Below are 72089 nucleotides of genomic sequence, written 5' to 3'. Positions count from 1 at the left end.
AAGTTCCCCCTCCACCAATCCCAACCCCCGAAGTCTGAGCCTCTAACTTAGTGATCTTATCCTCCACTGCCTCCAGATTGGCCCTCGGCTGCATATGAAAGTCCCCCACACTTGCTATAATAGCACCCCAAAACACTACGTTCAATGCCTCCCAGAGGGTTCCCCAGCTTCCACACTACCAACATTGGTCTCCAAGTTCTGTTCTATGGTTGTTTGTAGCCCTTCCCTAAAAAGGCCATATGGAAGTGCATCAGTAGACATACGCCACGTCGGGCATGGGGTCCTAGGTCCCCCCCATTTCCCATGTGATCGTCAGTGGGGAATGATCTGACAGTGTACGTCCCGCATATGATGCGCTGTTGAATTGTGCCAAATGTTGAATTCCTACAAACATGTGATCTATTCTGGTGTGAAGGCCATGGGGCGACAAGTAAAAAGATGACCCTCTAACACTCGGATGCAATTCCCTCCAAAGATCCGTCAGAGCAGCATTCAGAACGTCTATAGCCGGGGAGGCCTCCTCCTCCCCCACGGGGGAATAGATCTGTCCTGCAGTATATCACCCACACAATTTAAATCACCTCCCCATATTAGCAATGCATCCCGCTTCAATGCAATTTTACTGCTCAGTGAGCGCAGATGTGCCAGAATTGTGTTATTTGGGAAATAGGAGTTTGCGATACACACTTCCCTGTGGCCCAAGTAGTCCTGTAGAATAACATATCTGACACCATCTCCATTAGTTGGAAAGGGACCGCCGCGTCCACCCAGATGAGAACACCCCTGGCAAACAGTATGTGGAACTGTATGCCACCCCGCCCCATCTTGAAAGGAGCTGTTCCAGCCCGCCCGATGGGTCTCCTGCAACAAGGCCACAGATATCAATTTCCTTCGGAGGTACAACCTCACCCTATTCCTTCATATGTATGATCCCAGTCCCCTTATGTTCCAGGATATAAACCTTAAAGGTGCCATTGAAATACCTAGGTATCGGCCTCACCTGACCCTGCACATATAACTGCACGATTTTCCCTCTGGAACCATCACACACCAAACTCCCCAGTCCACTGCGAGTACATCCCACTACCCATCTGCCATACTTCCAGCAGTAATTCAGACAAACCCGTCCTGCCTCCCCGATCCCCTTGCTACCCTCCCCCTGTATACCTTCTTTGAACACATTAACATTAATTAACAGAATCTAAACACAACAGTCCCCTAAACCTGGGGAATACACAATGCCCAACAGAATGATCCTGTTCGGGCCAACCCGTACCATCAAAACTATACTTAGCCATTGGGTACTGAGTGAAGGGCCAGAAACCGGCTGGCACCAGGTAACACTAATTTCGGGGTTGTCCAAGCACCACCCAGCAGGCGGCGGTGCCTGCCCACTGGTTAACGGCACCTGTTCAGCGGTGTCCCTTCATTTGTATTGTATCTCATTTTATCCTGGTCTGTCACGCCTCATGGCACTGCATCTCCTATAGTTCACGAACCTGTCCATGTGGCACAAATCGTGTTCAGTCCTATTGCAGCGTTTAGCCTTTTCCTCCAGCAGTTGCTGTGCGGTCTCTCTCGTGCAGTGCTCTCACCGCACCATGCAGGTCTAGCATCAGAGCTCCGTTACAGTTCGAAGCCTCTGCATGGGGCAGTGTTAATTAGCCTTTTGTCATGATTCCTGCCCCTCATTTCCACAGCCCTCCAAGATGTCAGGCTGGAGCCAGGCCACAATCACCTACATGGCCCTCAAGGGCCTCTCCATCCCTCCAAAGACCCACTTGGAGTCAGACTGGTGCTTGTGGCACCAGATAACATTGGGGATTGGACTTGTAGTGCATTGATGGGGACAAGATGGATGCCCCCACATATTTCGGTTCCCAGAACTGCATGTGAAGTCTAGTCTTTTGGGTGTGGTTCAGCCCAGAGACACCTGGGATACCCAGAGACTATTTAAGCCACACCCAGGCTGAGAAACATGCTTTGCGTTTTCTGCACCTGCAGCGTGACACTCACCGTGTTCGGATCGGTCTCCAGTAGGCCTGCATCTTTCTTCTGCGCTCAGCTCCTGCAAGAACAAGAACACCGTTAGGAACAGCCTTACCTTGCAGCGCATCTGCCCATCATTCATCGCTACTTCTGTTCTGCGGGCATCTTCGGCGGTGTCATTCCCATCCCGGCACGCCGCTTCCTAAGGAAAAGGGAAAATAACTGAAAAAAGGCATCAGTAAGCATTCTGCAAAACTTCGCTTATTCTTAAATACTGTACGAGCTTCAAACGCTTACCTGAATCCCAGCCGCTCTGGGGGAACTCTGTCTGCGGAACTTCTCATCCATCTGCAAGTGGGAAAAGACACTCCAGGTTAGTGTGGAAACATCTAGAGGCGCCGCATACCGCGCTTACCCACCGCATTTGTTCTTCATAACCGGCATCCACGCTGAAAACATTGCGGCACCTAAAAGACACAGAAAAAGAACTCAGTTCAATACAAATACGAAAAGGGTGCATCGCGCATCGCGCTCTCACTCACCTTCAGCGCTACTCATCTCAGCAGCACGCCGCCATCCCCGGACGCCGGCCGTCATCTAAGGAAGGAAATGAACGAAGTTAGAGAACTGTTCAAAAGACTCATTATACTTACCTGTCGGACTCTTGCCAGTGAAGTAACTAGGCAGCAACGAGCCCCTGTGCTGAAAGCAGGACGGAGAGCACACTATCCAAGAAAACAAGGTGAGCTGTGGATCAAAGGGAAGGGTTGGACCCCGGGGAAGAAGGGGTTCAAGCACACAGAGACAATAGGGAGTTAAACTCTACCAATCCTGTGTTTCAGGCCCAGTATCTAGTCAAATATCCTCCAGGGAAGGGTTCGAGGTCGTAAGAGGTCAGAACAGGCTGAGTGACATCCCCGTGGATACCAGGTGAGCGTTACCAGGTGAGCGTTACACCTTTACATGCCGCGACCCTGCAAAGCAGCAAGGCACACCAATGCCTCCTCCTTGATCCTGTTATCCCATTCTATGCAGGGAGGTTGGTCCGGCCGCCATCTTGGGTCTGCACACACAGGGTGTTCGGCACAGTTCCCAGGCTCCAGATGCTCTGTTCCTCTTCGGGACCAGGGTGCAGCACTGTCCTGACTTGTACCCAGCCGCTGTGTTGTTGCAGAAGTGCTGGAAAAAGTTGAACTACGCTGATATTAGGATCATATATCAGGATCACATTTGGAGCTCAGTCAGCAGGGCCTTCATTTGGGGTTAGCAAGGGGTCGCATCTGCAACCCCTGAGGTCTCCCTTGCTACCCCTGTGGTCTCCTTGGCTACCCCTAAAAAAGAATTTCAAAAACTTTTTTGTTTTAAATGGAAGGTCCTGGGCTGTGGCCAGAACCATGTGGCTCTTTGTTTCTGGAGTGGCTGATTTTCTTATTCAGGCCTCTTTTTTTTAAAAAAAAGAGGGTTCCACAAGTGTAACACTTTGAGCAGTGACCTAAAATAAGAAAGAATAGGAATAACAAATTGTCTTCCGGGAATTCTATGCAATAATTGCTAGAATCATTAAAGATTTACTACAGGGGGTGAGTCAGTGATTTAGTCTGTTTTTAAACATCTCAAAGTCACAATGCAGACAAAAACTATATGTATTTTGCTTTTCGCAAGTTACAGTTATAGCATTTTTTTTTCTGTTGCTGTCTCTGTTAATATCATCTCAAGACATTCCATCTCTGTGTCCTCAGTCACTTGACAAAATCCTTGTGCCTAAAAGCTTGTGTACAGTGTAGAAATGTTTGATCCTAGCTCATCAAGTGGCCCTTGATTTCATTGTGCCACAATTAATGCTTTGTTGTAATGTGTCTATCTTTCCTATCTCCCTGGCATTCTGTTCAGGATGTTTGTTTACATGTATGAGGTAATGAGTGCCCAGAGTACGGGATGCTGTGGGAGTGCTCTGCTTTCCTTGCACTACTCTAAATTCTTGAATACACAGTTATGAACCCCCCTTTCCCTCCAATGGTATGTATTTTGCCAACCTCTGAAGCCTGAAAAGTAGATTCATGCAGGCTTAACGTCTGGTCAACTTTGCACCAGACTTGCAGATGATCTGTCCTACTGTTAAATCGCAGTTACCAGTTGTTCTTGGTATCCACTACAGAGTGTAATTTGCTTTCTGACTTTGAGAAAATTAAGACATGTAATTGCTCATTTTACTATAACTGGTAAAATAGCAATACCTGGTAAAATAGCTCAGTGGGTTGAGCGCTCTCTGCTGCGATGTGTGTGTCATCTGCAGGTTTGAATCCCGGCAAGGCCAACTCGGCCTTTCATCCTTCTGAGGTCTATAAATGAGTACCAACAGAGGTTGGGGGATATTGTAGGTATATTTGTTCTATATAAAGCGCTTAAGTGTAAGTGCTAGATATTAACACATCATTATCATTTGGCCTATACACACTGATATTAACGATACATGTGGTGATTCATTTGTGTATGAAATGTATATCACATAACAGTGATATCGTAACCATATTGATCGTAGTGTACTTAGGAACAATGCTATTGGATGCCACTTCCTATTTTGTCAAGGGGTGAAAGGTTGTGTTCCATCGTTTCCAGTAGTGTCACTTCGGGGTTCGGTCCAATTACATCACTTCTAGTGATGTCGTCATCAGAGGTCCAGGGTCGTATGATGTCACTTCCGCTAGCCCTGTTATTTTGGTGAAATGACGTCCCTGTCAGGCACATCACGTCTGCACTACATGAGCTCAGGCCACGCCCCTCCTGTCTATCTCTGTGAATGATTATGTAGTTGCTAGGGACAGCGAGGGAAAGAGCAGGGCCTGAAGAGGTATGCAGCCAGGTTTCTGTCATGACTACCAGATCTAGGTAATTTGATGTGATTAAATCATTGTCTTGTCATGATGCCTACCTCCAAGGAGCCAGGTCCGACCCAGCAACCCCAGAGGCAGGCATCATTTCCCCCAGGGGAGCGCCAGCAGGCCCAAGCTGGGGCCCTTTGGACGCAGTCCTGGCGCCTTAGGCGCCAGGCTCATGTTGGACCCCTGTCCTGGTGCCTTAGGCGCCAGGCTCATAAAGCTAGACATGTGTTCAAGTGTTTTAATGTGCACTTACCTGATACAGACCATGCTGCCACATCCAGGCCCTCTTGAGGCCTGAATGGAACTACTTTACCTGTGGGATTACTTTCCACCCGGGTGTGGTCGGGGAAGGATACATACCTGATCGGAGGAAGGATACACTTTTGGAACTTCTTCCAAAGCTATTTAAACCACACCCGATCAGCAACTCACGCTTCGCGTTGTTCTGCTCCTCGCAGCTGGACGCTCACCGTGTCAGCTCCTGCATCTGGACTTCAGCCACACCTGTCAGCATCCTGGGTCACCTGCAAAGGGAGACAAGAGACCTTACCAACTAAATCTGCACCACGGAGACATCACTGACGATCCTGAAAGGGAAGACATTATTTTTAAAAGCATTTCGTTACGATCGCTGCAGCGCTGCATTTCACTCACCTTTCCTGGGTTCCTCCATCAGCAGCGATCATCCGGATACACAGCCACTTCCCAGAGCCTAGAGAAAAAGACAAGAATAAGAGGTGAGAGAAGGAAGGGAATAAGACTTACCTGTTGGGTCATTCCCATTTCATTTCGGGTCTTGCCGCTTCCAGGCATTTTCCGGACCCCGGCCCCTATGGGGAAAAAAGACAAAGACATTGAATGAGCATATGCAAAGACAGTTCCCGAGCGCTCATCCAGAACTAACCTGCCATTTACTGGAACTGGAACTGCACGTTTCACTTCAGGTCGGCGCCATATCTCCGGCATTCCGAACCCCGGCCCCTAAGGGGAAAAAAGACATAAGCATTAGCGCTTGCTGCAAAAAGACAATGAACATTATTATTAAGCTTGGACTTTTGAACTTGCAACTGAACTTTTACAGAGCCTTACCTGAATAGTCAAGCTTACCTGAACTCCCATCAATCCTCAATCCAGTGAAGTAACTGGGTTTCAACGCGCCCCTGCATCAGAAGCAGGATGGAGAGCTCATCCTTCCTGACCCTAAGGTGAGACTTCACGGGGAATCGTGGAAGGGTATCGTGGAGGGTTGGAAGAGAGTGGGAGGCTTGAGCAAAACTCAGTCAGAAGGTAATACTCCCTTTTCACGCACAGGGGAATATTCCTGCAAGCCGGAGAAGCCAGAGTAGAGGGCCCTTCTTGTCCATCTTCAGAGTCCTGCGCTTCACCATTGAAGAAGCATCAGCACTCGAAGCCAGACCTGCGCCTCTGTGGGAATCAGGTGAGCGTTACAGAACGCGAAGCCTACCCACATTTTCCCACCCGGGCGCTATGGAGACTTCCGAGACTGACCAGCTGGCCCAGCTTTTGGGGGAATTACGGGCGGTGGTGCACTCAGCCCGCCAGGAGACTAACGCTCTCAAAAGAGAACTGATCTTATCCAAGGAAAGAACAGATGACCTAGCCAAAAGGTTATTACAGGCCCAGGCAGGGCACACTCCTTTACCTAATTCCGGGGACATTTCCACATCAATGGGTTTGAGTAACCCGGTACAAATTAATCTACCTGGACACATGCCTTTGGCCCCGCCTGAACGTTTTGCGGGGGATCCCAAGAAATATGCCGTCTTTATGAACCAATGTCGTTTACACTTTCTATGCAGACCCGGAGCCTTCCCTAACGACCAGATCAATGTAGCCTTTATACTATCTTACCTCAGTGGCAGTGCTGCCGATTGGTCTATTCCATTGGTAAATCAGGATGATCCCATTCTCCAGAATTTTCAGGGCTTCCAGGCCAGCATGGAAAGATTGTTCGCTCGACACTCTCAAGGACAGGCCCTTGATAACGAACTGCTATCCTTACGACAAGGTAATCAGGATATTCTGTCCTACATAGCCACCTTTAACAGACTGGTTGTGGAAACTGGATGGCCAGAAAGCAAAAGGATCACATTGTTTCATCGAGGCCTGCGCGGAGAGCTTAAGGATGTTCTAGCTCAGATAGTAAACCCACCCCAGGTCTGCGCAGACTACATTGACTTGGTGGTTCAACTTGATCACAGACTTCAAAATAGAAAAGCAGATCGGTTCAAGTATGAAAACCGAGCACCGATCAAAACCCACGCTAACTCCAAGAGTACCGACGTATCTGAACCTATGCAAATCGGTGGTGTTAAAGGACCATTAACGCAGAAAGAACGAGAGAGAAGGCGGCAAATGCAACTCTGTCTGTATTGCGGGACTTCCCGTCACTTTCTTCGAAATTGTCCAGTTAAACCACTTAAGAAGGTGGTTGGAGCTACTGAAAATGAATTAGTGACACCTGATTCGGGAAACGACCTAGCCCGGCAAGCGTAGGGGTCCGCTTGCCGAGCTTGACAACTAACTCTTTGACCTCGCATTTTGTCATGCCAATGGTGCTCGTGGACCCAAAACAGCCTCAGCAGTTGCATGCTATAAAAGCATACATCGACAGTGGAGCTTTTGGAAATTACATAGACCGTGAATTGGCTTCCAGGATTAAGCTTCCTCTCCGCCCGAAAGTAACCCAAGATGTCATTACTACAGTAGATGGAACCGAAATAGCCTCAGGGCCTGTAATGCATTCCACTGTTGAAGTGACACTGGTGGGTCAGGATGGACATCGGGAAGCAATCGTGTTTGATGTGATCAATGCCACACAATTTCAAGTAATTATTGGAATTCCTTGGTTAGAAACACATAATCCCAGAATTGACTGGCGAGCAAAGAAGATAAGTTTTCCTGATTGTGAACCAACTTGTTATCCAAGAAATCCAGCTATGGGTCTAGCCTCAGCAACTTCCAACCCTGTACAGCTACCGTCAGAATATCAAGAATTCCAAGACGTTTTTCAGAAAGAACAGGCTAACACGTTACCTCCCCATCGGTCTTATGATTGCCAAATCGATCTGGTACCCAATGCTCAACTACCTTGTAGTAGGATTTATGCTGTTACGGAACCTGAGAACCTGCATTTGCGTCAGTATTTAGATCAGTACCTAGCCAATGGTTTTATTCGCCCGTCCAAGTCTCCTGTCTCTTCAGCTCTGTTCTTTGTGCCGAAAAAAGAAGGCGACCTTAGAACATGTATAGACTATCGCGCCCTAAATCAAATAACGATTAAGAATCGTTATCCTTTGCCCTTGATCCCTGAGCTTATCGACCAGGTGAAAGACGCTTGTGTGTACACCAAGTTAGATCTCCGAGGAGCTTATCACCTGGTGCGCATAAAAGAAGGCAACGAATGGAAGACTGCATTCCGCACCAAGTTTGGGCTCTTCGAATATCAGGTGATGCCCTTCGGTTTGTGCAATGCACCTGCCGCCTTTCAGTACTTTATGAATGATGTTCTTCAGGACCTTATCGATGTCTGTGTCATTGTTTACATTGACGACATCCTGGTGTACTCTTCTTCAGAATCTTATCACAGAAAACATGTTAGGGCAGTTCTTGATAAACTGCGCCATCACAGACTATTTGCAAAACTCGAAAAATGCGTTTTTCATACCACAGAAGTTGAGTTTCTCGGATTCATCCTGACACCTCAAGGAGTCCGAATGGACTCGCGAAAGGTGGACGCCATCCTCAAATGGCCTTCTCCAAGCTCGGTGAAGGAAGTTCAGAGCATGCTCGGCTTTGCCAATTTCTATCGAAGATTCATCCCGGAATTTTCCCGAACAGTCCAACCCATCACCGCTGGGTTGGACTGTTCGAATGCTTCGAATGGACTCTTGAGGCCGAACAAGCCTTCCAGGACCTGAAAACCAAATTCACCTCTGCACCTGTATTGAAGCACCCGCACCCAGATCTCCCGTACATAGTGGAAACCGATGCATCCAGTTCGGCCATGGGAGCTGTCCTGTCGCAAAGAGACCCAAAAACTAACCAACTACACCCAGTGGCCTTTTGGTCCAGAAAATTTTCTCCTTCTGAAATCAACTACGCAATTACCGATAAAGAGTTACTGGCCATCAAATCTGCTTTCAAGGCTTGGCGTCACTACCTTCTCGGGGCAAGACACACCATCACCGTAATTACGGACCATAGAAACTTACAGTATTTAAAAACGGCCAAAGCTCAATCTTCACGACAACTCCGCTGGGCTCTATTCTTTGCGGAATTTGATTTTGTAATTACCTATCGCCCTGGCTGTAAGAATGGAAAAGCGGACGCCTTATCCCGGATTGGCATGGAAGATGTAACGCTCACCTGATTCTCGCAGAGGCGCCGGTCTTGACTGGGCGACTACCGTATCTTCAAAGGTGATGTGCAGCACCCGGTTGGCTCTTTGGGCTGGACCTCTGTGCCCTGTATGCCTGACGTGCAGAGTAAGATGTCTGCAGATAGAAAATATGGGGTTAATGAACTGGGGTTATTGGGGTGTCCCTATCTCTTTCCTCCTCTCCTCTCCTGTAGACCCCCACAGGTTAACGCTCTCACCTTAGGTAAGTGAATGCCGAGCTCTCCATCTGCCTCGGGGCAGGGTGCTGTAACCAGTTTCTTCACCGGATAGGTAGCGCAGGCCTCTTGACTTCAGAGGACTGCTGTCCGTCGTTTACTGCACGAACGGTAAGTTTCGAGTAACTCAAATGTCTTTAAAGTCTTTAATAATGATGTCTCTTGTTTTGCAGGGTTCCGGCGATGGCGAATGACAGGCTGAAGTGCCTTGAAGATGGAGCCCGTGTGATGAATAGAAGCGCCTGGAAGCACGTAAGTAAGCGCTTGTTGCCAGCTTCACAATGCGCTCTAACTGTCTTTTTATTTTGCAGGTACAAGTTCGGAGCGGCTGCAGGGTGCCGGGATACCCACTGGGTTAGATGTGGAAAGGAGTAATGGCACGTGAGTATTAAAGTTCCCCAATGTCTTTAAACGCACCTTGTTTTGTCTTTCAGATGTGGGATGCAGCGCCGACTGCCTCCGGAGCGTGCGAAGAGTTGGTAAGATTTTGTCTTTCAGATGCCGGAATACAGTGTGAAGACCTCCGGAGCGCACGAAGAGTAGGTAAGCCTTTGCCTTTCAGATGCCGGAATGCTAACCTGTTCTTTCTTGTCTTTATAGGTGTTGCTGAAGACTGGATTCAGGATGGTAAGCCTTTTTCCTTAGGCCCAGGATCAGATGCAGAAGACACGATGAGCGTTCTGCTGCAGAGGATGCAGAATAACGCAAAGCAAGATTCATCCACCGGGTGTGGTTTAAATAGCCTCCTGTAGTGCTTAGGTGTCTCCTTCCACAGCCACGCCTAAGTAAGAAAAGAGTTCCTGGTAAGAAAAGAGTTCCTGCCTTCCAGAAGAGTTCCAGTGTTCTGCATCTAGGGAGTGGCTCCAGCCCCACCCAACAGGAAAAGTAGTTCCAAACAGAAGAGGATCAGAGGCTCAACTGGCAGGCAAGTAAGCAGCATGGTCTGCTGCAGGTAAGTCCACCCAAGCATTATGAGCCCGGCGCTTCCAGCGCTGGGACTGGGCATATTTATGAGCCTGGTGCCACTGGCGCCAGGACTGGGTCCAAAAGGTCCCCATTGGGACTGGTTGGCACTCGGAACCTGGGTTATGGATCTGCTTCCAAGGGAGTTGGGAAAACCCTGACCTTTTGGAAGCAGAGATCATGACAGTACCCCCCCTCAAGGCCCCTCCCAAACCGGGCTTCTCCGGGGGTTTTGGCTTGTCAGGAAATGTTCGGTGAAATCTTTTGATTAGGCAAGGAGCGTGGACATATTCAGCAGGTTCCCAGGATCTCTCTTGGGGGCCGTAGCCTTTCCAGTCAATTAGGTAGAGTAGTTTAGATTTGGAGATCTTGGAGTCCAGAATGCTTTTGACTTCAAACTCGAGTTCTCCATCAACTAGGATAGGTTTTGGAGATTTGGTTAGTCGGGTTTGAGGTTGCACGGGTTTTAATAGAGAGACGTGGAAGACCGGATGTATCTTCATGTGCGGGGGCAAGTCCAACTTGACCGCTACTGGGTTTACTATGGTAGTGATGGAATAGGGACCAAGGTATCTTGGGTTGAATGTGCGTGGCCCTTTTAGAGATAGATATTTGGTGGATAACCAGACTTGATCCCCTACTTGATAGTGAGGGGCTTCCTTCCGATGTTGATCTGCTCCTTTCTTGTATTGTTCTTTAGCCTTTTGAAGGTGAGAAACAGCTTCCTTAAAGGCTTGGGTGATTGTAGAATGCAGGTAGTCTACTGCTGGTGTTTCAAGATCTTGGAGGGGATCCAACTCCGAGGTTCGAGGGTGACTGCCGTACAAAAGAAAAAATGGGGTTTTCCCAGTTCCCGAATGGACAGAGTTATTGTAGGCATACTCGGCTATCCAAAGGATATCTTTCCAAGTTTTTTCAGTTTGTTGCAGCATGCAGCGTAAATACTGTTCCAGAGTTTGATTGGTCCTCTCGGTTTGTCCGTCGGTCTGAGGGTGGTGACTGGTCGATAGTCTCACATCAATTTGAGCCGACCGACAGCAACTTCGCCAAAAATGAGAAATAAATTGACTACCTCGATCCGAAATTAGAACCGAAGGAAAACCGTGCAGTCGGACGATGTTTTCGAGAAATTCTCGGGCCAGAGTTGCTGCTGTTGGCAAGCCTTTGAGCGGAATGAAATGCGCCATCTTGGAGAATAAGTCCACGATTACTAGAATCGTATTGTATCCGGAGCATGGAGGTAGATCGGTGATGAAGTCCATAAAAAGCGTATGCCAAGGGCGAGGTGGGATGTCAATAGGGCGTAAGAGGCCTGCTGGTCTTTCCTTTTGACTCTTGTTTTGGGCGCATACTCCACAGGACATTATAAAGTCTCTGATATCTTTTTTCCAAGACGGCCACCAGAAGTAGCGCTTGATCTTTTCTGAGGTCTTGGCTATACCGGGATGACCTTCCATTAAAGAGTCATGATAACAAGAGATTACTTTTTTCTGTAAATCTGTGCTGGGTAGGTATAATCGGTCTTGGAAATACAATAAGTTGTCCTTTACTGCAAAGTCCTTTCCCTGCAGATGCCAATTCTGTATGTCTGCTGGAGTTACAAGTTGCCTGGCTTTATCCTTAACTTCCTCTATGGATTCTTTGGCGATTACACCCAGAATTCTTTGTTCGGGAATGATTGGTACAGGTTTAGGGTTGATCAAGTGTTCTTCCACTCCCATCCGAGAAAGGGCATCGGCTTTACCGTTTTTTGTACCAGGTCGATAGGTAATTATGAAGTCAAACTCGGCAAAGAATAATGCCCAACGGAGTTGTCTAGAGGATTGGGCTTTTGCGGTTTTCAAATATTGCAGGTTTCGGTGATCCGTAATCACAGTAACGGTGTGTCGGGCCCCCAGCAGATAATGCTGCCAAGCCTTAAAGGCAGACTTGATAGCCAGAAGTTCCTTGTCAGTAATCGTGTAATTGACTTCAGGAGGCGAGGATTTGCGGGACCAAAATGCCACGGGATGCAACTGATTGGTTACCGGGTCCTTTTGTGATAGAACTGCCCCCATGGCAAGGCTTGAAGCATCAGTTTCCACGATGTAGGGGAGTTCGGGGCGAGGGTGTTTTAAGATTGGTGCAGAGATAAATTTAGTCTTCAAATCCTGGAAAGCTTGTTCCGCCTCGGTAGACCATTCAAAACGTTTGTTTTTCTTTAACAAGGCAGTGATGGACTGGACTATTCGAGAGAACTCGGGGATAAACCTGCGGTAAAAGTTAGCGAAGCCTAACATGCTTTGCACACCTTTTACGGAAGATGGTGATGGCCATTTGAGAACTGCATCGACCTTCTTTGAATCCATACGCACTCCGCCAGGCGATAATATGAATCCCAAGAATTCAACTTCAGTCACGTTGAAAACACATTTTTCCAACTTAGCGAAAAGTTTGTGTTGACGCAATCTTTCGAGGACCATTTTCACGTGTTTCCGATGTTCAGATTCCGATGAAGAATAAACGAGAATGTCGTCGATGTAAACAACAACACACACATCTATGAGCTCTCTGAGACATCGTTCATAAAATATTGAAAGGCGGCCGGGGCATTGCAAAGTCCGAAGGGCATGACCTGATATTCAAATAGCCCATACTTGGTGCGGAAGGCCGTCTTCCATTCATCGCCCTCTTTTACTCGTACCAAGTGGTAAGCTCCTCTAAGATCCAGCTTTGTATATATGCATGCTTTTCTGACTTGGTCCAGGAGTTCAGGGATCAAAGGTAACGGATATCTATTCTTAACGGTGATCTGGTTCAGAGAGCGATAATCGATACAAGTTCTAAGGTCTCCTTCCTTTTTTGGAACGAAGAACAAAGCTGAAGAGGCAGGGGACTTGGAAGGACGAATAAACCCATTTGCCAGGTATTGATCCAGGTATTGTCGAAGGTGAAGGTTCTCAGGCTCGGTGAGGGCATAAATTCTACTACAAGGAGGAGTAGATCCAGGTATCAGGTCTATCTGGCAGTCATAAGACCTATGAGGAGGTAGAGAGTTAGCCTGCTCCTTCCGGAAAACATCTTGGTATTCTAGGTATTCGGGAGGTAACTGGGGAGTCTCTGAAGAAATTGCTGCCAGTGCAACACCAGGTGGAGGGTGACAAGTAGAGACACATTCTGGAAACTGGACCGTTCTTGCTCGCCAATCGATCAGAGGATTGTGTTTCTCTAACCAAGGTATTCCTAGAATAATCTGGAACTGAGGGGCCTTGATCACATCGAACACGATCTTCTCATGGTGTCCATCTTGACTTACTAGCGTCACCTCTTGAGTGGTATGCGTTACTGGCCCGGAGGCTATCTCCGTACCATCCACCGTAGTAATGACGTCCTTTACAGCCTTGGGACAAAGAGTTAGATTCATCCTCAAAACCATTTCATGATCCACATAATTGCCGATGGCACCGCTGTCAACGTAAGCTTCAATTGCATGTAATCGATCCGGATTATCAGGGCTAATGAGGACCATAGGTATCACGAAATGCGAGGTCACGGAACTGGTTTTCACGCTCGGCAAGAGGACCTCTATTCTTGTCGGGCGAGGTCGTTTCCCTGCTCAGAGTTTGTAACTGTGGTAACTGCAGCTCCTACTGCCTTCTTGGCAGGTTTCACCGGACAGTCGCGAAGAAAGTGCCCTGAGTTTCCGCAATATAGGCATAATTGCAACTGTTTTCTCCTTTCCCGCTCCCTTTGTGTTAGAGGACCTTTCATACCCCCTATTTGCATGGGTTTCCCGGAGTCTACTCCTTTGGAAGGAGTTGGCGGTTTGGAAAATACTCGGGCATCAAACTTGGAATGATCGGCCTTCCTGTTCTGCAGTCTGTGATCTATTTGAACGACCAAGTCTATATAATCCGAACAGTCTTGTGGGGGATTCACTACTTGGGCTAAAACGTCTTTGAGCTCTCCACGTAGACCTCTATAAAACAGCGTAATCCTTTTGTCCTCAGGCCATTGAGTTTCCACTGTTAGTCTATTGAAAGATGCAATATAAGCCAAAAGGTCTTGACTACCCTGTCGCAACGAAAGAAGCTCATTGTCCAAGGCCTGCCCCTGTGCATGTCTTGCAAACAGTTTTTCCATACTAAGCTGAAAGGCTTGAAAATCATGGAGAACCGGATCATCTTGATTAACTAGAGGGATCGACCAGTCTGCCGCATTGCCACTAAGGTACGAAAGTACAAAAGCTACTTTAGCTTGATCAGTTGGAAAGGCTGCTGGCCGGCATAAGAAGTGCAACCGGCACTGATTGATAAATACCGCAAACCTCTTTGGGTCACCAGAAAATCGTTCGGGCGGAGCCAGAGGTACATTCCCAGGTAGGTTGATCTGCACTGGATTCATAGAGGATGTTGAAGGAAGATTTGCCCCTGATGCAGGTAGCGGGGTCTGTCCGGCTTGTGACTGTAGCAATTGTCTAGCAAGATCATCTGTTCTCTCCTTGGAAATAATTAGTTCCCTTCTTAGAGCGTTCGTTTCCTGACGAGCTGCATGCACTTCTGCCCTTAGTTCCCCAAGTAACCGGGCTAGGTGGTCAGTATCCGAGGTTTCCATAGCGCCTGGGCGAGAGTTTTGCGGTAGGCTTTGCGTTCTGTAACGCTCACCTGATTCTCGCAGAGGCGCCGGTCTTGACTGGGCGACTACCGTATCTTCAAAGGTGATGTGCAGCACCCGGTTGGCTCTTTGGGCTGGACCTCTGTGCCCTGTATGCCTGACGTGCAGAGTAAGATGTCTGCAGATAGAAAATATGGGGTTAATGAACTGGGGTTATTGGGGTGTCCCTATCTCTTTCCTCCTCTCCTCTCCTGTAGACCCCCACAGGTTAACGCTCTCACCTTAGGTAAGTGAATGCCGAGCTCTCCATCTGCCTCGGGGCAGGGTGCTGTAACCAGTTTCTTCACCGGATAGGTAGCGCAGGCCTCTTGACTTCAGAGGACTGCTGTCCGTCGTTTACTGCACGAACGGTAAGTTTCGAGTAACTCAAATGTCTTTAAAGTCTTTAATAATGATGTCTCTTGTTTTGCAGGGTTCCGGCGATGGCGAATGACAGGCTGAAGTGCCTTGAAGATGGAGCCCGTGTGATGAATAGAAGCGCCTGGAAGCACGTAAGTAAGCGCTTGTTGCCAGCTTCACAATGCGCTCTAACTGTCTTTTTATTTTGCAGGTACAAGTTCGGAGCGGCTGCAGGGTGCCGGGATACCCACTGGGTTAGATGTGGAAAGGAGTAATGGCACGTGAGTATTAAAGTTCCCCGATGTCTTTAAACGCACCTTGTTTTGTCTTTCAGATGCGGGATGCAGCGCCGACTGCCTCCGGAGCGTGCGAAGAGTTGGTAAGCTTTTGTCTTTCAGATGCCGGAATACAGTGTGAAGACCTCCGGAGCGCACGAAGAGTAGGTAAGCCTTTGCCTTTCAGATGCCGGAATGCTAACCTGTTCTTTCTTGTCTTTATAGGTGTTGCTGAAGACTGGATTCAGGATGGTAAGCCTTTTTCCTTAGGCCCAGGATCAGATGCAGAAGACACGATGAGCGTTCTGCTGCAGAGGATGCAGAATAACGCAAAGCAAGATTCATCCACCGGGTGTGGTTTAAATAGCCTCCTGTAGTGCTTAGGTGTCTCCTTCCACAGCCACGCCTAAGTAAGAAAAGAGTTCCTGGTAAGAAAAGAGTTCCTGCCTTCCAGAAGAGTTCCAGTGTTCTGCATCTAGGGAGTGGCTCCAGCCCCACCCAACAGGAAAAGTAGTTCCAAACAGAAGAGGATCAGAGGCTCAACTGGCAGGCAAGTAAGCAGCATGGTCTGCTGCAGGTAAGTCCACCCAAGCATTATGAGCCCGGCGCTTCCAGCGCTGGGACTGGGCATATTTATGAGCCTGGTGCCACTGGCGCCAGGACTGGGTCCAAAAGGTCCCCATTGGGACTGGTTGGCACTCGGAACCTGGGTTATGGATCTGCTTCCAAGGGAGTTGGGAAAACCCTGACCTTTTGGAAGCAGAGATCATGACAGAAGAACCTAATTCGAGCTTAGAACCTGTGCCCATCATACCTGAGCAAAGAATCTTAGGCTTAACCTCATTGCACACTATTGAGGACATCCAAACGCAAGTAAAACAACTTCTAGACTCTTCAACCTTACTGGAATGGAGTCAGAAGGGTCCTCATTACACCGTTAAGGATGACTTACCCTACTTCCAGGAGCGGTTGTTTCTGCCAAGTAAATAATTGCAAGAACTTGTTATTGCCCATCATCATGAATCTTTAATGGAAGGACATCTAGGTATCGCTAAAACGGAGGAAAACATTAAACGTCACTTTTGGTGGCCTTCTTGGACAAAAGACATAAAGTCTTTTGTTCTGTCTTGCGGAATTTGCGCCCAAAACAAGGCTCAAAAGAAAAGGCCAGCCGGCCTACTTCAACCCTTGGATATTCCACCGGCGCCATGGCACACCCTGTCAATGGACTTTATAACCGACCTGCCTCCTTGTGCTGGTTACAACACAATCCTTGTAATTGTGGACCTATTCACCAAAATGGCCCACTTTATCCCTTTAAAGGGTTTGCCTTCTGCTTCCACCTTGGCCAAGGAATTCCTGGAGAATGTAGTTCGCATACATGGTTTCCCTTCCATATTAGTCTCGGATCGTGGAAGTCAATTTATCTCCCATTTTTGGAAGAAGTGTTGCCAACTAGCACAAATAGATGTGCGGTTATCCACCAGCCACCACCCCCAGACCGATGGACAAACCGAGAGAACCAATCAGACTCTCAAGCAATATCTTCGGTGCAGGTTACACCAATCCGAGTTAAATTGGAAAGACATCCTTTGGATCGCAGAATATGCATACAACAATTCAGTGCATTCTGGAACCGGACAAACCCCCTTTTATACTTTGTATGGTCACCACCCTCGGACCTCTGACCTAGAACCACCTCTGACCCTGGAAATGCCCGCAGTAAATCATCTGCATTCCACAATAACCCGAGCCTTCAAAGAAGCTGCAACTCATTTACAGCAAGCCAAGAAAAAGTATAAAGAAAACGCAGATTTGCACCGGAGTAAAACTCTGCCTTACCAAGTAGGAGACCAGGTATGGCTAGCAACTAAACACTTATCCCTCAAGGGCCCGCGAACCTTCAATCCCAGATTCATAGGACCTTATCCCATCAAGGCTATAATCAACCCAGTGGCCTCTAAACTGGATCTACCATCCAACATGCGTATACATCCAGTTTTGCATGCATCACTTTTGAAGCCCGTACAACCAGGAACCCGATTGTCCAAGCCTCCAGATCCAGTTCAAATTGAAGGGGAATTAGAATTCGAAGTTAAAGACATTTTAGACTCCAAGGTAGTTAAGTCGAAACTCTTCTATCTTGTTGACTGGAAGGGATATGGACCTCAGGAGAGATTGTGGGAGCCTAGTAACCATGTCCACGCACCTCGATTAGTACAAAGGTTTCACCGGAGATTTCCGAACAAGCCAAAACCCCCGGAGGGAAGAACCTTGGGAGGGGCCTTGAGGGGGGGTACTGTCATGATGCCTACCTCCAAGGAGCCAGGTCCGACCCAGCAACCCCAGAGGCAGGCATCATTTCCCCCAGGGGAGCGCCAGCGGGCCCAAGCTGGGGCCCTTTGGACGCAGTCCTGGCACCTTAGGCGCCAGGCTCATGTTGGACCCCTGTCCTGGCGCCTTAGGCGCCAGGCTCATAAAGCTAGACATGTGTTCAAGTGTTTTAATGTGCACTTACCTGATGCAGACCATGCTACCACATCCAGGCCCTCTTGAGGCCTGAATGGAACTACTTTACCTGTGGGATTACTTTCCACCCGGGTGTGGTCGGGGAAGGATACATACCTGATCGGAGGAAGGATACACTTTTGGAACTTCTTCCAAAGCTATTTAAACCACACCCGATCAGCAACTCACGCTTCGCGTTGTTCTGCTCCTCGCAGCTGGACGCTCACTGTGTCAGCTCCTGCATCTGGACTTCAGCCACGCTTGTCAGCATCCTGGGTCACCTGCAAAGGGAGACAAGAGACCTTACCAGCTAAATCTGCACCACGGAGACATCACCGACGATCCTGAAAGGGAAGACATTATTTTTAAAAGCATTTCGTTACGATCGCTGCAGCGCTGCATTTCACTCACCTTTCCTGGGTTCCTCCATCTTCAGCAGCGATCATCCGGATACACAGCCACTTCCCAGAGCCTAGAGAAAAAGACAAGAATAAGAGGTGAGAGAAGGAAGGGACTAAGACTTACCTGTTGGGTCATTCCCATTTCATTTCGGGTCTTGCCGCTTCCAGGTATTTTCCGGACCCCGGCCCCTATGGGGAAAAAAGACAAAGACATTGAATGAGCATATGCAAAGACAGTTCCCGAGCGCTCATCCAGAACTAACCTGCGATTTACTGGATCTGGAACTGCACGTTTCACTTCGGGTCGGCGCCATATCTCCGGCATTCCGAACCCCGGCCCCTAAGGGGAAAAAAGACATAAGCATTAGCGCTTGCTGCAAAAAGACAATGAACATTATTATTAAGCTTGGACTTTTGAACTTGCAACAGAACTTTTACAGAGCCTTACCTGAATAGTCAAGCTTACCTGAACTCCCATCAATCCTCAATCCAGTGAAGTAACTGGGTTTCAACGCGCCCCTGCATTAGAAGCAAGATGGAGAGCTCATCCTTCCTGACCCTAAGGTGAGACTTCACGGGGAATCGTGGAAGGGTATCGTGGAGGGTTGGAAGAGAGTGGGAGGCTTGAGCAAAACTCAGTCAGAAGGTAATACTCCCTTTTCACGCACAGGGGAATATTCCTGCAAGCCGGAGAAGCCAGAGTAGAGGGCCCTTCTTGTCCATCTTCAGAGCCCTGCGCTTCACCATTGAAGAAGCATCAGCACTCGAAGCCAGACCTGCGCCTCCGTGGGAATCAGGTGAGCGTTACATGTCTAGCGCATGAGTGTTCAGAGACCTGGCGTTGATCAGTGCTCCTTTGATGGGAGTAATTACTTCTTGCTGACTGTGGCTGGCTGATTACTCATAGGTGTTAGGTGTGGGTGTGCAGGAAGTATAGGATAAGCTAACCCTAAAATAGAGGTCAAGGACTTGAAATCAGTGTTAGGCAATGTGGTATCCGGGTGGCTATGCAATGATTTTTGAAATAGGGTCCTGACATGTGGGTGAGGCTGGGTGCTGGTGGAGGGCAGTACATGTGTAATGATGAGCTAGTGTTGTCAGGGGCAGTCTCTCAAGGCGATCTAGCGAGGGGTTTAGCAGATGCTACTTCCTGTGATGCAGCCAAGGAAGGTAGATCAGGTTGAATATTCATATTATAGAGAGATTTATCCAATATCCTCTCCCTCCACATGTGGTGTTCCCCAGGGCTCTAACCTCTCTCCCTGGCTCTTCAATGTCTACTTGGCCCCTTTGGCCCACCTGATCTCGACTTACTCCTCTAACTTCCAGTGTTATACAGATGACACTCAGCTCTCTTTAAGGCTCGCCTCAGCCTCCTCTCCTCTCCCGCCCATTTCTGACTGTCTATCTGCGATTCAGGATTGGTGCGCCTCCAACGATCTCTGCCTTAAGGCCACTAAGACTGAGATCCTTCTGATTGGGACCCCTGCTCCCGCTTTCCCTCTCTCACTCTGGCCGCCCTCCTTGGGCCCTCTTCCTTTGCATTCCTGTGAGGCAAAAAACCCTTGGTGTCATCTTCGACTTGACTCTCTCCTTCTCTCTTCACATCACGGACCTGTCCAAGAAAGCCCACTACCAGCTGAAACTCTTCAGAGGTATTTTTCCTTTTCTCACTTCCCCTGGAAGCTCACTGTCTCCAGAGTCCTGGTGCTCTCTAGGCTGGACTACTGCAACAGCCTCTTTCTCAATCTGCCTTCTTCTACTCTCCGCCCTCTGCAACTAATCCAGAACAGGGCTGCAAGACTTGTCTTTGGCTTCAAGACCGGGGACCGTATCTCTCCAGCCCTGAAATCTCTCCACTGGCTCCAAGGATCATGTTCAAGACCCTCTGCATTGTCGACAAGGCTTTCTGGGGCTGGGGTCTGCACTACAGCCAACTCTCTCTTCCTAAATACCTTCCTTCTCGAGCCCTTCGCTCAGCCACCTCCAACTCTCTTAGGGAAGACGCTTCACCAGGCAGAGAACAGGGGGTAGATCTCTCTCCTCTGCAGGTGCCTCCCTTCGGCATGGTCTCCCTGCCCCTCTCAAACTTGAGCCAGACCACCTGAAGTGCTGGAAGCAGCTCAAGACCTTCCTCTTTGCCTCTGCTTTCCATCTCGTCCCTGCTGACCTACCTGCCTGCAGCGCAGACTGGTTGCCTGGCTATTCTCAGAGTCTCCCTGGGTACCAGGCTCCTCAATGACCAGTCGCCCCTGCACTGCCTCCAGGCCTACCGCACACTTAGGGGCTAGATCTGTAACCCTACAGTCCGCTGCCTCCTTGCACTTACCCAGAGTCGCGCTGCCCTAGATGCACTTCCCCTTCCCTCTCCCTGGCCCTTCCCCCATCTCCCTTCCCCCTGCACTTTGCGCATTCCACTTGCACGATCATAATGAGACAAGGCCTAGTAAGATCGTTTGTTTTGTCCTCCCTCTGTATTCCCTCCATTGTCTTGTCGCTTCTAGAAACACTTGAGTACAGGCGTGTTATAAATGACTCATCATATCATATCATATCATATCATATCATATCATATCATAGGCGGTTGTGGGTTAAGCAGTGGTAGATTTTGAAGGCCATTGGTACTCTGTCTAAGCAATATGGGGCGAGGCTTGACCACAAGGTTGGTCGCTATTACAGCTGCTGCCAGTACTAGGCCATATCACAAGAAGGATGCAGCGAGATGTGCCGCGGTGGATAACGGGTTAGTAATCTAAGGCGAGTAATTGCAGAAGCCGCCATACCTTGTGTATTAGCAGCGTGGTTGCAGGCAAGGCACTTGAGTGAGTGGCCAGCATCTGCTGCGGCGAGAGGATGTTTTGAGCCATTTGAGTAAGATGCTTTGCAGGGGAGTGATGAGGAGGAGCATAATAGGAGATGCTTATTGCGGCTAAAAAGAGGTGGAGGTTTACTGATAAGCTTTGGGAAGCGGACCGTGCACATTGAGAGCTGACCGAGCCTGGCGTGAGTCTCTAGTAGACCAACATGTGTCGGCTGCATGTAAGGCATGGGAAGGAACTTGAATGTGGTTAGAGGTGAGTGTGTGGTGCATTAGGGCAGCAGGTAGAAAAGTAGATGGGGGCACAGAGCGGTGAGGAGGCAGGAAAGTAACCCTTGTCAGCTGACGTGCATTCCTAGATACACCGCGTATGCCGTACCTTGTATGGTTTGAAGAGAGTGGAGGACTTGACACGGGCCAGACAGGAGAAGTCGTCACGGGCCTTATTAGTGGGCCTTTGTAGGAGGCCGGCATCGCCTGCCGGCCCTCAGGCTCATCCTCCATATTAGATGAGGCTCCCCAAAGAGGGGTGGCTAGAGGCAGGCCACACATCGTGGGGGAGTCTTGTGTGTCGGCATTGTGGTGAGGTCGGCCATTTTAAGAGTGCTATTTTTCTAAGCAATATTATTCACAGGTATATTGTTTGGTAACAGCGCGTGTTGTTGAGAAAGGTCGCCACTGCCCAACGGGGCTTTTCACATCATTGTCATCTGCCTTCAGAGCGCACTGTCCAACTGGGGCTTTCTGAGGTGTATTTCAATATTGTTTCTCAGCAGACGCAAAGGGAGATGGCGGCTATTGAACCGATTTCACCTTCCTCTTCACCATCTGAAATCAGGAGCTTCCTAGGAAAGGTCAACTTCTGAGGGAGATTCAGCCCAAATATGGCGATACTCATGAAACTCCTGATTCGACCTGCAAAGTGAGAGTACCTGCATGGTCGGATACGGAAAACGAAGCATATTTGCATATCAGGCAAGCCTTAACAACAAAAGCCATGTTGACATCTTTCAACCCGCAAGGCCCACATAGATGTGAATGGATGCTGGCCCCGCTGGCATAGGAGCATTGCTGGTCCAGGTGGAAGAGAATAGCAACAGGTTGCCCATTGGTCATGCCAGCAGCGTGCCCCCCAAAGTTGAGCAACTGTACTCTCAGACCAGGAGGAGGCTTTCAGAGTCTTATGGGGCTGCAAACACTTCCACCTGTAGGTGTTTGGACATAGGGGTGTAGGAACCAGGTGTGATGGGGGCAGGGGTGGACTGGTAACCCAAAGTGGCCCTGGAGATCATGTTCAAAGTGGCCCCATATTACAAATTTTCAGCAAGCCCAAGCCTTTTCCTATGAGAACATTTGGAAATAAAATAGGTTACTACACAAACGAGGCCGAGGGTTCAGAGGCCTACCGGGAAAACTCCATAGTTCCCTATAGGGTGTTCCACCCCTGGATGGGGGCATCTCTTCCAAAGTGCAGGGCATACAAAAGCATTTATAGCCCAACCTTTCAGAGCTCGGAGTGGACTTAATGGTTTGACAAATGAGATCCGCGCCTGGCTGTCTGATGCAAAGATGCCAGGGCATATAAATAACACATGTCATGGAATGCTGTAGCGCCCTGCTGGCTGTCCCTGACAACTAAGTTCCCATAGGACGAGTGAATTCAGTGAGTCCTATCTTCACTGTAACTTATGTGGCATCTTCAGCAAACATATTGATTACGCACAGTAGTTGAAATGCATAGTGAGTGCCATGAGGTTTTTGAAGATAGCTCAGTGTGTCAAGCACTTATTGCAGAGGGTTATGGCAGCCCACCACAATACCAGATCCCAGTAAAGCAGACTCAGCCTTCCCTCGACGGTGGTTCATAAACTTGACTTTGCTGTTGTGATAGTTACACCGCTGGTGCTTCATAACAAAGCATCTGAATGGGAAAGCGCTAGTTATAATGTTAACATAGCATCCGTGTAGTTAGCGAGACACCCAAAGGTAGATAGGCAGGCTCCCAAAGATACAAGGGCAGATCATTACCCAAAGGCAGATATATATACGCTCCTACTCTAAACAGCAGAGCTACCCCTCTAAAAAGCCCGACCACCTGAAAAATAGCATCGAAGAAAATGCATCGAATTAGGCTGACCAGATTTTCAAAACAAAAAAACCAGGGCGGACAACAACATAAAAGAGGGATTACCCCAAGCAGCCCACCAATTACCGCTACTCCCCCAACACGCCCCCACAACTACCCCCCAACCATATTTTCAGCACTTCTCCTTTCTATAAACTGTATATAATCTCATTTGTGCAGTTTTGTCTGTGAATCGTGGCATGTTAATTCAAAACGAGCGTTAGCTCTAATTGATATTACATGGCTTGATGTACAATAATTTCAAAGCCAGTCTCTGTGGCACAGTCAGTAAGTGTTCGAGCCAAACCTCCACCTTCAAAATTCCGAAAGTGTTGTGAAAAATAATTATGCATATTGATGACAACAAGTAAGAGGCACAACCAGGCCACCATGGGTATGTCAAGCAATGCATGACTGAACAGGATTGCAACTGTGCCAATGTGGCTAGTTTGGCCATGCACAGTGTATAATACACAGCATAAATGGGAGGCTAAACATTGTTGTACAACCACAGTACATCCGCCTCAGCATGCATTATTTCACCCTGCATCATCTATTGAACGCCATCCAGACTGCCACACCTCATAGCAGTATAGTATGCATCTAGGTAACATTTGTGCACACGTACAGGGACATGTGCATGTCCACACCATTTGTGCACACGTACAGGGACATGTGCATGTCCACACCAAATAGCTGCGGCCATGACTGTGCTTCCTGAAGGAGGCAGCTCAGAGTGACACACACCTATTTGTATTTTCTTGCAGGTGATGGAGGATATCCCTTGAGTCCGTGGCTACTAACCCCTGTGTGGAAACCTCAGAACAGCCATGAAGAGGAGTACAATCGTGTTCACACCGGTACCCGTGTTGTGATTGAGCAGACCTTTGGCCTGTTGAAGGCGCGTTTCCGCTGCCTAAGCAGGTCTGGTGGGGCACTCCTTTATAGGCCTGAGAAGGTGGCAAAGATCACCATGGCCTGTGTCACGCTGCACAACATGTGCATCCGGAGAAGTATACCACTGCCACCTGACATTGACATGCATGCACCGGGTGAGGATGATGAGGATGGAGACGGAGGTGAAGTAGCACCCCTGCCAGTATGTGATGCACGGGATGGCCATGCAGTACGCCAAGCACTGATTCACGAATAATTCTGAACCACAGGGACTATGATAGATATGTGTCAGTGACACACTGGGTCCATGTGGACATGCACACAGGGATTGTTGGGAGTTGGGCACTGAACACCGTCACACATTAAATGGATACTCACGAAATGAACAATGTCCAGCCATTGAATGTTTTTTCTCACAACGTGTGTATTAGTTCAAACAGCAACAAGCAACAATGTGACCACTCCCCCCCAAACCTCCAATGAACTCCCAAACCCCCCCAGATAACTACAAACCCCCACAACAAACTCCAAAACCCCCCAGTGAACTCCCAAGCCCACCCAACAAACTCCCAAAGCCCCCCAATAAACTCCACAAAATGCTCCCCTTCACCCCCAACCATGTGTCCCACTCCCATTGTCCGCCCACACTACTTGCGGGACTTTTTGCTGTCCGGGGGCGGCATTTCGGTGTGCCTTGCACTCCTTCGGGTCTGGCGCACAGGGCTGGTGGGGACTGAGGAAGCAGGTGTGGTGGCTGATGAGAAGTCGGTGGCAGGTTCCACGTGGAGCATGATTGATGTTAGTACTTGTGTTATTGCCCCCAGACAGTCCCTCATCAGCACAGCCGATGCATTCACAGCGGCTGTGTTTGCTGTAATGGCTGCTGTGGTCCCCACAATGGCAGTGGCGATTTCCCGCCTGGTGTGCTCTCCATCCGCAATGTACTGCCGCAGGAGCTCCAACATGGCCTCCTGTCGGGCCTCCACCCTCGACAGACGTGACTCGAGGGTGTTGGTGGGAGCTGGAGTGGTGGGTGGTGCACTCACGGGGCCTGCATTTTCAGTGCTGTCCTCCTCGAGGGGCTCAGGTCCGAATCATGGAGGCAGGGATCAGCACTGCTGTAGGTGGGTGAGGGCTGGATATGGGGCGGGGGGTGAACACAGGGCTTGGACTGGGTGGACATGTCACTTCCGTGACTCCCTCCTGGTCCACATTGCCATCCAAGTCATCCTCAGTGGTGGCCGGTGCTTGTAGGGACTCCCCTTCAACTGGTGTGGGCTGCTGGGTCTCAAGTGTGTCAGGCACACTGGCAGCAGGTGTTGTTGGCTGTGTCTCAGATCGGTCAGGCACACTGGCTGTGGGTGTGGCCTCCTTTGCTGCCAAGGAGGTGGTGGTGGCGGTAGCCCTTTTCTTTGGGTGGGACGTGGATGCCCTCGCGGTGTTGTCTTGGCAGGCATCTTCCTCATTGGTGCCTGGGGGGTAGAAGAGATGCAGGGCATCAGTGATGGTCTTACATGCCAGAAGCATACAATGGTGCTGCTCATTATTCATTTAATCATGCATTCATGTCTTACAGGTGTGTCACACAGGGTATTCTGAGGGGGCATTTTGGCATTCACTGCATGGCAGGTGGCATGCGGTTGATTTGGGGTTTGTGTGATGTATTAAATGGGCACGGTCCAGATGTGTTGGCTGTGTGTTGGTTATGGGATTGGCACTCAGCATGCATTTCTGTCTGGCAGGGTTTGGCCCGCCATCTGGACTTGGATATGTTCATGTGGGTGTTGGGACATGCATTGCCTTGCCTAGACTCTCTTCCACATCACTTCTGCTACGTCATGGTTTCCCCTACAGGGATCTGCAGGGTCACTCACCTCCTTCTGGGGAAGATGCCGCACCCGTCTCCATCTCCCCAAATCCCTCGATGGACTGTTTCCCACCACCCAACGACCGTAGAGACGCCGGATGACTTGACGCCCTTGCTGGGCCACAGTTCTTCACAAACTCTTTGCGGTCCTGATCTATCGTCACTGAGGCGCCCCGCATGCCTCTTCCTTGCAGGACGTCTTCGCTCCGCTGTCGACGAGCACGGGTGGGACCGCAGTTGCCGCCTCGACGCCGAGTTCACTTTCTTCATGGGATCTTGACGATCCATGGCTCCTGTGCAGATGTACAAATACACCCAACCCAAAACGATTTTTAGAAATTGAGTGACAGACTTGCTTTGCATCTATGCCTCTATTTCTAAAAATCGTTTTGGGTTGGGTGTACCTCTACATCCGTGCAACCGGGTGCACAGATGTAGAAGTATACCCAAACCAAAAACGATTTTTAGAAATTGAGGGACAGATGCAAAACAAGAGCCTCTTGCTTTGCATCCGTCCCTCCATTTTTAAACACTGTTTTTTAAACGGTTTTTACCCGGGCCGCCAGAGAGACACAGTATAGATGGAACAAAGGGCCATCCATACTGCGTCTCTTCTCTCCGGCCCGGGGGGAAGGGGCTCAGCCCCGACTTCATTCTACCGGCCGGTGCCCGGGCCCCGGAGCACCCGCGTACTCAGCGCCCCTGGTACTGGTAGTATGCTTAGTGGGAACGCGCTCATCTTAGAAGCAAAACGACGCAGAGCAATACAGGTTCGAATCCCACCTCCGGTCGAAATCCCAGGTCCGCGATTAGAAACCTCTTCGAAATTGAGCACATAATATAATAATAATTGGTTATTTATAATTTAATTACTTGTAATTTCAAGTCTGCTCTTAGACTTTGTGTGCTGTGTATTTCTTCTCGCTCGGCGGTTCATGGTTTCTTTTTCTGAAACAACCGAAGTTGAGCTCACTTGAGTAGTCTTTGAATGCGACGTTGCTTGGAATTCCGGTACTTGTAGTTTTCCTAAATTTTTAAATGGGAAGAAAAAAAACGTGAAGTCCTTTTAAGACCCAGGATCCAAAGGGGGAAAAAACAGGACTGGATGGGCGTCTCGCACGTGGCTACGGGAAACTTGGGCGCTCTGCTGAACTCGCTGTTTTAACTGACTTCGCGTGTTTGCTTGACTTCTTCTGCTTGCTTGACTTCACATAATACATTCTGCTGCTCTTCAGAAACCCCAGTTTTTCGCTTAGCAACAGTTTGTTCCCAGACGTATACATATGTATGTATTTATACACATGTGTGCACACATACATAGTCGCGCACATTGGTTTGGATAATGTATTTCTCTCAAAGGCGAGGCATGCCAACTAAAACTGCCAGGGGAAGCGGTGGAAACTGGAGCTGGGTGGGGGAAGGGCGCTGTCTCTTAAAGCCATCTCTTGCTTCTAAGTCTGTTTCTGTTTTGTCATGAAAACATTCCACGCCCAGGAATTTCACCCTTGTAAGCAGGTATGGCACCCATTAGAGGGGGATTAGCTCTGCCCCAGCCTGGGCACTGCCTGTGGGAAACCAGAGTGTGGTATGCGGTCTGAAGGGTGTGCCAGAGGTGCTTGTGTCCTGGGGCTGGGGATGGGGGAGCGGGGGGGACTGCAGTGGAGGGGCAGAGCTGCCTCGGCTACACACGCAAGTCAATATCCACCACACACCAGCCACGTACACACAACACAACGCACGCACACAATATGGCATGCACGCAACTCACTGTGCCCCACACACAGACACACATACAGAGCACAGTCCTCACCACATACACACGAAACGCGCCGCAATAAGGCTGGGAACACACAGCACAGCCCCATACTTCGACAGTACAATACCACCCACAATTGGATGAGTACCTCGGGAATTATATGGGCGTGCCGGACACATTGCAAACCCACCGCATTTCTTTTCATTGATAACACATATTCGTTTTTGCTTTTTGTGTTCTCCCTCTTAATAAAGGCTACAAGTCGCAGAGCTTTATTTGTTAAAGGAAACTTTGGAAATGGCAGCACGGTGTCCTGGTGACGTGGGGTTATCTGGGCGCCCCACTCGCCCCCCTCCAGGAATCCAGGTGCTGCTGGATTCCCCCCACCCCCCAGCAATGCCCGGTGATTGCTACACTGCCTGCACCCCCACCACTCCTTTCACCCACCTGGGGATCGGGCCCGCTCCCATCCTGCCCGTGTGCCCTCAGGATGTTTTTCTTGTTGGACAACAGTTATTTGTGTTTAGTCAATAGCTCTTCCCATCCCTCCTCGCCTACTCCCTCCGGTGCGTGGGTGAGGAGGTCTGTGGTTGTTTTCTAGTTGAGCTGGGTGATGGGTCACGCTAAATGGAGGCGGGGGAGGGTACGGGGGCGAGCGTGGCATTAAGGGATTTTGTCTGTGTGTTAGCGGTTGACGTCTCCGAGTCAGAAAAAGCTCTCTGCTTCTATTGCAAAATGAATTCATCCATGCCCCCTCCCACTGCTCATACACTCACTGATACCTTCTGAGGTGATAGTTCCAGCCTGGGCGACTGCGGCAGCCAATCAGATTGCTCCAAACGTGGGCTTGATCGCACCCTGGTTAGGAGCTGTCTGCGCGCTACTCGTGCGCACCGACCACCTTCCCTCCATTTCCCACACGTCTCCACTGCCCGGTTCCCACTAACCTGTTGGATTTGCAACTCCACCGTAAGAGCCGGCCAGAGGAATGGCCAGTCTGTGTGGTTGCCCGGGGCACCGTTGTCAGAGGGGGCCCTGTAAGCACCAGTGCCTGCTTCAACTATACCAAGAATATTGTTTTAAGGGGGGCTGTGCGGCTTCCATGTGAGGCCACGGTGTCGCCTCCCCCAAACCTGTGGCTCTCTAGAGACCAACCCCCACTACCAGCAGCCCATCCACCGCTGCAGGCCGCTTAATATCACTTTCTTTCTTCAAGCAGAGCATTTAAAGTTTGGGCGATTTACAAGTACCCCTTTAAGAGATCATTGTTTTGGAGGAGATGTTTGTAACGTTTCTGCGCTAAGAAATGCAAGTAGGCATTTTCATTCTGAAAGCACACACACAGCACTAGTGAGCTGTCTACACCCATGCTCTCCTCCAGGTCAATTACAATATATTAAACAAAACAGTTCCAAATTAGCTACATTATTTTCAGATGCTCACCACCAAAAAGCATTTATTTTTGCTAAATGTGATTTTTTTCATCACATCATATTTGAACCCTGCATTGTTCAAACACTTAAACACAAACACGTACCCTTTTCACACATTACATGTTGTTGTACGGCTTGAAAATACAAAGGCCGTTTGTTTGCCTGTTGCTAAATTGCATTCTGGTATTTGTAGTCTCCCAGTCAAGATGGGGGGGGGCATAATGCCACAATTGTACACTTTTTGCTTAACATATTTCGTTCAGGATTTATATCTGTGGCGTACCGAGGGGGTGGCTCTTTTAAGAGTCTGACCGGGACATTTGTCAGTGGGACACCTCCATGAGTCTGCCCAACAGGAAAGGTGTCCTACAGGCAGGTGGACAATGTGTGCCTGCTCAGCACGCTCATTGTCCTGACAGTAGGACACCTTACCCTTTCCAAACGGAAGAGGTGCCCCGCTGCCAGGACAATGTCCCAAGGAGCTCCGGCAGCAGAGGGGCTCTCACATTGCTCTGTGTCAACAAAGCATTTCAGTGTGAGCCATTAGGCACTGATGGGAGGGAGGGGGTGACTATTAGCAGAGACTTTTGGCCCTTTAGAAATGGGAACGGGAGGGAGTGATCAGAAGAGAGAAGGGTGTATAATGCTGCAGGCTTTATGAAATAATTGCTATGGATCTAAAACCCAAGGGGGATTTGTGAGGCTCACATTAATCTGCATGATGCTATTGTGACTTTGCATGCAGGATGGGGAGAATAAAACTAAAGCCATACTGGTATGGCTGAACATATTGCTATTACAATATATATAGTGTATAGTTCACCATGAAAGGCTCGTTTATTATGTAATGTGCTTTGCTTCCAAGGCAATGCTATACATAGAGTATTATTGGAGCACATGAAATGCAAAGCAAAACCTTAATAAAAATCTATATCAACTAAACCTGGGAAGATGTGTTCAGTTGTTTAAATTGTCCACATCCCGATTTCACCATTTGATCCTGGGCAAATCATTTAATCGCACTGTGTCTTATCTGCAGCTCTGTAAGTGATTCTGGTTCACTTCATAGCTTATGTTAATATATCATGCTATTATTTAAAAAAAAGCCTAATGACTACAGACTTGCTCCATATAATATAATAGTGCAATTTAGTTATTTTGCACCACAGTTATTTGCCATTTGGCTCACTTTTTGGCAACGTGTTCTAAAGTCACTTCCATGGTGGCTTCAAGTATCAAAGACTGGTGATGCTCTTTGGAAAGTCCATTTCTGTGAAGTCACTCTTGTTGCTGCAATCCATATGCAAATTAGGAGGATTGCATGTATTTTGCCCCAGAGCGCCCAGACAGAGCTCTAATAGATGAGTTTCCTGCATCTGTACTGGTCCTGGAGTTTAACGTTTTTGTAATGTGTTGCTAAAATGCCCTCTGCCACTAATGTTACCAAAAAAGTAGATTGGGGCAGGGGTGGGAGGTTTGGGCGCACGAATGTGACTGTATGGAATTGCACACACTGGCGGGAGATGTTCCTACCAGGAGTCACAATTGCACATATAACTTTTTAAATAGTCTTGTAGGCTCCTTTGCAGTTCAAAGTTTCTCATGCGCCGAGTATTGGTGCAGGGCTCAATTGTAAATGGACAACATGTCGGAAGTCAGGTACATAAACAAATTGGGGGCCACAAAATCCAAGATTGTGCTGGACCTGGTCATAGTCTTTTGGAGCTTCTGTCTTGCGCCGAGTATTGGTGCAGGGCTCAATTGTAAATGGACAACATGTCGGAAGTCAGGTACATGAACAAATTGGGGGCCACAAAATCCAAGATTGTGCTGGACCTGGCCATAGTCTTTTGGAGCTTCTGTCTTCCTCGGCACGGAAGGTTGACAAGAAATGAACAGCTTGGTGCCCCCAGAATTGACAGGACCCAGCCTACTGGGCACTTCACAGAGCTTTGTTTCAATACGTGCAGAGCATTTGTGGGACTATTCAATATAGATCTCTTTGCCTCCCATCACAGTGCCCAACTTCCCAGATATGAACGCTGAGGCTAGATATTGGAAACAGAGGGTTTCTTTTCAGAAAGGGAGTCTGGGAGATCATGGTGCATTCCTTCCATTGGCCATGATGCACAGGTCTTTAACCCGGTCTGGGGAGGATAGCCCAGGGGCTATGCGCTTGTCTTAGAAGTAAGACGATGCGGAGCAACACAGGTTTGATCCCCGGGTCCACGCTTAGAAACCTCTGGGTATTAAGCACGTTATAAATTACATTGCAATTACTTGTCATGTAAGCCCCCTTAAGGCAGTTCCAGGGGTGGCTCCTCCGGGATTTAGCGATGGTCAGGGATTATCCAATGTCACTGTTGCCTGTTCCAGATCAGTTAATGATTCCTCAAGGGCAGTTGGACCCTATAGTGTTATGCAAGAACCTGCTCCTCATAGCCAGGAGAACCCCAGGGGTAGATGGTCGCCTAAAGGGCTTTCACGATCAGCTGCTACGTCATGCTCCCATCTACCCCCCAGTACCATTAAGTCGACCTGGGAAACCTGGGGTAGCGTCTGTGTATAAAGCAGTACGGATCGCATACGCTCAGATATCGTGAAGGCTGACTTCACTTCAAGAGCATTATATTTCAAGGAGAGCATTTACAGTTCGGCCATTTCCACCAATCATGAGCTTGCTTTATGTCTGCCAGTAGATGATCACCTGCCGATTATGTAGGGGTGAGGATGACTTGCCCCTCTTTTCCAAGGCACCCTTAGATTTGGAATATGAATGTTGTACCTTCTATGTTTCGAGAATGACCTCAGAATAATGTATTGTCTATTAAAGCATTGCCAGCAAAGTTGGTCACATTGACGTAGAGTGTGGGATGTGCAAGCTGTAGACCTTTCTGGTAGAGTGTTTTCACCAGCAGGAGTCTCCTTTCATGTAGGCCACCAGACTAAGGGCCTCATCACGAGTTGGGCAGTATCCCAGCCGGGATACCCCCCAACTTTAATTCCGTTAGTACCCACCCGTCTGGTCGGATTACTGCTGGATCACAGGTTGGGTGCTAACTGTTACTCCACATTCCCCATTGGGTCCATTGAACTCAATGGGCTATTTTTGGTGCATTTACAACACGGTAATACCGCCCGCTGTAATTGCGCCGAAAAGTGGAATTTATTTCTGCGTGTTTACCCCCAGCTCTGAGCTGGAGATAAACACGCCAGAGTCGAGATTGGGCAGACCCTTAAATGCACCAGCAACACCATCATCGTCGCATGGAAGGGATACCGCCCAACTCGTGATGGGGCCCTAAATCCGTTTAAAGAATTATTGAATTTCTTGCTCGTCCAGGCCACCTGAAACTTTGTATTCTTTCATGTTTAAATCAAATGGAGTTGGCAACAGCGGATTGGAGGACATTGAGGGGCAAACTGTTTCCTTTCAGAAACCCTACAAGCCGGTCTGTGCTTATCTTGGCCGGATAGCCCAAGTGGTCCATTAAGGAGGCGGTGGTGAATATTTCAGTTTTAATAAGGAACATCACTTTTTTCTAGTTTTTCATATACAGGATTTAAAAAGCGACTTTTCAGAGACCAGGCGTGGAGAACAGCAGCCGAAAGGCACAGATTGTATTTGTATTTATTAAATTTATAGAGCGCTTTAATCCAAAGCGGTTTACATTACAACTGGATACATAGAATAATTGGAAGCATAAATGTAAAACATGAAACAAACCATCAAAACAATATATAAAACAATTCACTTAGAACAGTAAAAGAGAAAACAGGAGAGAGTAAGAGTAAGAGAGAGGTGAAGAGGTTGACAGGCTGTGGAAGGAGAAAGATGAGATTTCAAGAAGGAACGAAAGGAGGGGTATGAGGTTATAGAGCGGATAGAGAGAAGGAGAGAGTTCCAATGTAGGGGGGCAAGGAGCTGAAAGGATCGGATACGGGAAGGGGCACAAGGAGGTGGGGGAACAGTAAGGAGGAAAAGATCAGCAGATCGGAGGGGGCGAGAGGGACGATAGAAAGAGAGGGGGGAAAGGTAGGGAGGGACAAGGTCGTGAAGGGATTTAAAGACGAGACAAAAAAAGTTAAATTTAAGTTGAGATTGGAAAGGAAGCCAGCCAAGTGAAGAAGACATGGAGTCATGGGGAGAGAGAAGGCAGAGGATACGGATGGCAGAGTGATAGATGGATTTGAGGGGAGCAAGATGAGCAGCAGAGAGGCCAAAGAGAAGAGTGGAGTAATAGAAAAGACGAGAGAAGAGGAGGGAAGTGATTAAGAGTTTGGTAGCACGGAAAGTAAGAGAGGAACGGATTTTACGGATATTGAAGAGGTGGTAGCGGCGAGCACAGCACAGGAGGTAAGAGAAATATGGTGGGTAAAGGCAAGGGAGGAATCGAGGTGGAGGCCGAGATTGCGGGCATGGTCAGAGATAGGGAGATTTGAAGGGGGAAGAGAATGAAAGGAGGGGGAGCAGGAGGGGAAGGTGAGGTAGAGGGAAAGAATAAGACTTCAGTCTTGTCAGTGTTGAGAGAGAGAAAGTGGGAAGACATCCAGTTTTTTATAGCAGTGAGACATGAAGAAACATTGTGGTGGATGTCAGATGTGAAAGATGAGAAAGAGAGGAAGAGATGGGTGTCGTCAGCATAGAAGTGGTGAGAGATACCGAAAGAAGAGATGATGGGGCAAGGGGGGCAGTGTAAAGAGAGAAGAGGAAAGGGCCTAGTACAGAGCCTTGGGGGACACCAAAGTCCAAGGGGAGAGCAGGGGAGGTACGACCACCCCAAGTGACAGAGAAGGAACGGTTGGAGAGGTAGGAAGAGAGCCAATCCAGAACAGAGCCATTGAAACCAAAGGAAGAAAGAGTGTTGAGAAGTAAAGGGTGATAAACGGTATCAAAGGCAGCAGAGAGGTCAAGGAGGGCGAGGACAGAGGATTGCTTAGAGTAGCGAGCGGTAAGGAGTGAGTTGAGAACAGAGGTGATGGCAGTTTCAGCGGAATGCTTAGGGCGGAACCCAGATTGAGAAGGGGGGAGAAGAGAGAGATTGGAAACAAAAGCTGATAGGTGAGAGTAGACAAGGCGTTCGAGAAGCTTAGAAAGGAATGGAAGAAGAGAGATAGGGTGAAAGCTGGAGGCAAGGAGGGGGTTAGCAGAGGGCTTTTTAAGAATAGGGATCATAAAGCTGAAGGGAAGGAGGCCGAGGAGAGGTAGATGTTGAAAAAGGAGGTGAGGTAAGGAATCATAAGAGGGTAGATTTTAGAAATAAGAGGGGTGGGGAGTGGGTCGGAGGGGGCAGCAGTAGGGTGAGTTTTGGAGAAGAGGAGAGAAACATCAGAGAGAGTAACAGGGGAGAAATTAGACATGTAAGAAGTAGGAGTGTTGAGAGAAGGGGGAGGAGGAGAGTAAGAAGGAGAGCGAAGAATGTTTTGCCATAAAGTGAGTATTTTGGAAGAGAAGAAGTTAGCGAAATCTGAGGGAGAGAGAGGAGAGGTGGTAGAATGGTCAGGGGTAGGCGGGGAGGGAAGACGAGATAGGGTCTGAAAGATGCGACGTGGATTGGAGGATTGGGATTGGAGGAGGTTAGAGTAGAAGGAGCGTTTAGCTAGGCTGAGGCATGAGTCATAGAGAGAGTGCCCAACCAGCAAGCCAGTCACCCATCTCCCTTGGGCAGCCTAGAATTATAGACCCTGATGGGTCGAAACACGTGTTGGCTGAACTACTTAAATCACTAATTAAATCCTGTATATGAAAAACTAGAATAACCTCATCTTTCTTATTTTCAGCGCAAGCATTATGGGGTCAAACCCTTTCATGGGAAATAATGGAGCGGCTTCAAAGTGAGCCTGCCACTTGGTTTGCTCTCACACCATCGATGTGGACTACATAGAAGGATTTATTTTTCATCAGTGTATCAGGTTTGCCAGAGACATGCAAAAGCAGGTCTTGTGACTCACTGCCGCTGCGTTCAACCACTGCTCCATTTCTTGAGGTTTTGGTGTTGCGTATTTCAGTAAAATTGCCTTTTTGTCTTGGGAAATGCACCTCTGTGGCTATCTCTAACTTTGCCGCGGAACCTTCATAGTGGATCGCAGTGCTATTGACGACACCGGTTCTCTTCTGGGTCTGGACCCACTTTGCAATGCCAAGCGACTACACAGACTTCGCCTTGAGGACCTGGTCCTTTCACCTGCACCGTGCACTGTACAGACTGCTCTACACTTCTTCACTTACGGTGATTGCTTCTTCCAGTGTCCGGCCCCTGCTGTGCTGAAGTTGTGCTTGTACGACACTGTATTTACAATGAACATATAGATGATCAGTGTTCAGGATCTGCCATGATCCCTCCCTCCCTGTGTTCGTAGCATCTATTTCCCACTTTTCCATCCTCCTATCTTTCCCTCACTCATTTCTTTCTTCTAGCAGACCAGGGTATGTATACCCCCAGCACACCACTCCACAGACAAAGCTTGGCGCCCTGAGAATACTATGGGGAGGAATTTGGCGCAGTATAAAAGCATATTAAGATACATAACATAACATGGGACCAAAAGCAAATGCGCGGGCCAATTCTTGTAGACCTATGACAGTCTTGAGTAGTTCTCGCGCAAGGATGGTAGCATGTTATCCAAAAACAAGGTTCACAGCTTGGTCCAATTGCATCTCCGCTCTGGTACAAGCTTTGAAGTACGCATCTGTTATATCTGGGCCCTCTGTACGTTGTGCGGTGCAGCCAGTATTTGTATTTTGGATTATATAGCGTGAACCTAGCGCTGTAGACGTAATTTCAGGTTCACTGACGGGATTAGAAGGTGAGGTTACAGGATGTAGGAGCTTGAATATTGCTTAATAGAGCGCTTTTATATACCTAGGAGTAGCCGGTCCTAAGTGACTTGTATGTATAGCGTAAAGAACAGGGACTAGAGTTACTTGCCGAACTGCGCGATCCTTGGAGCGGTCTCGATTGCAATTGGGACGGTGTTCCAGTAGACTGGGGCACAGCAAGAGAATGCCTGTTTCCTGGTTTTCTCTTTTGATTGCAAATTTAGTCTCGAGCCTCTCAACAGCCTGGCTCCTAGAGGAGCATGTTTTCCCTGAGCGGGTAGGGTTGTGTGGCTAGGTAGCCCTGGCTAAACCAGTAGAAACAGCCTCTGCCTTTCTGCGACAAGAGCACCGTAGAACAAGGCTTCTTTACTTTTGGGATTAAAATCTTTCCCATCTATGTCACCAATATCATTTTCAAATGTCGCTCGCCACTGCAGCAACGCGCAGCTTGAGTACTTGGAAATTGGAGGGGGAAATGATAGTGCTAATCCTTATTGTAGTGAGCCTTTTCGCACTTGCTACATGGATAGATTTGGCTTCTGTCTCAAGTGCCTTCAGGATCTCGTTCTCACTTCTGGAAACAGAACAACTGGAGGATGGGCGGGGAATCCCATGCCTCGTAATCACTGTGGGGATCTCTCTCCAAGAGAAAATTGGGAAGTTTACCCTCTTTGGAAAGTGACTTCAACATTAACCACTGTAACTTGGACCTAACTGAAGTAAAGCAAAAGTAGCAATGCCGTCATACCTCGCGCACTAGGTATGTCCCGTAATCACTTGCGCTAGAGTACCTTTTATACGTTGGCTGCCTAGAGACATAACTGTGGCCTTCACAGGCCTGGCCACATGTGAGGGGGGGGGATTCTACCACATCCTCAAAGGACTGCTAGAAATTGAAGTCAGAGAGCTATTGCAGGTGTACGGAGGATGGATAGAGAAAGGCATGGCGAGGTGGCAGGAAGGTGGAGAAAGAAAAAAGCCTTGAGCGATGGGCAAACTCTAAAAGATTTGAGGTTTTTCAGGAGGGTTGGAAGCTGGGGGAGAGACCAAGGGAGACCATAGGGAGTGGGCAGAGACTGAAGGGGTGATGCCTTCAAGGATGGGTGGAAGCTGGAAGTAGGGAGAGATTGGGGTATAGGTGGAACATGGAGGGAAAGAGTTTGAAGGATGAGAAGAAGAGGAGAACGGAGTTGGATTTGAAGAGAAGGATGAGAGGAAGTTGGGGGGAGAGAGAGAGAGAGAGAGAGACAGAGAAATAGAGAGAGAAAAACGAGGCGTGAAGACTGGCCGGAAGCTAGAGAGATAAAGGCCTTGAAGGATAGCTGGAGGGTGGGTGGAAGCTAGAGAGATAAAGGCCTTGAAGGATAGCTGGAGGGTAGGTGGAAGCTAGAGAGATAAAGGCCTAGAAGGATAGCTGGAGGGTAGGTGGAAGCTAGAGAGATAAAGGCCTTGAAGGATAGCTGGAAGGGTGGGTGGATTCTAGAGAGATAAAGGCATTGAAGGATAGCTGGAAGGGTGGGTGGAGGCTAGAGAGATAAAGGCCTTGAAGGATAGCTGGAGGGTGGGTGGAGGCTAGAGAGATAAAGGCCTTGAAGGATAGCTGGAAGGGTGGGTGGAGGCTAGAGAGATAAAGGCCTTGAAGGATAGCTGGAGGGTGGGTGGAAGCTAGAGAGATAAAGGCCTTGAAGGATAGCTGGAAGGGTGGGTGGAAGCTAGAGAGACAAAGGCCTTGAAGGATAGCTGGAAGGGTGGGTGGAAGCTAGAGAGGAAGGGTGGGTGGAAGCTAGAGAAATAAAGGCCTCGAAGGATAGCTGGAGGGTGGGTGGAGGCTAGAGAGATAAAGGCCTTGAAGGATAGCTGGAGGGTAGGTGGAAGCTAGAGAGATAAAGGCCTTGAAGGATAGCTGGAGGGTGGGTGGAGGCTAGAAAGATAAAGGCCTTGAAGGATAGCTGGAGGGTGGGTGGAGGCTAGAGAGATAAAGGCCTTGAAGGATAGCTGGAGGGTAGGTAGAAGCTAGAGAGATAAAGGCCTTGAAGGATGGCTGGAAGGGTGGGCGGAAGCTAGAGAGATAAAGGCCTTGAAGGATAGCTGGAGGGTGGGTGGAGGCTAGAGAGATAAAAGCCTTGAAGGATAGCTGGAGGGTGGGTGGAGGCTAGAGAGATAAAGGCCTTGAAGGATAGCTGGAAGGGTGGGTGGAGGCTAGAGAGATAAAAGCCTTGAAGGATAGCTGGAAGGGTGGGTGGAGGCTAGAGAGATAAAGGCCTTGAAGGATAGCTGGAGGGTGGGTGGAGGCTAGAGAGATAAAAGCCTTGAAGGATAGCTGGAGGGTGGGTGGAAGCTAGAGAGATAAAGGCCTTGAAGGATAGCTGGAAGGGTGGGCGGAAGCTAGAGAGATAAAGGCCTTGAAGGATAGCTGGAGGGTGGGTGGAGGCTAGAGAGATAAAGGCCTTGAAGGATAGCTGGAGGGTGGGTGGAGGCTAGAGAGATAAAGGCCTTGAAGGATAGCTGGAGGGTGGGTGGAGGCTAGTGAGATAAAGGCCTTGAAGGATAGCTGGAGGGTGGGTGGAAGCTAGAGAGATAAAGGCCTTGAAGGATAGCTGGAGGGTAGGTGGAAGCTAGAGAGATAAAGGCCTTGAAGGATAGCTGGAAGGGTGGGTGGAGGCTAGAGAGATAAAGGCCTTGAAGGATAGCTGAAGGGTGGGTGGAAGCTAGAGAGATAAAGGCCTTGAAGGACAGCTGGAAGGGTGGGTGGAAGCTAGAGAGATAAAGGCCTTGAAGGATAGCTGGAGGGTGGGTGGAGGCTAGAGAGATAAAGGCCTTGAAGGATAGCTGGAAGGGTGGGTGGAGGCTAGAGAGATAAAGGCCTTGAAGGATAGCTGGAGGGTGGGTGGAGGCTAGAAAGATAAAGGCCTTGAAGGATAGCTGGAGGGTGGGTGGAGGCTAGAAAGATAAAGGCCTTGAAGGATAGCTGGAAGGTGGGTGGAAGCTAGAAAGATAAAGGCCTTGAAGGATAGCTGGAGGGTGGGTGGAGGCTAGAAAGATAAAGGCCTTGAAGAATAGCTGGAGGGTGGGTGGAGGCTAGAAAGATAAAGGCCTTGAAGGATAGCTGGAGGGTGGGTGGAGGCTAGAAAGATAAAGGCCTTGAAGGATAGCTGGAAGGTGGGTGGAAGCTAGAGAGATAAAGGCCTTGAAGGATAGCTGGAGGGTGGGTGGAGGCTAGTGAGATAAAGGCCTTGAAGGATAGCTGGAAGGGTGGGTGAAGGATAGCTGGAGGGTGGGTGGAAGCTAGAGAGATAAAGGCCTTGAAGGATAGCTGGAGGGTGGGTGAAGCTTGACAGGGATAAGGATTTTGTGGAATTAATGGAAACTGGATGGAGTGGGATGGGTTGAAACTGGAGGGAGAAGGGTTGAGGGCTGGGTGGAAGCAGGATAGTGAAAGGCTTGAGGGATGGGTGGAAGCTGAAGTAAGAATGGCCCTGAAGGTACACTATATCCCAGTGTACTACCTCACTGTGCAGTGGCAATTGCTGGCTTGCATATTGTAGTTATATTACTTCCATGCTAAGTTGTTTTTACCAAGTCTTCTATTTACTATGATTGGTTCATCAAAACCTTCTGGAGCATTTGTTTTCCCTGGCTCATGCAATTTCTATGGCTTATCATTAACTATCCCAAATTGCAAACATTTCAATGGTGGATATTTAACTCTGAAAATGTATCACTAAATCTTTCAATAAATTCCTGAATTACAACGGTTCATGATCCCTTTTTCCTCCCGTTTTCATTTTTGTATCTGTTTTTTATTGTATATTGCTTTATAGTACACAAACACATTAATCAGTCATAGTGTCATCATCACATACAATCAGGTGGTACAATCAAATGTCTAATTCCCAGGCGTAAAGATCTCAATCCAAGTTTTCTGTCCCCTATCCCCAGCCTCTTCCACTCCTTTTTCTGTTGCACCTCCTGCGTGTCTCTGTCTACCCCATCCAGCACACCAGTCCTCTCAATATCAACATTCCTACCTCATCCCTCATGTTATATATCCTCCTCCCGTTTACATTTTCCCCTGTTGAGCTTCCCTCATGGCGGCTTCATGTCTGGGGAGGCCGTAAACTCATCCAGCATTTGACTCCAACCAATTTCCCCTCCCTCTTCTTCCTCCGGATCTCTATTTTTCTGTATAATCTCTACCTCTGCCAATTCCCACCCCTGACGGTCTATTATCCAAAGCTGTATAACCGGGCTCCTGGGACACTGCCACGATATTGCTATCCTTCTTTTAACCGGTATAAGTCAAAACTGCATTATCCTTTTCCGAGTCTTATCCTTATTTCCCCCATGTATCAAGCGCCATAGGCAGCTTGATGGTGTCTGTCGGTATGAACCACGTATTAGAGTATTTATCCTGGCCATCACCTCCTCCCAGAAAACTCTAATCGTCGGCATTCCCACGTCCGGTGGGGAGTTTTGCTGGATCCATATATTCCTCCCGTTTTAGGGCTTGTCATTATGCACCAGAACTTCATTAATTATTCTCACCAATATATTTTGTCACATATGAATCCTGCAGGCTGCAGAATGGACTCTGTTTGGATGATTAGCATTACCAGGGTTCCTCCGCGTGAATCCTGCATTCCCTGGCATTTTCCTTTGGTGTGTGTCCCATGAACCTACATTCTTCCTACTATTCCCCATATTTGCCTCGTTGTCAATTTCTCTGCTGATGCGCTATGTGCAAAGTCTTCTCAGGGAAGAACTCTCTTTTTCTCAGCTTACCTTGATATCCCCCACGGTCCCTCTCGTTGTCGGCATATGTTCAAATCGCGATTTATGCACCAACCTGGGAATTTTCCTTATCTTGGAAGCAAAGTGTTATGCACTTGTTCACGAGAATCGTGTGCATGTTTCTTGTTTTATATAAACATGCATAATTTCATTACGATGGAATATGTTGTCATTGCCCAACCCATGAATGACAGTTCCTACTTGCAGGCTCTATTTCTATCGTTCACCTTTTGTTGGCGAGGCCTCCACACAGGGCTTTAACAAAGGAATTTGTGAGGAGTGATAGTTTATTAGTAGCCGGCGAGACACAATTAGATTGTTACAAAACAATCTGATTTGACCTCGCCGGGCTTTCACAAAGGAATTTGTGAGGAGTGATAGTTTATTACTAGCCGGTGAGGCACAAACAGATTGTTGCAAACAATCTGATTTGCCCTCGCCGGGTCGTACCAAACCTCCCCGTTCAGAGTATCAAGACCCAGAGTTCCTTCCCTTTCTTCTCGACCGCCATGGAATGGGAGAAGGGATTGATATAGTCCCTTCTCCCATTCCATGGCGTCCATTTTGTTTGTTTACCTTTTTTCTGTTTTTTTAATGGCCACCATGGAAAGGGAGAAGGGACTACAGGTAGTCCCTTCTCCCTGATCCCTGGTGGCCATTTTCTCTTGCTTTTTTTTCTTGAGTTGAAAAATGGGTTGAACGCTGTTTCCCAACTCGACAAAAAATCTGATTAATACCCTGGTACGGTGTACCGGGGTAGTAATAGCAATAGAACCCTCAGAGGGGGGCCATTACCAGTCTGGTCTTTAGTAAATACCCACTACTGGCAGAGCAGTGAGAGCAGATGGTGCAACAAGACTGGAGAATATCTGATAAGATATGGACATATGAAGAACACAGGAAGGCACAGGAAGAGATGACACGCTTACAACTATTACCCCTCAATGGCAGCGGCAGTTTAACGTAAAGGCAGAAAGGATGCCAAGAGTCAAAACAGGCGTTAGGCCCTCCCCAGGCCAGACTTTATTTCTGTTTCATTCTATTGCCATTTTTCCTCCAGTGCCTTGAAAAAATCAGAATCTCTCTTTATATGTGTTTTTCCATTTCCCCCCTCAAACAAATCACAGACAGCTGCTTTTGCAATTTTTACAAAAAGCTTGCAAGCTCACAGGGTATGGAAAGCTATTTAAACGCAAACCTTTCCTGCATAAGAAATATATGTCAATTGTAAAGCGTGGCTTATTTATTCAGTAATGAAGGTATGTATTTTTAGAATTGTTATAAATCTTCTATGGAGCGTGCATTTGTGAGAGTGTATGTAACCATAACCCAATATAAAAAGATGAGAAATATATGTCTTTTATTATAACTTCTTATTTGGTGCTAGCTTTGTACTCCTAATTGGCTTGCAGTCCCTTAATTAACTTTTGAAAACCCACATATCGGCTTCACTGCAAGTCTAAGCAAAGGCTGGTCTAAAATGGTCTGTTTTATTCTGCAGTTTTAACAAAATTGAAAAAAAATAATTGACGGCCAGCCTGTCCTTAAACTTACAGTAAAGTAGTTTGTGAGTTACGTGAAAATCCTAAAATCTGTGGCCAGCACGAAGTATGCAGTAGAGGAATGAGAGACTCAGGGGGGTTACATGCAACGCTTGGGTGGGGGAGTGGCTGGGAAAGGTGCATGTGACATCTTTTGCTACCGTGAAAATACAGAGCCCTTAGCAATGAAAGGCAAAAGAAAAGTAGCACAGGATGCCTTTATGAAAGACGAGCTGGTCCATCAGCCTGACAAACGTAATACCTGGGGTTTCACCCTGAGTAACTAAGGGTAATCCAGACATGGAACCCTTGTCACTGCGCGTAAGAGAGGCTGCGCTTCACGTCACCGAGGAGGCCCAACAAAGCCGAAACACGTGTCTGGGGTTGCTAATGGTAGTTTTGTTCAGAGGAGATATGCCTAGCACTTCAGTGCTGGACTGCTCTTGTGGGTGGGACAAAGACTGATATGCAAATGGATATTTCTCCGCTGTGAAGGGTGCAGTGAGCTGAAACGTGGTTGTAGACCCTCCTGAGTGAAGGAAATTCCATAGAACAGATTATTTGAACCATGTTCGTTCTCAGTAGAGGAGCACTTATGCTCTTGTTTAAAAAAAACAAGCTTGTTCAGCACATACCACCAATCAGGGTCTGTCCCCTTTCAGCGTCTTTTACCACCGCCATTGTACCGGGCTTCTTCCGGTAACGTCTTTTACCACCACCATTGTACCGGGCTTCTTCCGGTAACAATGGCAGCAAATGCAAAGCGCAGCCAAATACAGCCAGTAGGCCTCAAGCTGGTGTTTTCCAGTTTACACTGTAAAGCAACCATTTGATCTCAGTAGGGATTTACTGGGTTTTATCAGTTTAAACCTAAATTCAGAAAGCATCAGCATCGGCAAAAGACAGTAGAACACATGAAAGTCAGAATTATGAAGAGCACTTAAGACAAACTACCAAGGAAGAAATTATAGTTTGTCTGCTTGAATGTGACCAAAACTTGAACTTGCAGAACGATCACCAAATCACACCGACCGGCTTGAATCACAACACCCACATAGAGAGGACCCGCAAACAATCCTTCTCTTGTCACGCACCCACCCTTTGGAACCCGATCCCGGTATCGGCTTATAATGCCCCCCAGAATTCTCCAATTTTACAAATCTCTCAAAGCATGTTTTTTTCAACACCTGGCCAATGGATGGGTGCACAGACCAAAACTCACAGTACTGCGTTCCTATTAGAAGATGCCGGCCCCTACGCAGCCTACCCACACACACACCCTGTACAGCGCTCCGCTGCTCTCGAGCTAGGTCCATACTTTGAACAATACACTAAAGAACAAATACTTCCGCCGTTGCTCTTGCGCGGTTTCCCAGCATCTATTTGAGGAAAGCGAGCTACGTTGTTTCAGTGGCGCTCTCGGTCAAAGACCGGTAGCGCATTTAAACAGATACAAAGTCACAAGGATTTTAAAAGTCTCATGAAACCGGGGAAAGGGAATCTATGGCACGTTCAAGCTGGACTCCATCTTGCAGTCAGCGGCTCAAAATACAGGACAAAAGAAGGCAAAGGCATGAGAAGGAAAGAAAAGAAAGGTCAGTAAAAAAGCTTAAACACCAGGGCCCTCTCTCACTCTGGAGCTAACACTGATGAGGTAGGAACCTAACACTAGACTCTGGCAATATCACAGATACATGAAATGACATTGAAACTGACAGCTGCCTATCAGAGGGAAACCTTATCTTAAGAGCCTGGGGAAAGTGAACTCTATCTCAATACCTGGGAAATGGAGCTCGCGGTTTCCTAAAGGGAACAGAATTCTGGTACAGTACCTACAAACCGGACACACGAAAGTGGTGCCGGGTGGGAGACTGCAGAACACACAGGGGTCAGCACAACCCAAGAAATCTGCAAGCAAAAAGCCTTCCGGCGGGGAACAAGGCGCTTGCATGCCAGGCTTCTGACTGGAGCACGGGAACTTGCTAACAAAGCTTCAAACTGATCAGGAACAAAGTGGAACAAGCAAGGCATAGGGTCAGAATGGCTGGATCCCGCGAGCTAAAGAATCGGAGGACATCTAAAGGGGTGCTCGCAGGTGTAAGCGACTGGACACTGACCCGGCTGAAATCCTTGAGGAATCCACCTCTTGACCATGGTCTTTACATGGTTGAGGGAAGGCATGTCTGCAAAGACTGAAATGGACTATGTACTGGAGTTTGGTGCAGTAAGTCAGCAAGGAGGCATGCATATAAGTACCAAGAGTCCTGCACAATGCAAGAGCGTGATAGCCAGAAGCCAGAACCAATCACACATGGCTTGGGCACGCGGATGTTTGAGGATTTCACAAAGGCAAGGACCACAATGCACCAGACTGTCCCTGTAAAATCTAGCACTGGAATCTGTAGGGGAGTGGAATCCAGATTTCACACAGGAGCTGTGTGGATTGGTGCCAGGGCACTTCATCTGCTCAGGGGCATGCTCAAATGGTGATGGGATGGCACGTGCCCTTCGGGGGCACCCCCGATCGGCAAGATTAGAGGATCCTGACATTTCATGCCTGCATATTTGCATCTTGAGAAGGCCCCTTCTGGGGGTGTGTAGCTGTTATCATTATGGGTGTGTGCTCAGTTGACTCCATCTTCCAGGCTGTCCATCAGAAATACAAGGTTTCAATTTGTTCATTTAAAACTTCTGGTTGCATAGTTTTCAAATTAAAAAAATGCATCCAAAATAATTCTGGCAGACATTTTTTGCACAGAAAGACTCCATGCCACCTTCCTGCTTCTGAACGCAAACTCTAAAACCTACCATGTTTAGCCTCACTTGAAGGCCACAAACACCGTCCACTATTCACAATATGCAACCAGGACGCCATGCCCCCATCCTGCCAACCCCAAGCACACTGCTCTTGGAGACATGCCCCAACGCCCTGCTGGCCCTGCATCCATTGAGTGTGTTGATGTTGCAGACACTGGTGTGTTGATGTTGCAGACACTCTGCGGAGTCTGACACCCAACGCCCTGCTGGCCCTGCAACCATTGAGTGTGTTGATGTTGCAGACATTCTTCAGAGTCTGACACCCAACGCCCTGCTGGCCCTGCATCCATTGAGTGTGTGGATGCTGCAGACACTGTGGAGTCTGACACCCCTGACCACCACACTAACCCCAGTTCCCTTGAGCACCACGTTCACTTTGATGAACATGTTGGTTCTGAATGCTGTTGAGGTAACTGTGCCCCTGTCTGTTCTGATTGTCCAGGTGGTATGGCCTCAAGCGGGATGGATGCGTTCTTTTGATAGGCATCAGGTAAGGGTGAACATTGGTGGTAGCAGTAGGCCTTGGGTCGCATGGGTAAGAGCTAGTAAGACGTTTTCAGGATTGGACTGAGATTAAAAGTGGGCCTGAGATAGGGGTGAGAGCAGTGGTCGAAGTGTAAAAAGAAAAGTTGTGGAACTATGTTCCATTCGGGAGGATAGCTCAGGGGCAACACGCTCGCCTTGGAAGCGAGACGCTGTGGGTTTGGCCCCGAGACCGTGCTTAGAAACCTCTGGGTAATAAGTGCGTTAGAAATAACCAAACCCGCCCCCTGGCCCCCATTTTGACCCCTGGGTGTGAGCTGAAGGTGGGCCTCTATAGAGGTCCCTTGGGTTGTATGAGAGCTAGAGGAGTAGTGGACGTTGGAGATTGGCCTCAGATGGGATGGTGGGAGTGGGAGGCGGGCCTCAAATAGGATATTAGAGAGGAAGGCAGACCTCAGATGGGATGGTGGGAGTGGGAGGCGGGCCTCAAATAGGAAACTAGAGGGCAAGGCTGACCTCAGATGGGATGGTGGGAGTGGGAGGCGGGCCTCAAATAGGAAACTAGAGCGGAAGGCTGAGCTCAGATGGACGGTGGGAGTGGGAGGCGGGCCTCAAATAGGATATTAGAGAGGAAGGCAGACCTCAGATGGGATGGTGGGAGTGGGAGGCATGCCTCAAATAGGATATTAGAGAGGAAGGCAGACCTCAGATGGGATGGTGGGAGTGGGAGGCGGGCCTCAAATAGGAAACTAAAGCGGAAGGCTGACCTCAGATGGGATGGTGGGAGTGGGAGGCGGGCCTCAAATAGGAAACTAGAGCGGAAGGCTGAGCTCAGATGGACAGTGGGAGTGGGAGGCGGGCCTCAAATAGGAAACTAGAGCGGAAGGCAGACCTCAGATGGATGGTGGGGGTGGGAGGCGGGCCTCAAATAGGATATCAGAGCGCAAGGCTGACCTCAGATGGGATGGTGGGAGGGGGAGGCGGGCCTCAAATAGGATATTAGAGTGGAAGGCTGACCTCAGATGGGATGGTGGGAGGGGGAGGCGGGCCGCAAATAGGAAACTAGAGCAGAAGGCTGAGCTCAGAAGGGATGGTTGGAGGGGGAGGCAGGCCTCAAATAGGATATTAGAGTGGAAGGCTGAACTCAGATGGGATGGTGGGAGTGGGAGGCAGGCCTCAAATAGGATATTAGAGAGGAAGGCAGACCTCAGATGGGATGGTGGGAGTGGGAGGCGGGCCTCAAATAGGATATTAGAGTGGAAGGCTGACCTCAGATGGATGGTGGGAGTAGGAGGCGGGCCTCAAATAGGATATTAGAGAGGAAGGCAGACCTCAGATGGATGGTGGGAGTGGGAGGCAGGCCGCAAATAGGAAACTAGAGCGGAAGGCTGACCTCAGATGGGCCGGGATACCGCCCAATGCCATTTGCGTTACTGCAACTCGGTGTGGTGCAATTTTCCCCAGATCCTGAGTGCGGTGTGGACCCAATGTGGCTTTCTCGACGCTATCAGCACCGGCGCTATCAGCAATGGGGCAATGGGCGCTGCGCTAATAGCGCCATAAATGGATGGAAAGGGGAGGTTATTACCTCCAGCAAAAAGCTTGAGGTAAAACCCTCCCACTTTCTGCCCAAACTCGGGACTGGGCGGAGCGGTAATGCAGCAGTAATAGCACTAACACCGTCCCATCTGAGGTCTGCCTTCCTCTCTAATATCCTATTTGAGGCCCGCCTCCCACTCCCACCGTCCATCGGAGGTAGGCAACAGATAGGAAGAGAGGGAGGTAGGCCTCAGATAGGATGGTGAAAGGGGGAGTTAGGCCACAGATAGGATGGTGAAAGCTGGAGGTGCAATGCCTCAGAAAGTATGTCAGAGCTGGACGTAGGACTCAGATAGGATGGCCAGACCTGGAGGAGGGCCTCAGATAGCATGGTCAGAGCTGATGGTAGGCCTTGGATAGCATGGTCAGAGCTGGAGGTAGGCCTGGCCTCAGATAGCATGGTCAGAGCTGGAGGAAAGCCTTAGATAGCATGGTCAGAGCTGATGGTAGGCCTCGGATAGCATGGCGAGAGCTGGAGGAAGGCCCCAGATCGGATGGTTAGAGCTGGAGGTAGGCCTTGGATAGCATGGTCAGAGCTGGAGGTAGACCTCGGATAGGATAGCCAGAGCTGGAGGTAGGCCTCGGATAGGATGGCCATAGCTGGAGGTAGATCTCGGATAGGATGGCCAGAGCTGGAACTAGGCCTCAGATAGGATGGCCATAGCTGGAGGTAGATCTCGGATAGGATGGCCAGAGCTGGAACTAGGCCTCAGATAGGATGGCCAGAGCTGGAGCTAGGCCTTGGATAGCATGGTCATAGCTGATGGTAGGCCTCGGATAGCATGGTCAGAGCTGGAGGAAGGCCTCAGATAGCATGGTCAGAGCTGGAGGTAGGCCTCAGATAGGAGGGTCAAAGCTGGAGGTAGGCCTCGGATAGCATGGTCAGAGCTGGAGGTAGTCCTCGGATATGATGGCAAGAGCTGGAGGTAGGCCTCGGATAGCATGGTCAGAGCTGGAGGTAGGCCTCGGATAGGATGGGCAGAGCTGGAGGTAGGCCTCAGATAGCATGGTCAGAACTAGAGGTAGGTCTCAGATAGCATGGTCAGATCTGGAGGTAGGCCTCGGATAGCATGGTCAGAGCTGGAGGTGGGCCTTGGATAGCATGGCCAGACCTGGAGATAGGCCTTGGATAGCATGGCCAGAGCTGGAGGTAAGCATCAGATTGCATGGCCAGAGCTGGATGTGGGCCTTGGATAGCATGGCCAGAGCTGGAGGTAGGTCTCAGATAGCATGGTCAGAGCTGGAGGTAGGCCTAGGATAGGATGGCCAGAGCTGGAGGTAGGCCTCGGATAGCATAAACAGAGCTGGAGGTAGCCCTCGCATAGCATGGCCAGAGCTGGAGGTAGGTCTCAGATAGCATGCCCAGAGCTGGAGGTAAGCATCAGATAGCATGGCCAGAGCTGGAGGTAGGTCTCAGATAGCATGGCCAGAGCTGGAGGTAGGCCTCGGATAGCATGGCCAGAGCTGGAGGTGTGCCTTGGATAGCATGGCCAGAGCTGGAGGTAGGCCCCGAATAGAATGGCCAGAGCTGGAGGTAGGTCTCGGATAGCATGGCCAGAGCTGGAGGTGTGCCTTGGATAGCATGGCCAGAGCTGGAGGTAGGCCTCGGATAGCATGCCCAGAGCTGGAGGTAGGTCTCAGATAGCATGGCCAGAGCTGGAGGTAGGCCTCGGATAACATGGCCAGAGCTGGAGGTGGGCCTCAGATAGCATGGCCAGAGCTGGAGGTGGGCCTCAGATAGCATGGCCAGAGCTGGAGGTAGGCCTCGGATAGCATGGCCAGAGCTGGAGGTGGGCCTCATATAGCATGGCCAGAGCTGGAGGTAAGCATCAGATAGCATGGCCAGAGCTGGAGGTAGGCCTCAGATAGCATGGCCAGAGCTGGAGGTGTGCCTTTGATAGCATGGCCAGAGCTGGAGGTGGGCCTCAGATAGCATGGCCAGAGCTGGAGGTAGGCCTCGGATAGCATGGCCAGAGCTGGAGGTAGGCCTCAGATAGCATGGCCAGAGCTGGAGGTGTGCCTTTGATAGCATGGCCAGAGCTGGAGGTGGGCCTCAGATAGCATGGCCAGAGCTGGAGGTAGGCCTCGGATAGCATGGACAGAGTTGGAGGTAGGTCTCGGATAGCATGGCCAGAGCTGGAGGTAGGCCTTGGATAGCATGGTCAGAGCTGGAGGTAGGCCTCGGATAGCATGGCCAGAGCTGGAGGTGTGCCTTTGATAGCATGGCCAGAGCTGGAGATGGGCCTCAGATAGCATGGCCAGAGCTGGAGGTAGGCCTCGGATAGCATGGCCGGAGCTGGAGGTAGGTCTCAGATAGCATGGCCAGAGCTGGAGGTAGGCCTCAGATAGCATGGCCAGAGCTGGAGGTGTGCCTTTGATAGCATGGCCAGAGTTGGAGGTGGGCCTCAGATAGCATGGCCAGAGCTGGAGGTAGGCCTCGGATAGCATGGCCGGAGCTGGAGGTAGGTCTCAGATAGCATGGCCAGAGCTGGAGGTAGGCCTCGGATAGCATGGCCAGAGCTTGAGGTGGGCCTCAGATAGCATGGCCAGAGCTGGAGGTAAGCATCAGATAGCATGGTCATGGAGCTAGGCCTCAGATAGTCAGTGGTAGAGGTGCAAGGCCTCTGGGCGGAGGTGTCCGGCAGGGTAGCCTGCCGTCCTAGGTTAGCCTCGACTAGGGCAGAGGCTCTGCAGGTGAGCGCAGCAGCACGGGAGGCCGGCGTAGATGCCAGCTGGCTGCGTCTGGTTTCCTCGAAGGCACGCTCGTCTCGGGCTCGGTGCCATGGGCGTGTGCTAAGCCTGCACTGCACACGCTACGTATTTCAGGAATGGCAGAAGCTGGCACGGCTCCGGCAGTGACTCACTCGGCATCACCCGTCCCGACAAGATGGGACTTAATTCTGAACAAACACAAATAACTCGTTTCTTAGAAAAGACAATTAGCGTGAGAGTCGGCAGCGCATCGAGAGTCGTGCCGCTGCCAGGCCCTGCCACTCCCCTTTCCCAGGCTTGGCATAAAGGGTGCGGTGGCCAAGTTTCTAGGAACCCCGCCGCATGCAGAGGCAGCGCCAGCGTTTGCCAGTGAGACGGACATGCACGGGTGCCAGATGAGAGCAGTGTGTGTCTAAGAGACGGCATGAACTAGTGTGCACTTATGGGTGCTTGCAGGTGTGTGTGCGTGTGTGATAGGATACGGCTGTCAGACTGGGTCTGTGTCTGCAGCGCGATGAGACTGGGTACGCAGCAGCACGCAGGAGTGTGTTTGCAATGTCTGGCTGGATGCAGAGTGGCGTGGAGCGATGGCAGAGACGCGGCAGCGGCGGCATGTGACTGATTCACGACAGTAGCATGGGGGGTGGCGACGTGGTTGCATATTTCAAAATGGGCGCGTCGTGCACGAGTGGAAACTGTCAGTGTAAGGCGTGCATGCCTGAGAATGGCTTGGCAGCTGGCATGGCAGCAACGCCCTCGCCCACCTCAGACTGCCAGAGGCCGCTCACCTGCCTCTGATCTCTGGGCACGTAGGCTCCCTGCCTGGCACGGGCTGAGGCAGGTGGCACGCTACCCCACTGGGCCAACCGGTATCGCTGCTGCCTGCCCACGTGCTCTAAGCCGGGGGGTGTAGCTGGAATGCCGTTCCCCCGGCTTTCCAGGGAGGCCAGCCTGCTGCCTGGCAGAGGACGTCGTGGAAGGTGACACACTACCCCTAGGCTTAGCTCTGGCCCTGCAGCTACACACCTGGCTGTGTTCATTCGGCAACACAGGTCTCTTTTGGGGGCGGTTTGTGGTCGATGACCATGCAGAAAACGCGATAACGGGGGCCGGTTAATGCTCATAAACATAGGGTGACCCCATGAGACCCGGGTTCAGAGTCACACTTGCAAAATAATTATTGCAACTGTGATGTCCCAGTTTATGGTAGCGCACATGCGCGGGCCTCGTTGTGACCCGCGCATGCGCCGTAGGAATAAACTGCGTCCGTGCGGCAGTTGCCGCCGGGACGCGCAGCGAGCAACATCGCATCCCGTGTCCTCATTGTATGAATGCGTGTGCGTGTGCCTGCAAGGGCCGTGGGGCCACACACAACAACTGGCGACGAGGCGGGATTGCCGCCAGAGCGTTCGCCCAACACACGTGGGCGTACAATCCGAATCATTACGCGATGGCACAACGCGGACCTAGCGTGAACGTTCTTTTCTCCTCAGAGCAGTAGCGGCCTGAAAAGGTGCTCGTGCGCTGCTACCCAGAGAAGAGAGAATCAATTTTTGGAACATTTAACTGTCCCCAACAACCTGGGGACAATCTGGAAAAACAGACACAAGGGGAAGAGGCGACAGACAACAGCCGGAGGTACGTTTAGCCCTACCCCAGCCAGGTTTGCGGCCTCTAACACACCCAGAGGTGCCTGTGCGACCTGTGAAGATGGCCAGTAGCGACGAATACGTCGGGACCCCCGTCCAAACTAGGCCCCAGGTGGCTACTATGGGTAAAGAAGCTCGAGATGTACTTCACAGCGACCGGAACCACCAACGATGATGCAAAAAGGGCGACCCTACTGTATTCGGCCGGGCTGGACGTAATGCGCATCTACGAATCACTCACCCTGTCAGTGGTCACTTACACCACTGTCAAGACTGCGCTGGAAAACCACTTCATTCCACAGTCGAATGTCGACTATGAAAGATTTTTGTTCTGCAGAGAGAAGCAAAGGGATCAATTTTGTGCCAGACTGAGGCTGATGGCCAGCACATGTCGCTGGGACAACGAGGAGTTGATGATAAGAAACCAGGTCCTCCAGGGCTGCAGCTCAGGTAAATTGCGGCGACAAGTGCTGAGAGAACCGGGGTGGACACTACAGCAGATACTAGATAGTGGCCGGACGTACGAGCTGGCAGAATCCAGAGGGGCGAGCATGGACGCACCGGTCAGGCCAAGCACGCGGGAAGAAGCTTTTGCCATGAACAAACGGACCAAGCTGAAGGATAAGTGGGTCCCGAAGACAACTGAGAACTGCGGATATGACCTGCCACATGTAGAGGAATGTCCTGCTAAAACAAGATCCTGTGGACGGTGCAATGGACCGGGGCACTATGCCCGCATGTGCCGCGCCCCCGCTCCTGTGCCTATGCAGAGAGGCCCTCGAGAGCACAGGGCAGCGGTTTCAGAAGGCAGCGCAGCATCGCAGCTCTCGAACAAGAGATACAGAGGTTGCAGCTTGCAGAGGAGGAGGAAGAGGAGGAGGAGGACAAAGAAGAAGTATTTTTCATTTCAAACATTGCCTCAGGAAGCAAACGGAAGAGACAACCCAAGTGTGTGGTGAACATATTGGGCGTGCCAACGCAGATCCTCATCGACACCGGAGCATCTGTATGCGTGCTGGCGGAGGAACACTATCAAAGACTCCCAGGCCCCCGGCACTGGACAAATCCATGGCGAAGATATTCACTTTTGGAGGAGACACCCCGTTGCCACTCAAGGGAGTGTTCGTGTCACCGGTATCGAGAGGGGAAAACACCATCAAGGCAAGGTTCTTTGTCACGGACGTTAGCCCTCACTCGCTACTCAGAGGCCCTCAATTTGGTTCATTTTGCATATGGAGTCTACCAGATTGACATCGAAACGCTGCTGAACAAGTTCACAGGCATCTTCGAGGGAATAGGGAAGCTGAAAGCACCCCCGGTGCGCCTACATATCGATGAGTCCATCAGACCGACAGCCCTTAAGCACCGAAGGATACCATTCCACCTCAGGGAGAAGGTGGAGGAAGAACTCGGATCACTCGTTAGCATGGACATTATTGAGAGAGTGGAGGGGCCGACACCCTGGGTGTCACCGATTGTGGTGGCTCCCAAGCCGAAACAGCCCGGTGCAGTGAGAATTTGCATGGACATGCGGCTTCCAAACGCCGCAATCAAGAGGGAGAGGCACATTACTCCAACTCTAGATGACATCATCGGAGAGCTACAAGGGGCAAGAGTATTTTCAAAACTGGACCTACGGGCGGGCTACCATCAGCTTGAGCTGCACCCGGACTCCAGATTCATAACGACCTTCACGACGCATGACGGTCTATACCAATTTAAACGCCTGAGCTTCGGAGTGCCGTCGGCTGCCGAAGTATTTCAGAACACCATCAGGGGGGCGTTGGCAGGCCTAAAAGGTGTATTGAACATGAGCGATGACATCTTAGTATTCGCGGATTCGGAAAGGGAGCACATGAAGAGACTGGAGAGCATGCTCCAGAGACTGAAGAACTTAGAGTTCACCCTACATCGACAAAAGTGCAAATTTTACAAAGACCGCATTGGTTTCTTCGGCTTCATCTTTCACGCGGCCGGTGTGTCACCTGACCCGGCCAAAGTCAAGGACATTAAGGAAGCCGCCCCCCCACAGTCCTCCATGGAAGTAAGGAGTTTCCTGGGGATGGTAACCTACTGCGGGCGTTTCATCAAAGGGCTGGCGTCGCTGGCAGAACCGCTCAGGGTGCTAACAAGGAACGACGCAGTGTGGAAATGGGGTGCCAGTGAACAAGAAGCATTTCAGGCCCTGAAGAACGCCCTGTCCGATGGAGACACCATGGCATACTTCAACCCCAAGGTGGAATCGGAGGTGGTGGTCGATGCGAGTCCGGTGGGAGTAGGGGCTGTGCTGCTGCAACCTGATGAACGCGGGGACATGCGTCCCATCGCCTACGCAAGTAAGGCCCTTTCAAACACGGAAATGAAATACTCGCAGATCGAACGGGAGGCGTTGGCCATCCTGTGGGGCTGTCGCCATTTCCGCTTATACATCTTGGGCAAACCAGTCGTGGTGGTGACCGACCACAAGCCGCTACTGCCCATACTTGCAGGCGTGTCATCCAAGCCGCCCCCAGGATCGAAAGGTGGATGCTGGCCCTGATGGAGTATGGTGTGCGACTAATTTATCGACCAGGAACAAACAACCCGGCCGACTATTTGTCGCGCCACCCCAACAAGGAAAACACCGTCACTGACATCGGGGCGAACGAATGCCATGGGCTGCTGTGTCAAGTGGTGGAAGGGTCCCTTCCAATGGCACTCTCAAGAATTTCAATAGCGACGGAATCCTCCAACGACGAGGTTTTTAGCATCATCAAAACCGCAGTGAGGAGCGGTGATTGGAGGGAGGTGCTGCGCAACAACTCGCGCCGACAAGAGGAGGCCCAGAGAGACCTCCAGGCACTCTGGAAAGTGAGAGATGAACTCTCCGTCTCAGACGATGGGCTGATACTCAGAGGGTGACAAATCGTCATTCCACGGGCACTGAGGACAAGGGTGCTCGAACTGGCCCATATTGGTCATCAGGGGGTCGTCAAAACGAAGGCACGGCTAAGACCCAAAGTCTGGTTCCCGGATTTGGAGGGGAGAGTGGAGAGCTTCGTGAGGAGATGTGTGGCTTGCCAGGCGGCGACCCCAGGAGACAGAGCCCCACCGATAAGATCGATGGAGCGCAGTAACAAGCCATGGGGGACTGTTCATGTGGACTTCGGTTCGACTGGTCGTGGCATGTACTTTCTGGTAGTAGTCGACCAATGGTCCAGATACCCCGAGGTGGAAGTGGTGGAGTCGACGGCGACGGAGTTCGCGACAAAGGCGTTGGACAAAATGTTCGCCACACACGGATTCCCGGACCTACTGTGCTCAGACAACGGGCCGCCGTTCACAGGCAGCCAGTTCGCAACCTACCTCCGAGAAAGGGGGATCCAGCATCGCAGAGTGTCCCCACTCTGGCCGCGAGCCAACGGTGAGGCCGAAAGAATGATGCGGACCCTCAAAAAGGTTCTAAGAATTTCCGCCAGTGGCGGTGAAGACCTGGAGAGAAAACTAGTGGAATTTCTACGAGAGTATCGCACGACGCCCCACCAGTCCACGAGAGTGGCTCCCGCCGAAGCACTGTTCGGACGATGCCCGAGGGGAATGTTACCGGAAGAGGAGGGCCGTCTGCCAGGAATGATCAATGACGAGGGAGTCCAGGAAGAACGGGCCAGGCGCAACAACAAAGAAAGTGAACGGAGGGGTCTGCAGGAAAAGGAGGTGCGAGTAGGGGACACGGTGCTGGTCAGAAACCGGCACCCCGAAGGGAAGCTGTCCCTACCATTTGAGCCGCGCCCGTGGAAGGTAACGCATGTGAAAGGCACGATGGTGACGGCGGCCTGTGACCGAGGAACAGTCACGCGCAACCGATCCTTCTTCAAAAGACTCGAGGTGCCCGCTGAGAACGGGGCTCCGGAGGAATCCGCGGGTCGGGAGGAGCCACCTGGAGATCAGGAGGGTGAGCAAGCCAGGGCCTCCACAGACTCTGAATCGCCCACCACCTCGCCAAGGTACCCGGTCCGCCGTGAGCGGAGGCTACCAGGGCATCTCAAGGATTACGTCCTGGACTCTGGTGACTGAGCCGAGAAGGTGAGGTGAGACTTAAAGTTGACAATGCGACCGCCCATATGGTCACAAGTTGCGCAGGGGTGTGCCCACCCCGAAGGTTTACACTGTTTTGGTTAAAGTTAAAAAGGGATGTGACGTCCCAGTTTATGGTAGCGCGCATGCGCAGGCCTCGTTGTGACCCGCGCATGCGCCGTAGGAATAAACTGCGTCCGTGCGGCAGTTGCCGCCGGGACGCGCAGCGAGCAACATCGCGTCCCGTGTCCTCATTGTATGAATGCGTGTGCGTGTGCCTGCAAGGGCCGTGGGGCCACACACAACAGGAAGGATGAAAGGTTTAGTCAAATCTGCCAGCATGCAAATCTATGACTGCAGTTGGCACTCAGTCTCCGGAGGTGACGTACCAACATGTGCACAGTACTCAGGGGTTGCATTGTGGGAAACCTGATGAAATAGGGGATTGGGCTAATCCGCAGTTCTGAAACATTTGCCTCTCTAAATGTTTTGGACTACAAATCCCATTAGCCCTAGCCAGCATTAACGGGCCTCATCACGAGTTGGGTGGTATCCTGGTGGTAAATGTGCTGGGATACCGCCCAATGCAATTAACGTTACTGCAACTCGGTGTGGTGCAATTTTCGCCGGATCCTGAGCCGGGTGTGGACCCAATGTGGCTTTCTCGACGCTATCAGCACCGGCGCTATCAGCACCGGGGCAATTAACGCTGCGCTAATAGCGCCGTAAATGGATGGAAAGGGGAGGTTAATACCTCCAGCAAAAAGCTGGAGGTAAAACCCTCCCACTTTCTGCCCAAACTTGGGACTGGGCGGAGCGGTAATGCAGCAGTAATAGCACTAACACCGTATTTTTACTGCTCCGGCCAACTCTTGGTGACCCCCATATTCAGTGTTGAGGGATCAGGAGCATTGTAGTTCAAACATCCGGAGTGCGTCGAAAACCTGGGCTAATCTCTGGTAAAAGAAGAACTGCTCTGGGCTGGCCAACACTTACCACCACACCCAGCTGTCGTTTGGTAGACCTTTCATGATGTCTGTATACATGTCGGCTTCAGGACGCTCCACACCTTGGGGCAAAGCTGGAGCAGTTTCTAAGCTCAAGAGATTCCACTGTACGTCCAGGTAGCAGTTGTGGTCATCCTCCTTCGTTCATGGAGATCCTGCGTAGGAGCTCTCGCATCCAGGACTTCTGTAGTATCCACCCAAGTATCCACCCTACGCTCCCTCAAAGCATCCCAGGGCTCCTCTTGGTGCGCCGCCACTGTGCATGCTTAGAGAACTGTAAAGCGTACCAGCAGGAGGAGAGAGAGAGATAACAAGCACTGCTCCACTCCGTGGGCGCCAGTATTGCATGGAGCCCCTGCTCCTCTTGAATAAAGCCCCTTCTACTTATCCCTGGGCGCCTGTCTTCCTTGAAGATTTCCCAACAATGCAGGTACCCCCCTTGTTTAATAATAGGACATTTTAGCACAGACTCCCCACAAACTCCCCTTACCTTTATTATTACCGTAACCCGCCTCCCACATACATTTGTGTTAAAATACAGTGGAAAGAATTTCGACAAATTGTCCCTCAATGGAATAACCTGCGGTGGAATCTTCGTAGACCCCCATCCTACATACATAATCTTGGGGAGCTCCTAGAATTTGTACCATTTCTTCTGGCCCTGAGGGTCGGAGATTTTTTGCTATATCTGATCATACAAGGTGATGACACAGATTTCGCAGACACATGTGCTTAATAAATTGTTTTGGCAAGACTCTCAACATTGTCCTAAAGAGGCAAACGTTCGAAACTCTTCTCCAATCAGCTTCAAAGTCCATAGTCAACTTAATAACGGCCCTCGATGCACTAGCCAGCAGATGCGCTTTCGGCACTCTCAGTGACCAACTCGTTTTCAACCAGCTGAGAGTTCACTGCTACTACCAGGATCCAGGAAGCTTTATGGATGAGCTGTGACCACTGCCTGCACCAGGAGACCACCATTGCCGAAACAGTCAGACATCTAATACAATCCATGAAAGAAGATGTACCGCAGCTGCCCAAAGTCCACGAGTGTTTCCCATTTGCGTTGTTTCCGAATGTGATAATGTTATGTTATGTTATTTGGCATTTATATAACGCCCTATATATCATTGGCATGATCTCAAGGCGCTCGTGGGTTGAACATCCTTGGGGACCGTAGTCCAGGTCAGTCGAGACAGTATGGTAGAATATAGGGCTTGGGTGCACTCAATATGTTTGCAGCGGTGTGAATTCTCACTATAAAAACATTCACAAACACAATTGCAGACAAGCTGGTGAATCTAAGAACTTTTCCAGCAGCGAACCTAGAGAATCCGTGCGTGAATTTATTCCGAGGTGGCAGTCGAATTCACATGCCCGGCCATAATGAAAGAATGCATTGGATGCAAGAAGATTGTCCATTTGTCTAAATGTGCAGCTCCAAACGCTGCCCCGTTTGAGCTCTCATAAATAGTGATATCAAGAATCAAACAGATGTCCGGTTTAATCCTATTCATGTCCAACAGCACCACTTCCAACAGGAGAAGAAAGCCATATTGTGATCTTAGCATTGATGGAGTACACGTAAAACTGCAAGCTATATAATTGTTCCCGAACACACTGTCGTCTTGTTGTTTCCCTCCCAAAGGCGCATCCTCATATATACCGACTTCGACACTAGCTTGTACGGTTCCATGTCATTTCATCGCGGGATGTTTTTTCGCGGGGGTTTTTACAGCAGATTTATTAATGAAAAAAACTCGTAGAATGTATTTATTTTTATTTTTGGAGGGTTCCCCCCTCCCAGCCACCCATCCCCTTTATTTATTTTGCTATTCCCAAACACCCACACCACAAATATATATTTGTCTAACCCCCCCTAAAAATGGGCTGTTTTTTTTCATTAAAAAATCACGGTAAAAACCCCCACGAAAAAACATCCCGCAATGAAAGGACGTTGTGCCACTCGTACAAGGGACACAAGGTCACACTCACAGGGTAAAGCCATGTCATTCTTTTTCAAGGGTGCTCAACCATAGGGAAAGTCTATGCCACAAGGAGAGGACCAGCAGTTTTGGGATGGGCTCTACACCTACTATTCATTCGGCTTGATCTGTGCTCAGCAAATTAGGTCCTCGTGGTACAGACTGTCCGGTGGGGAACTGCTATGGAAATATGCTATTTACTTTCGTTCAGAAGACCACAGGGGCTCACAAGCAGTATGTGCACAGGATCCTACGCAAAGACACCATGCTCATAAAGCACAAGGTCTGGGCCATTCTCTCACTGCTAGACGAGATCTCAAGCTACTCCTAGATCTCATAGTCCTCAATGATATCATTGAACCGATGGAAACCACAGAATGGCTGGGTCCCATTGTTCTGACCAGAAAACAAGATGGCCAAGGTCTCCGCCTATGCGTAGACTTATGCAGCTTCAACAACAACATCATTACTGACTCCTGTCCATTACATACTATCACTAAACTTCTGCGCCTTCCAAAGGAAGCCACAGTGTTCTCCAAATTAGATCTCAAAAGTGCATAACATATCTTAGACAGCACCCTGTTTCTTAACAAAATACTGGCTTTGTCACCTCATCGGCCGCTTCTGTTTGTCATCAACTCATCACTAGTGTTCGACGTTGCACTCCCAATACCGCTTTCTTTCAGGATGAAATCCTGGATTATGGGATCCCCATCGGGGACACACACAATGACACCCTTGCCATGCGCATATACATTGTCGTATGCATGTATGTGCCACCGAGAGTGGACCTTTCAATATTAGAAACAATGGCATTAGAAAATAACAGCTGCTATGGTCTGAGAAACATAAACCTGTCCTAAAATAGAAGTGACATACTGCTGAGCACCTCACTCCGCTTCTCACGCGGGGCACAGAGTACCTCTTCCCCTCCCAGGACATCCTTGCCCTCCATTGACCACTCGTAAAATGCAATATACTGGCTCGAAATTTTGGGGAGTCACAGCAGGAGTCTTGCCATATTTTATTAAAAAGTGGGGCAAAATGTGGGTATGCCCTCTAAATGAAGGTTACATGGGAGCTATGGTGTTCGTGTGCATGTGGTTTGCTGGGCAAGGATTACGAATAATCTTACGATACCTGATACCTATGGGTCTGGTGCACAATACAAGTAATAAACAAATACACAAACAAACGAAGGGGCACTGCCCTCTGCAGCTCCACTATTTGTGTATCTGGTGCCACAGGCTGCTGGTAGCAAGGCAATAGACCACAAGTTGGCTTCACCCAAACATTAGTGAGAAGATCAATATACTGATCTTGAAAGTGATATGTAAATGAATGTAATCTGAAAAGTTTTCAGAGGGGCACAGTATTCTGGCCATTCGCAACCTGTCTGCAACCATGCGCTTCCAGATCACCACCCCTCTCTTCACCGACCTCTCCCTACCCATCACTTCTGGTCTCCCAGTACTTCTCTTCATGAGGGCCGGTTGCTACAAACTGACCTTGCAAAAGCCCCCACAATACTAGGGCCCGCTTGAGCGCCGCTCAGGTCCCTCACTCAACCAATCACCAACTCACTCTAGCTCCCAGACTTAACTGGCCCAGCTCATGCCACCACCATAAATAGAACTGCACATGATCTTGCACTTTCCACTGTCGTTAGCCGACCTATTATCGCAGAGTGACGGTCCCAGTCTGCCATGGTGTAAACATGTTACATTAATGTTGTTTTCTCTGAGCTGTGAAAACCTATGTTATGACCTGTAATGAATTAATAATGCCACTAAGAAAATATTACATCAGGCATATCATCATTTCCTGAAAGACAACATTCATACCATTCGTGATACATGAACTCACTTAGTCGATCATTGAAACTCTAAACAATCCTTTGGTATGAAACTTATCGAGACATGATTTCACCTCCCCACGCACGGGCACTTTGCGTACGATTTAGGTTTGCCACATTGGGCCTCATTATGAGTTTGCCGGTATCCTAACAGTAAATCCACCAGGATACTGGCAAACAAAAATACTGATACTAGCAGTCGGTCCAGCTGTATTACCACCAGATTACGAGTGCTGGCATTGGTGGTAAATCCCCATTCCAGGGACTCCATGGGGAGATTCGATGGCATTACCGGCACCGGTAACAACGATACCAGAAATACTGGTGATTTTTGCCGGTAAGGCACCAGACTTAGCTCCAGCTGTTAGCTGGAGGTAAATCATGTACCCCACTGGCAAACCTGTAGTTGACCAGTGCCGTAACATGCCGGTATATGATATGATATGGCATTTATAACACGCCTATTCTCAAGTGTTTCAAAGCACGATGAGACAAAAGAGGTGGAACAGAGGGAAGACAGACAGTGATCTTACTAGGCCAGGTGAAATTGAGATCGTGTAAGTGCAGGGGAAGGGGGAAAGGGAAAGTGCGGGGGAGGGGAAGGAGCAGTGCAATACATAGGATGAACAGTAAAATACCAGCACGTTATTACCGCATCGGCCAACTTATATTGCCTTTAGCAGTGTTGCAACGTGCCTGGCATTGGATTAACTCTGAAATGTGTCCAACCTGCCATAGGGGCAGCGATGACATTGCACACTACCTGCTATTGTGCCCATATTTTAATGATCTACGAGCACTTTGTATAGAACATATCTTAAATAAGTTCCACATTCCTCGCCTGAATGATGCACTTTCTGATTCACTAAAAGCATATTTGTGGTTTATGGTGTATTAAGATGTGTACACAGAGCATGACTGAAGGGGCCAACACATGGTGTAGCATCATAGGATTTGGTGGCCTGATACTATTTTAAACTTAAAGGGCCAAACAACAAGTCTGGTGGTGGAGTGCCCGGAATGACCTGCAGCTCCGAGCTGCTGGTAATTCTAACACCCCACCACCAAGAAATGCCGGTAACTCCAGTCCTAGAATATTTGGGGAAAGTGTTGGATAGTGCATTTCATAAAAAATTTAAAATATCTAAAAACAATGTCGTTTTTTCATTCGATATAAAGACTGCATACGGCATCAGTATTACCGGTACCGGTATAACCAGCAATTCTCCCCATGGAATCCTATGGACTCCATGGAATGGGGAATTCCATACACTTACCAGCACTTGGAATATGCTGGTAATTCCTGCATTCCAAGTGCCGGTAACAGTATTACCGTTTTGGTGGTATCCCGCCGGATTTACCAGAGGAATACCACCAAAATTGTAATGAGGCCCAAAAACTGCTCAGTGAATCATCCCAACTGTTTAGAAGTGTTATTCAAACTTAGGTAACCCCAAGAATCGATTATACGTGTAACAAAACAGGCATTATGTTTTGAAGAAAACACGTTATAAGACTTTTATCATATGATATATATTTGTATGCGTCTATGTGAGGTATATATTATTGTTGTGTGCTAATTGTGTGATCTCGTTTTTATGGAATATTGGGGGTCATTATGAGTTGGGCGGTAAGGGATACCGGACCCCGGTAAGGAGACCGGTGCCTGTAATCCCTTACTGCCCAATTCCAAGGTCCCTTAGCGGGAACCATAAAGAACTTGGTCAGACCACACGTTCTTTACGGGACCCGTTAAAGGACCCTGGAGCTAATAACAGGCTCGCAATTAGCGGGCCCGTTATTAGCGCCTTCCCCCTTCCCATTGAGCCCTATGGGGGCTCAAATGGGAATGGGGAATGGCATTTGGAATGGGGACTTACCGGGTTCGCCTAGGTCGGAATGTCCCGGTAAGTCCCCACGCCACCAGACCAGACCCGTACACGATTTTGGAGGCAGCCATGGCTACCTCCAAAGTCGTAATGAGGCCCATTGTCTGAAATAACGCATGTTTTGACTTGATAACATCCTTCAGATATCACACACGCACCAATTCACAACCATATTTCCCTAGCCTCTTTCCTTGTTATCTGCCCCATCCAAATCTGCTTCATATTATATTATTGCTATCGCCTTCACACCTTCGTCTTCCTATTTTTGCGTTTTCTAACCATTTTTATTTAGTTCAAAATGATACCTCACAGTACACCTAATCTTCAGACAAGGCTTAGGTGCCGTAAAACCACTATGCTGGTGAAGGGCGCAGTACAAATGCTGTAGAACATAGGATAACATAAGATGACATCTCCAACCACTGCTTTCTTAGCTTTCTTGCCTCTCCTAAACTGCACAGTGGTTACTCCACTCACTGCTCCACCGTAAGCTACCCCTCTGGCAGACATCTAGGAGCAACCCCTCAATTCCTTGTGTCCCCTCACTGTCCTGACCCCGACGGCTCTGGAATGTCCAATCACTTGGGGATACAACCTCTCTTACCAACCTCTTTAAATGTCATCCAGTCTCGACGTAACAGCCATTATAGAAAATTGGATTGCCCCCTCATGCCCCCTACATATGGACCCCGCTACCTCCTCCGGCTCTCCGCATCTGGGTCATGGAGGTGGTGGCATTGGGCTCGTGATTTGCAAGGCCATCCCATCCACTCTCCTTCCCACTTCTCTCCTTACGTCATTTGAACACATTGCTCTTGGCCCCTTGCACCAACCCCTCTCTCTATCATCCACATCTTCTGGCCAGGCTCCCCCAATTCCTTCTTCCTTGACCTAGACCCACTACGTGAAGCTCTCCCCAATGAAGCCGCAGCAGCACTCAAGTGCAACTTTGACCTCCTGAACATGTCCAGCACATTCCTTCTTCAGTGTGACTCCACCTTCTCTGACCACTGTTGTTACTCTCCACAACCAACTAAAACCCAGCTAGCGACACTAGCGATCTACTCTTCCTGTCTTCCTGCCTTATCTCGTCTGCCGCCCTTTCCACCGATCCTACCTTTGAGAACGGCAGCCTTCACTTCTCTGTCCCCATCATCCTACGGTCAGCCTTTTCCCATAAGACCCCATCACTAAACGCAAATTGAAACCTGGCTCCCTATTTATCATCCAAGCTCTTTCCCCACCTCACGGAAACCCTATTTAGCAGAACTTCCTGGACTTTAACTCAGCGCTAGATTTTCCCATTGAATATGGATATCATATGTGTTTATTGTCTCTCTATCATGAACACCCTCAACCCTGGATCTTGCCTTTTACGCAACAGTCAAGGACTACCATTGACCTCCATTTACTTTACTAGTGCAATGCCCACTGTCTCTCTCCCCCCTGCCTCATGCAAGTAACTTCTACTTTCTCTCCCCTGGACATTTCTATGCAGGCTTCCATCTTCGCCAGCTTTCCTTGATCCTTCAGTCCATGCTTGGCCTGCAGCCCCACTCATTCACCTTGCCTCTTGGATGGGGAGACTATCCTCATTACGAGGTTGGCGGTAACCCGACGGTGGACCCGGCGGGTTGCCGCCAACCCTGTAACACCAAATCTGGCGCTTGACTTCTGGGTGCCACCGGGACATTCAAAGTCCTGGCAGCACGATAAGTCAGGTGCGGGATTTTGTAACTCCCATAGAGTTCAATAGGACTCTATGGGAGTGGGAAGACAGAAACACCGGCACCGACGGTGCCTGTGCTTCCGTGAAAAAGTCTACCTCCTACACCCTTCTCTTCGCCACTTCTTGCCCCACCCCATTTTCTATGCTGGAGCTGCCTCCCACCACTCCATCGGAACTGGCATCTGTTTGGCAATCTGCCAAGATATCCGGTGTCCCTGCTGACCAGTTTCCACCACAGTAATTTATGGAATGACCACCTTTATCCTGCTCTTACCTTTCACCTCTCCTTGACCTATCATTTGCTTCTGGGATTGTTCTCAACCAATTATAAGACGGCCAACTCCCTGCCCATTTTAAAAAACAAATCTGCTGACCCCCAACAGCATATCCAACTATCGACCAATCTTTCTCTGCCCATTATTGTACAATTCTGGGTTGTGTGACATTTAACCATAGGTGTACCTGCATAAAGGTAAAGGGACTCTAATGCTCCCTCCAATTGGGGAGATGTAGAAGTGACTCCATTGAAATAGCACCCCCCAGGTCTACAACTTTATCACTTCTGCAAATCACTCTACATGAACCCATCCTCATCATCCTTGCTCTCCTCCACACTGTCAACCATCCCTCTGTTCACCTTACTCTCGCTCACTTGGCATTCAACACACCTCCAATGTTTGACCCCACTCCTATCTGGCTGACTGGACCTTTATGGAGTGCTGCTCACTTCTCGGCTACCCCACTTCAGATCCGGCTATCAGTGGTCTGTCGTCGGAACCCTCCTCATCACACTCCACACCGTGTCCCTCCACAAAACCGTGTCCCTCCACAAACGTATAACCTCCTTTCTCTTCTCATACCATCTGTTTGCTTATGGCATTGTTCCTTTTGCCCTCCTTCACTATAGAACGATCCTCACACATCTCCATCCATCTCTTCATCACCCATGACCGGATGGCTCTCCTTTGACTGATGCTCAACTCTTTGCCAGCCACAAATTTAGAAAAGGTGGTTACCTCACAGCTGCAGCATCATGTGGAAACCCCTTCTACACCTGACACTTTGCAATCAGGATTTCTCCGCCTCATGGCACAGAGACTGCACTGGTTGTGGTCTGGGATGATATCCTCAAAGATGCTGATAATGGTGAAATAAACACTGTTGATTATGCTGGAACCGTCGGCAGCTTTTGACACAGTGGACCCTCCCATCTTGCTCGCCGGCCTATCGGAGGCCGTTGGTGTATCTAAATCTGCATTTAATTGGTTTCAGTCTTTCTTACGCAACCATGTGTTAAGATCGGGAACTATACCTCTGACTCAATCCCCCTATGCCGTGGAGGTCCCCAGGACCCATTCCTTTGATGTCTCCACTGTTATTTAACATACATGTTCAACCAATTATGGCTATATTTAGCAGGTATAATCTCGGTTACGGGTCATAGGCGGATGACACCCAGATTTATATGAGACTTGGCAAATTGGTTGAGTCACTGCATTGCATGATAGAGTGTACTGATGAAGGAAGCCGGTGGATGAAGCTTCATCTGAACCCGAACAAGACAGAGCTCATTCTGTTCATAGGGGACTCCTCTCACAAGCCACCCAGGCTAGCCATTTTGAATTACTCATGACTTCGAAGATTAAGAATGTAGGCTGCTATTGGCAGTCAAATTTAGGATGTGATCAGCAGGTCGGAGCTATGGCTTAACCCATCTATTATTCCTTACGCCTGCTCTGGCATGTTCTTCGCTATATCTCCCCGACTGGCCATGCTGCGGTGGTCGGTGATCTGGTTAACTGTAGATTGGACTATGCAGTATCAGAGTCAACATTGCGGACCTCACTTCACTGGCTACCTGTTAGGTAGAGGACTGATTTCTAAATCCTCTGCCTTGTTTTTAAATGTATCGATGGACTTGCTCCTACATAGTTGTCCAAAGAGATTACAGGTTATCAGCTGACTTGCTTACTTTGTCCACCGATGAGTATTTATTGATGATTCCACTGTCGCGTTGCGTACATAGAGGCAACGGGTGATTCTCCATCTACAGGCCTCGACTATGGAACTCAATACCTTTATCCTCACGAAGTGTGAGCTCCATTGCTTCCTTTGGGAATGCGTTAAAATCCAAAAATCTTTAGGGGATAGTAGATGCATATTGTCAACTCTCCTTCTCTTTGAATTGTGGTCATTGCTTCATGTATTGCATACAACATCTGCGCCTGGACGCAGTTAATGCTGCGCAAAGCGCTACACAAACACTGCAAATCCAAGTCTTCAAAACTGATTTCTCCTCCAGGCTGCAAATAGTCAACTCTTTACTCCCTCTCCTATAACCTTTCCCTGATCCGCTCACGCAGTTCCAAAAGCCACTCAACCTTGGAAGTAGTCTTTGATAGCAACCTCAAACTACAACTGTTTATAACCTCCCCTGCCACAGTCGCTGGTATTAATCCCATAAACATCCACAATCTCATCGGGCTCTACCTCACTGCTCACCGCAATAAAGCACTGCCTTTCCACCTCATCCTCTGCCAGCTGGACTGCTGCTCCAGCATCCGTTGTGGATTCCCCAGCCCCCCGCCTCAGCTCGTTTTGAAATGGTCCTGAATATTGCCATTGGGCCTCCCCTCAACCACGCTCACATCTCCCCCCTCAACCACGCTCACATCTCCCCCGCTTCTGCTTATTGCCTCATTTTCGGAGTATCGCTCTGTGCAAACCACTCCCTCTATTCCTGGGCTTTCATTCCTTACCTGGCTAACTCTCTCCATGTGTTCACCACCTTATACTCTCTGATTCCATGCCCTACTCAATCGTTCTGCTCCTTACCCATCCTGTACTTGCTCCTGCTCCTTTTCCCTCCTTGCTGCCTACCACTAGATCTCCCTACCCCTTGCAATGAAGAGCTCAACCACAGTTACCAGGTTCAAGATTACTCTAAAAGACACCTCCTGTCTCTGGAGGAAGAACTCAAAAAACATATTAGGATCATCCCCCAGCATCCGGAAGCAAGTTCCCAATTGTATATGCCATTTGACAAAGTTCCCTGCCTTGTTCTGAGGACCAAGGGGTCATGGGTGGGGAGGGATGTATGGCTGGCCACTTTCCCTTGATCCCCATTGGAAGGCAGGGGACAATCATAAGAACTCAGGGCAAGACAGTCCTCTGTGACCTTGACCCCTTTGCGCCCCTCAGAATGTCACGTATGACAGTAGACTCTGAAGCTCTCGCTAGGCAGACCCAAAGACTTAGAGAAAGATACAAAAAAGCTTCCTTTTAATCCGAGTCCATTTCATTCAGCCAACCCTAGTAGTGTTTGTTCTGATACTGTCAACTCTCCATATCAAATAAGTCATCTTGATGCCCCAGTGAGATGCTCCACAATTCCAGAGACCCACTCTAAGCACATTGTTGCAAGATTTCAACTTTGCAAGAATGTGTACCTTTGTGCGTTGAAAGGATTTGCTTCAAATACCAAGTAAGCCACTCTGTGAACTTTAGAGACCAAAGCTTGATGAAATTGTGCAAGTGTGTACCTTTCTGACTGCAGGCATTCGTGCATGTAGCACCCACATAATGATTCGTAGTCTCCCGACAGAGCATTGCCTTACTGGAGTTAGAATATTGCAAATACATAGCAACCTAGCGTTCTGGACATTCAGAAGGCAAGAGTTCTTTCACCATACATGTCCCAGGCTGAGAAGACAAGGGCCTTGTGTCCTTGTCTTCTCAGTACATAGACAGCACTGGAGACTGTTAGGAAGAGAGAGTGATATCCTAGATGGTGGACAGGCCAGACAAAGCTTGATCTTGCTCCATTAAATCAAAGGGTGCCCAGGTGCATCAAGGAACAGCAATCCTTCCCAACCCTGCCCCAATTACAGGACACAGCTACAGCCCCTAACCAAAAGCCCAACCCAGGGAGAGGAGAGAGAACACTATACAGCCTAGGGACCCCAGTCCACCAGTGTGGGTTGCAGAAGCAGGTGGCTTGTGAGCCAGAGAAGGTGGGAGTGGAGGCCGCAGTGGAGAGCAGGAGGAGGGCGTGAGGGCTAAAAGACTGTAGAATGAGGTCGCAAGACTGTGGGCAGGGGGAGGTGATCACATCTGCTGGTGATGCTGCTACAGAGGAGGAGGAGAGGATAACACCAGCAACTGATGGTGGTACACAACAGGTCTGGTGATAACAACTGGAAGTGAGGGTGGCACAGAGGTGGAGGCGGTAGCATCAGCATGTAGAAGAAGTGCCACAACGTGGTGGCGGTGATGACAGCAGGAATTAAAGGGGAGCAGAGGAGGAGGCATTGGTTCCATCAGGGGAAGGGAAGGCGAGAGCCTGAAGTTACGGAAGTGGGATTGAGGAGAAGGAAGAGAGCGGTTCTGTGGTCATCCACAACAGGAATGTTCAGGTGGGCTGCGTCGGCTCTAGGCAGGAGCAGGAGGTTGCAGGATAAAGGAGAGGCGGCCATTGAGGATATGATAAGATCAGAGAAAGGGAAAGATGTCTATGCTTTGAACTGTATCCTCATGGCCGAGACGCCATAGTATGTGCGAAGCTCGAACAACCTCCCTATACAGTGCTTTAAATGGGCCGGGGCCTGCCGGGGCCGAGCCCCGGCAGTCTCCAAAAAGTGGGGCTGAGCCGGGGCCCTGCCAGGGCCCACGGGTCCCACCACGCCATGGCAGGATGCATTATCCCGCCGGCCGCAGCCGCGACATGAGATGCGCCCGCCAGTTTAACATTAGGGAGCTGACAGAAGTGCCAGCCAGTCACAGTAACACTTAGGGAGCTGACAGAAGTGCCAGCCAGTCACAGTAACACTGTGACTGGCTGGCACTTCCGTCAGTCACTGTAACTTCCTCTGATCACCCCTAATCTGAGGGGTGATCAGAAGAAGTTAGTCCCTTTGTTTGCATTCGCCAGGTCACTGACCCTCAGTGAACCCGAGGGCTCCATGATCTAATATGCAGATTAGATCACGGAGCCCGCGGGTTCACAGAGGGTGAAAGACGCCTCGGGCTCTGTGATAGAGATCACGGAGCCCGAGGCGCCTTTCTCGGTAGGCAAAGCTTTGTAAAAGATGCCTTGAATTGTCTACGTTTCAAGACATCTTTTAGAAACGTAGAAATATTTCTATGTTTATAACAGACGGCTTGAATCGTACACAATTCAAGGCATCTTTTATAAAGCTTTGTCGACGGACAAAGCCACCTTGGGTTTGTCCGTTCTCAAAGCTTTATAAAAGATGCCTACGTTTCTAGCCATCTTTTATAAACATAGACATATGTTACAAATGTCTATGTTTATAAAAGGCAGCTTGAAAAGTACACAAACCATAGTAAGGTAAGGACACAAGTGTGAGTACCTTACTATGGTTTGTGCACTTTCAAGACACCTTATAAACATAGAAATATGTAACATTGCTATGTATATAAAATAAGGCTTGAAAAATACACAAACCATACTAGTACAAAAACAAATATATAAATGCTCAAACACATTTATATATTTGTTTGCGCACCTTACTATGATTTGTGCACTTTTAGGCCACGCCCACAGTGGAAGCCACGCCCCCAAACGAGGCCCCCCCCCCCTCAATTTCTTACCCCACTTAAAGCACTGTCCCTATATATATATGTCGCCCAGCAGATTGTGTTGAGTACCAGGAGTTTAGGTAGAAACAAAGGAGGAAGAACCTTTACAGTATTCTCCCCCAAGGTTTGGAAAACTCTGCCCCATTAAAACATGCCACCATGCTTCATTCCAACACATGGCAGCACCTTCTGAAAACATGGTGCTTTTCCTAAAAACGACGATTGTACACCAGACGCCACAGTGTGTTAAAGCAGGCATCAAAATGTGCACTCACTACTAGCCATCATTATTATCAGCTCAAAAGGTGGGAGGTGAAAGAGAAGTTACAATATTTTCAGAACAGGATGGGAAGATCAGGATAGACAGATGATGGCAGGGCTGGTGCTCCTGCTGGATCAGGTGCAGGGAAAGAGGTGTGGGGAGTGATAATTGACTCCAGGCAGGGAGAATTGAGGAGGCAAGTGTCTTGTCATGCCTGTCTAGGAGCTTGCAACTTAAAGGGCGTGCTCACTATCACCCATTCCGTCAGATTACAGAGGTATTCTTTGGGGTTGGACGCACAGCTTCAGAATCTGAATATTATTCAATGTCTGCCCGAGGGGACTCCAAGCAGCCCCTGTAGGCCTTCTGCAGAGGGTTTCATAACACGGGCATGTACGAATGTGTCTTATGTGGAAATAAAATGCATATTTTTGGCTTTCGTTTGCATTTGTTGTGGGCGTGGAGGGCAGACTGCGCCTCTCCTCTGTTGACTCAGACCACGCACACCCACTTCTCTCGAAGAACTTACTGTCAGGGTGACTCATGCACACAGATCTACTTAGCATCTGCGTGCAGGGGACATGAGCGACTCCTGCCCCCAGGCTACCACTTGACAACTTGAATCGCTTTCTTCCTCTAGGTGGCGCCCTCCCCTTAAGCCCATCTCTCTCCTACTTATCTGCTTCTGGCAGTTTACTCACCCCCTCTCTGTGGTTCTGGGCACGGACTCCAATCCTCTCATGTGTATTCCCTCAGTGGTGCCAATCGTCTCGGGAGGATAGCTCAGGGGCAACGCCCTCGCCTTAGAAGCAAGACGACGCAGAGCAACACAGGTTCGATCACCCGGTCCACGCTTAAAAACCTCTGGGTATTAAGCGCGTTATAAATAACCAATTACAATCCTTACCATCTGCTAGTATTCCAATGAACTGCCAAATCCTGGTCTAGGTACACAGCACCACGTGGTGCTCTGCCAATGCACGGCAATGGTAATGCACCGTCTGTCTAACTCTTTGCCTGGTCCGGGATCACACTCGGCTCTGCTAACCCGCCTCCTACCCACACTACAGCCCATAGCAGTGTTAGCTATTCCTTGCATCACAAACCTGACTGACTCAGACCACTGCTGGCTACTAGAGCACCCCATATTGGCTGTGAGGATCCATCTGTCCTGCCTTCATGATTATCTATAATCCACCTCCATTCAGTCATACTAACTTTTGTGCTTTGCATACTTGTATTTAACTACTCTTGAATTACTTACTGCGTGCTTATTCAGGTGTCGGCCTCAATAGAGTAATGGCCTTTATTCTTCAAGTCGGTTCCGTGTTCTTACATCGCCCTTTATCTTTTTGTTGAGTTTTTATTTTTTCGTGGGGTTCCCCCTGAACCCCACCACCCTATTATGTACTACCAATTCCTCGCTCCCAACCTCTTATATGCCCTTACCCCCCCCCCCGCCATATTTTTCAATCGGCAAAAAACGGTTGGAAAATAACGTATCGATAACGTTGTACCCTTGAAGTCTATTGATGGTTTCATTGCATAGAAACTGGCTCTGTCTCCCTGCAGGCTAGTGGCTGTGTAACTGCTGAATCAGTGTGCATGCAGTACCCTGATCGCACCCCTGTCTGCCGCTAGGCTTTCTGGTCGTGTTCTTGACTGGTTCGCTGCCTTTTCCGCCGATAGGTCCCAGTCAGTATCTCTTCTGCCTTTTCGGTCCCCTCCTGTCCCCCTTGCTTGCGGGGTCCCACA

The sequence above is a fragment of the Ambystoma mexicanum genome, chromosome 10 (genome assembly GCF_040938575.1).
Source record: "Ambystoma mexicanum isolate Mex_15411 chromosome 10, UKY_AmexF1_1, whole genome shotgun sequence".
NCBI lineage: Eukaryota > Metazoa > Chordata > Amphibia > Caudata > Ambystomatidae > Ambystoma > Ambystoma mexicanum.
This window is presented reverse-complemented; position numbering follows the sequence as displayed.